Below are 72,089 nucleotides of genomic sequence, written 5' to 3' on the forward strand. Positions count from 1 at the left end.
CCACTGGCCACATGTACCCAATTAACTGAATTAAAACGATAAACTTCAGAGTTCCTCGAGTTGGCCACACTTGGCTAATGGTGCTCAATAGCCACACATGGCTAATGGTTCCCATAATGAATATTATTGCAGAACGTCCTGTTGAACAGTATTAGTCTAAAAAAAAATGATAGATCACTTTCAAAACTTTTTATTCTCATGACCAACGGTTTAGAAGCTTTAGAATTCTTATACCAAGCTTCAAAACCATGTTTCCAGTTGTCACTAGATCATTTGGAGCTCCTCATCCACTAGGAAAATGAAGTATTTTTTGAACCTAGGTGGGGCTGTGTGCTGTTATTGGTTGATGTATCATTCAGAGAAGACTGAATTATGCTTTAACAAGTGACTCCCAACTCTCAGTGGTTTACAGTAACAAAGTTTATTTTTCATTGACACTGAATGTCAATCATAAATCAACACTTTGTGGCTCTGTCTCTGTCCACGTACTCTTTATTCTGAAAACCAAGATAATGGGAAGTCACCTATCCAGAGAGGGCCATGCTCATGATGGGTAAAGGGAATGGCAGAACCACCATTAAAGCTTCTTCCTGGTAGTTTCTTAAGTTCACATTTAACTGGCTAGAGCAAATCACATGGCTAGCCTAATGGCAGTGAGATGGAGATGTTTCATCTACCCCAAAGGAGGGTCCCACAGGAAGTATCCTTTAGGAAGGGCCAAAGAAGTATTTTGAATAAAATGCAGCAGCTGGGAGGAGTGACCCATACCATGAGGGAAAATTGTGTTGCTGATAAAAATAGTGGTGTGCACCCATGGAAGTTTTCAGATATTTTCTCTTATTCTCCCCCTACTTGCCTAAGAGATGTTAGTATACATTACTGAGTGGGTCTGTGACAGGTCCACATCACAGAGATGTCCCTAGACTTCAAACAGGAATTGTCAACACTTGTGTGTTGTCTCCCTTGGGGTGGGTGGGGAGGGGGGGGCTCTTCCATTTTTCAAAATTGCACTATGTGAGCCTGGAGAATTTTGGTGAATGACATGTATGGATACTGTGAAAACAAGGTGGAGCACAGCAGACTGTTGCCACAGATTGTTGCTCAACATTCATCTTTTCCTAACTGCACACTGATTCTCTCATATGCCAGTATGTGTGGTCTTGGTGCCTCACACAATTTTGGTGTCTAGAAGCCCAAAGGATGTATCTTTCCTCTAATTGCCTTGGCTCCTACCCATTTCCAACTGATTTTTCTATAAGACTGCCAGTTCCTAATGGATTTTCTAAAAGTTTCACTGTTTTGCTTACTTTAGCTGAAGTGAGAAATCAAAGAGACCTGGAAACAAAGAACCCTAACTGATCCATGCCTTGTGCAGTCAGTTCTCACAGCCACTGACCACTCTCCTGGGGAAGACACAAATGAAAAAAACTAATTGCTGGTCAGCAACAACCAAAGAAACTATTAGTCTTGGCTGATTAGGAATTTAAAATGGTTAGTGCAGGTGCTGTTATCAGCAGGAATCAGAATCGATCCTCACTAGCTAGGTAATAGGAAGAGATGTAGTAGTTTGCAAGCTTCTTGTCTCCAACCTTTAAGTTGATGATGTTGTCTTCAGCAAATGGTGCTGGGAAAACCGAGCATCCAGGTGCAAAAGAATGAAGTTGGATTCTTACATCATATAAAAACATTGACTCAGTGGACCAAAGGACTAAATTTTAGAGCTAAAACTATGTGATTCTTAAAATTTTTATAGGTGAAAATCCTCATGATCTTGGACTAGGCAAAGATAGTTCCCAAGTATGACATCAAAAGCACAGGCAATTAAAAAAAAATTGGAAGTTGCCAAAATTAAAAAACTTTGTGTGTAAGCATAAAAGGATACTATCTCCACAGAATAAAAAGGTAACCCATAGAATATTGCAAATCACATTTCTGCAGGAGATTAATATTCAGAAAGCAGAATGAACTCCTATAACACACACACACACACAAACACACACACAAACCCCACTTAAAATGGGCAAAGAACTGGACTGGGGTGTGGCTCAGTGGCAGAGCATTTGCCCAATATATGTGGGACCCTGGGTTTGATTCTCAGGACTGCAAAAGGCAGGGGGTAAAAAAAAAAAAAAAAAAAAAAAAAAGACTTCTAGATATTCAAATGGCTAAAAATAACATAAAAAAAGACTCAACATTAGGGAAATGCAATGAGATGCCACTGCATTAGTATAGCTATTATTAAAAAGAAAATAATTATTGACAAGGATGGCAAGAAACTGGAACCCCCATCTACTGTTGGTGGTAATATAAAATAGCAGCTCCATACAAATGTTCACAGAAACATTATTCATAATAGCCAAAGGTGGAAAAAACTCATGTGTTTTTCAGTGGAGGAATGGTCAAAACTGTGGTATGTACATATGGTGAAATATTATCCTGCTTTAAAAAAGAAATTGCTATGTTACATTAATGAACCTTGAAAACATTATGCTGAGTGGGGCATGTAAAAGTTAATTGCTGGTCAACAAGAATCAAAGATTAGGAATTTAATGGGACAAATCAGAAGTAAAAGGACAAATAGTATATGATTCCACTTATCTGGAGTTATCTAGAAAAGGCAAATTCCTAAAGGCAGAAAGTAGAATAGAGGTTACCAATTTCTGAGGAGAGGAAAGAATGGGGAGTTACTCCTTAGTATGTATATACAGTTCCTGTTTGGGGTGATGAAAGCTGTTTAGAGTGATGACCACTCTATAATCTCACTAAACTATACACTTAAAAATGGTTAAAATAGTAAACTTTGTTATGTATTTTATCACAATAAAATGACAAAAATAAAGCTGATGGGACCTTCCTTGGGAAGTTAATTGGGGTAGATAATGTTGATCAAAGATGTTGGAGGGAGTTGGGCACCTATGACTGTAATCCCAGTGGTTTGGGAGGCTGAGACTGGAGGAATGCAAGTTCAAAGCCAGCCTCAGCAATGGCAAGGGGCTTAGCAACTCAGTGAGATCATGTCTCTAAATAAAATATAAAATAGGGCTGGGGATGTGGCTCAATGGCCAAGTCCCTGTGAGTTCAATTCCTAGTAACAAAAGCGGGGGGTGGAGGCGGAATAAAAAGAAAAAAGATTTTTGGAGGGGCTGGGGATGTGGTTCCATAGTACAGCATGTGCTTGGTATGGAAGGGGCCCCTAGGTTTTGATCCCTAGTACCACCAACACCACCCCCTACAAAAAAAAGTTTGCTAAATGCCTTATTCAGCTTAAAAACTTCTCTTATAGTCTATTTTGAATAATGATAAGATAAACAGTATAATTTGTTAACATTCCTCAATTTGTACAATAATCTATACCACCTAACAGACTTTTGGTGTTTCCTGAGAAACAAAACTAACAAAAAACAGTTTTAAAAGTTGTCCCCAAAGTTGGAGGATTAAGGTTTATAGGCTCTGAGGCAAAAAATAAAATTCCCAGAAGTACTTCAGAAATAAGGAACCATCATCTAGAGATGATAACACTGAAGACCACATACCACACATCTACTGATGCACAGTAGGGTACAGTTGAGACAGCAGCCAGTTCTTAAGTGAACTGCCTGCCAAGTCTCAAAGACAGAAACTCAAAATTGCAGGTGTGGATAGCAGTGAGAGGCCTCTGACAGGAGCAGCTTGCCCTGTGGCACATTTCGGGATTAGTGACAACGGGGGTTTTATTTGATATTGGTTAATGATTCTCCCCAGCAACACTGGGGAGGACAGTTGCAGTGGCTGTAAGGTGAGGGATCTACTATGTGAGCAGAGTGCTCACTGAGTTTGTTTTGTTGCTTAAACTCGCATTCAGAGAACTTTTAAAGAATCATGTTCACCAAGAATTCATTATTGTTTGATTCATGACCTAGCCACCACTGGTGTAGGTTGCTGCTTTAGTATGGGAGGGAAATTTCCTGATAGTCCTGAGACCATCTAGATCATCACATTCAGGACAAAGGAACTTGTGTTTTAGAAGCAGCTCAAAAATAAACACCCAACAATCAAAAGTCATTTTAGTAATAAATTGCTAATAAACCAGAGCTACTTTAAAGTTTAAAATGATAAAACATTTGCTGTCCATCTTAAGAACTTTGAAGAACGAGGAATGACTGTTGCCTGGGGACGGTAGAGGTCAGTGGCAGCAGTAGGGAAACCTTGACAACATTTCATAAGGCTTCAGGTTCTCTGCTCCCATGCACCTGAATCCAAGTACACAGTTCAAATGACCACAGCTCCTGGCGCGTGCCGGCCAGCTGCTAGTCAGGCCAATGAAGTGCTGCTGTACTATGACTGTGAAGTTCATCCACTTCACGGAGAACCTGCTCTGCCAGAATTGATGCCCACTCAGTTCCTGTCTCTTTCAGGAGCTCCAGAACACTCCACCCAGGTGGAGGCTGTTAACAGGTCAGTGTTCTTGATTGAGCAGTCAGCCAGAATGATTTAATGACTATTAAGGTGTGGGCCAGCACGACACTGGGTGGTATAGACACAAAGAGCAACTCCTTCATGTATTATAGTGCTTCGGGATTTGAGGGGAAAGCTGACTAGAGAGAAGCAAAGGCCACTCTTACTGGGGTGTCTACAAACTTCAGTGAAAGCTGTCTTCAAGTGGGTTCAGTGACTCAGGAGGATAGGCAGGTGGATTGCAAGCTCAAGGTCAGCCTGTCTCAAAATAAATGAAAGGACTGGGAATGTAGCTCAGTGGTAGAGTGCTCTTGGGTTCAACCCCAAGCATGAAGACATAAACAGCTGACTTTTCCTTTGGGATGTACCTGTATTAAATCTCTCAGCCCTTGAAGCCCCCTTTGTAAAGGTAGAAACTTCCTGGTAAGGCCAGCATTGTCATTGGTCTCTGCTGCCATCTCTGCCCAATGTCTTCCTTTGCTTGTGTGTCCTCCTCCGAGGGGAGACTTCCTACTTGTCTGTGCCCAGGCAAATCCAAGCTCACCCAAAGCTAGGTGGCCCCACTTCTTCAGTTATCAGGAACACTTTCTTCATAACTATAAGCATTTATAATGTGACCCATTTCACATGTCCCAGCCCCTCTGCTTCCACCACGTATCTCAAATGTCACAGTTCAAAAAAGACCATCTCCTGGTGCACACACACAGTGGCAGTCTCATTTTCTCCACACACAAAGCATAGTCTTATTCAAGTGTATGCTTTGTCCCTGGTAGTGGTTAGGGCTTGTCCTTTCAGGTCTGAGAGCTTGCATGTGACCTGCTTTGAACAATGAAAATTTGAGTAGGGAACAGCAAATCTAAGTGTTGGTAAGATCTCAGTGTTTTGAGTGAGACATACATGTTCCGGGGACAGCTAGGATACTAGTGAGGTTAAAGAGTAAGGGAGATGAGTCAAAGAAATCACAGAAACCAGGTCTCATGTGGGGTGCTTTGTAAGCTACTACAAGGACCTGGGATTTCTGAGTGAAATGGTAGCCAGTGCAGGGGTCCGAAAAGAAGAGTGACATGATCCAAGGAGGGTAAAGGAGGATGCGGGGAGTCACTGGGGAAGAAGAGAAGGCAACTTTTAATGTGACCCTTCCAACCTTCACTGCAAAAGGATATTTAAAGTTTTCCAGATCAATCAATCATGAGGGCAGGGCTAGAACCACTGCTTCATAGAACTTGGGGAACTGATAACAAAATCTATATCCTTATCTTAAACCTCATTTCAATTCCTTTCCTAATCAAACAGTGATGGTTGACAGCTGATATTGCACCATCCCTTCATCCCCCTAATTCAGACCCTTTGAAGGGTCTAAGAAAGCCATAATGGTGGGAGGAAAGGAGACATGACTACTGCACCGACCAGTAACACAACAGTGATTCCTATAAAACATAAGGATGCTATATGGTGCCTACATATCACTTTGAATTTCAGAAAAATAGAATTTTCTTTAACTTTAAAGTACAATCATTTTTTTACATGAAGTACTCAAATTTTTATACCTGAACAATTGATTTCTGAAAAAGTGACATTCATTCTATAAATTAAAGTATCAAGAAAATTCCCACAGATTCACAGAACCAATCATGTGATCTTCAAAAATTGCTACTCCATTCTTCCTTATCTCAAGTTATGAAGACTTGCCCACAGGAAGTTTCTTTGTTGGAACCCTGCTCCTCTTGGGATGAAGTGTTTAAGGATATTGTGGTCTTGTCAGATGCCATATCCATCTGGTCCTGAAGCAGGAAAAACTCTCTGAAGGTTAAGGTGAACTAGTAACACTACTGACAGTCACTGTGGAGTTGACTTTGAACATGGATATTTATACATGTACATGTAAATATACTTAAAACCATACTGTCATTCAACAGTTGGGCCAATATATAACATGTTGCAAAAATCAGGCTAGAGTACATGGCAAACAAACCTTTACAGTATGAAAGGATGAAGCATTTGATGATTCTGGACTTTTCTGTAGTCTGGGAACCTATATATTTAAAACAAAACCAAAGGAAACAAAACAAAATAAGAAAACATTCTGTAAACTTCCTGTGATTTAGGCACAAAAGCAGTTTCATTGCCTTTATTAAATGCTAAGACCACTTTTATTAAGGATTGTTGCAGTAGGGTATTTGTTGAAATATATCAAGAAATGTGGTTGTATAAAGTAAATTTACATGGATTATATGGATGTTTACTTGCTATGCCTAATGACAAGAAGTCATTTCCTATATGCCTCTATAATATTTACTCACTAGAAAATTTTGTTAGGAATGGAAACTTATTAGTTAAAAAGTTTTCAATATTGTAAATAATTGAGAATAACTGTTATAAGATGAATCTTTGCAAAAATATTTTCATTACACAGAATCAAATACACATTTAAAATTGTTATAATGAGAATTAGACAATCCATGGATGATTTCAGTACACTAATGGAAGGTACACATATGACCTTGCTGACCCAGAACAGTCACAAATTCTTCTGAGTAAACCCTGGATTTTTAAATACTACATAATTTAAGTCAGTTGTTACCAAGACAAATATAAATAGCAAAATATAATAATAATAAATCTTCAGAAAGGCTACAGCATGGCCCATAGCTTAAGTCAGAGTTTGACACCTGGAACAAAGAGCCCTCAGCCAGCTTTGCAAGGACTACATTTAAAGAACAATTATTTTCACATAATTCCTCAGTGCTGCCTCATATCATAGACTGAATTGGATCCATATATCTCTACGTTCCAATAAAATATTAGAAAGGAACATTCCAGTTACCTCACTTAATTATGCAATTCAAAGTAAGTTCTTGAAATTACTTTCCTATCCAATCTTTATTGTTATAATCCTGCTCTGAACATTTAAATTAAGTAATCGTTTCCTTTCATAGTCACTACTGGATAACATTTCGCACACTGATTTAAGCAGCATGTTGACCTAATTTAGCATTGCATATTATCAAATTTCATGTTTTCAAATAAATAAATATATGTAGTATAATATAGTGAGAGAGACAGTATTTTTCTTCAGATCTGTCATCTGATTCTTAGGGGACACTCTTATAGATAAAACTTCCAGTTTTATAGATCAAAAATGGCTAGATATTGGGAATTGTCTTTGGAAAATTTTTCGGGGGGTGGAGGGATTTTTATTGTGTAACTATAAGAAAAGCCATAGGGGATGCTTTGGTCTGGAAGAATCATGCCTATTCCTAACCTACAGTAGAGAATGACACACATCCACTTTTTAGGTAACAATACAATTATTAACATGAAATACAATTCTATGAAAAGCTTTTAGGATACTCTAAATCACCTTATACAGGATATCAGAACCAATAAATATGAATCTTATGCAGATAAAAGGCAGCCAGTGAAACAAAATCTTTTATCAGTATTTGGTCAAGTGGTTAGTTTTGTGGTAAATTAAGTATGTTCTACAGAGGGCATACAAACCAAGTTTTCTAGGATAGTTCATCGAAGAATGAAGTTTTCAACTAGAATCAAATTTGATTTGATGGGAAGGTCAATCTAAGCTTTTAAGCAAGAACATGGAGAAACAATTAGTTATTTACAATTAGAAAACAAATGAGTTTTTCAATAATGGATTAAGAGAAAACATAACTGAAACAGACAAAAAACAAAATAGCTCCAACACTTAAAATTACAACTCTCCCTGTAAAAACTCCTGACACAAAAATCATAAACAAAACTGCAGAATACAAGAGGTACCAATTACAACAACAAATCCTTATTTGTCTCAACTTTAATGAGTTATAAGTCTTGCTATCTTTGGTTATTATTCCTGATTATTGTTTTCATTATACATTTTACAATAAACAAAATGAGCTCTTGCAGCTCATTGAATTTCACTTTTATCACCAGTTCAATTCTTAGATGTCTCTAATTATGGAAGTGAAGATCAGGCTTAACTAAAACCTATAAGTCACTTTCAGATGTGGATGAACAAAAGACAGATGTTAGTAGAGGCAGAAAACACCTCCCTTCTGCACTCTAACCATACACGAATTTAAGTGCTATTATATAAGCAGGCACTACATCTTGGATATTAGGTGAGGAAGACCTTTCCCAGGCCATTCCCAATTTTCTGTCTCAACTCTTCAAGGAAGTAAGAAATATATCATGTGCTAGAAGTCAGGCATAAAAATATTCTTGCCTAAAAGGAACAATTACTGGCTTCTTTATCTCTGGAATGTTTTAATGACAATAACCATCAACCCAAACTTTCTGGCTTTCAGTAATCTTCCTAAATTAGGAATAAACAAGTCTAGTTCACGTTTTGAATATCAGATTTATCGTTTTGGCAAATTTACCCAGTTGAAAAAAAAAATCCTCTTAAAACCTTCCAATAATTACTTTCAAAATTTCCAGGTTTCTCAGTTAAACAAAAATGCTGCTTAGGATATTAAACAATCATAAATACACACATATTATGCAATTGCCTGTTTATTTAGTGGCACCAGTTTTGCAAACTAGAAATTATTTCTACTTTTCATCTCACATACAATCTGCAACCATTCATAGGCTGAATGCAATTTCTTCAAAGGACTTGAAAACAAAAGTACATTCTTAAAGTTAAAACTGAATTCACATATTTCTTTGGATCAGAAAATGATACATCATACAATATACACATTTATGGAATTTTTTCTTTGAAAGTTTGGATCACATAACCTGCAAAGTGGATGAGTTAATGTGGAGAATTTTGCTACACATTGTGTTTAAGAAAATTTCTGCAGTTAGTTGTCATAGTCTTATATTTGGAGATTTTTAAACAATTAATCTATATATAATGCAACATGCTTTTAACATGTACATGTCTCCCCACTCAAAACAATTATACAGTGAAGTGAAATTATTTCAGTTGTGAAACAGATCAGTACTGGGGTATTGTCACTAAAAGATGATATTTTCCTACAGATATGTTGTGTTCAGTTAGTCAGGGACCAACTAGGTAAGATAATAGTTACTACATTTCAAAAGTCCCCAAAATGCTAGGGCTATAGCTCAGTGGTAGACCACTTGCCTGTCATATACAAGGCCCTGGGTTCGATCCCTAGCCTTGTCAAAGGGGGAGGGGAAATTCCAAAAATGGACAATAAAAACTATAACTGAACATTCAATTTTTCAACAACTGTCAACAATTTCATAAAATTTTTTATTGTAATTATTTTTAAAAAATCTTATTAATGCTATACATTGGTGGCTATTCATGTTAGATCCTGTTTTTAACATTTTGTATTAAGTCCTTAATTCCTTAGAATCTGAAATGAATTTAACATTTAATGAACTCTAATGCAAGAAAAATCTAATCTTAAAACCTGAGTAAGATATGACAGCTCTTGTGTTGTTAATATATTATAGCTGCACTGGGGAGGTTCAGAAAACTTTAGATATACTCAATTTCCATTTTACCTTTCTGTTGAATTTCAAAAGTGGCAAATCTTAGCGATATTATCCTCAAAAATAATCCAAATGTGATTTTTTTCATCTCTATAAATTCATTTCGCTAAAAGTCTTTCAATATCAGATTCAAACCATGCCCCATCCACCTATTTGCTATTTTCAAAAGTAAAACAATTCCTTAAAATAGACTCAAGTTATATTTACATCCTTGGAGAAAAAATGATGTCCTATTATTCTGTAATTTGGAATCTTAATTGGGGTTGAGGGGTAATGAACCACTGCAACATTACAATTTTTAGGGAGTTTCCCCATGATTCATCTGTCTCAAAGGGACAACAACTCCCAAAAAGTTAAGAACCATTACTAAAATGAATTTCTGTCACTCATTGTACCGAGTTAGGACAGTACTAATTCTGTAACTACTCAATCTTACACATAATCTAGCTTACTTCAGAAAGTACCATACAAATGCAAATATACCTAAACACTTTTTTACTAGGAGGAATATGTAAAAGGAAAAGAAAAATTTTCTAAACATTTAATGAAAAACCCATTAGTAGAAAACTGGTTTTAGGAACAATGAAAAGAACTGAAGGGCTGTTTTAAGGTAAAGAAATACTACATGTTATTCTATGTTAAAGAATTAGCAACTTTTGCCTTCATCTTCCTTTAAAAAGTCAAAATTATTCTAGCAGTGAAAGGTGATTCTTGGTGGCTTATGTGGCATAATAGTTTTTTTGTTTGTTTTTTTTAAACATCTACAGCCAGGTCAAGGTTCCTACCACTCTATCCCAAGTTTTCTTATTTTCAACCCAGTTTAATAAAGTACTAATTGGCCTTAATGAGGTAATGAGTTTAAACTTTCTTGTTCAAGAAAATGGAATTGGCCTATTTGGATGAGGGCAGGGAAAAAAGGGGGTGGTGGTGGTGGTAGTGAGAGAGAGACACATACAGACAGACACACTGAGAGGAAATGAGGGCAATATTTTCATGCAGGATAAGAAAAAATGTCACTTTTTTATTAACTTAAACAACCTTTCCCCCCCTCTCATAAAAGTGTAAGCTGTCAACTGCAATCTGAATCTGAGTTTTTCTAATTAGCACCCCCACCCACTAGTTAATATAAATAGGAAACCGTGAGAGCAGAGGCCACTAGCTTAATATATAAAATAGATTAAAGGAAGAGTTTGTATTGAGGTGAACAAAAGTGGAAAATGCTCACTTGACAATAAAGCAGAGCCAATGCCTCTCCTTATTTCTGAAGAGCTTCTTAACAGTAATAACTAACACTTAGCTGATGTATTTTTTGACCAAATAATACAGTATCATACCTTTAGGAAATGTGTTCTTAAATATTTCAAGCATACTCTCTGAATATATAATTTAAAAACAAACACTAACCAAAACACATGGCACATTATTTAAGGAAATAAAGTAAAATTAGGCTTCTAAAATTTTAAAACATGAAGTAGACTTCCTGATGCCTAAAAACTGTGAGTAGTCAATTAAAAAATGGCCAACTCATCAGCAGTATTTATAAGCAAAAGTATATGAAACTCCCTAAGATCCCTTCAAAGAATATTTATATACTGAAATGTTTACTTATCCTTTCTAGTACCAAATCCTAATACAATACTAAAATAAAAAGTTAAGCTAAAAGTATATGCCATGAAATTCAAAATTAAAATAAAACTAGAAGGAAATTAGTACCCAATTTCATCAGTTCTTTCAGAAATCACACATTGAATTCCCAGATGAATTTGTCCAGTAAAGATGGTTAGTGATTTTAAAATATTCAAATACATGGTAATCATTTGGCTAAAATGTGGTATTAACACGGGCACTATGTTATTAAAAGAAAGAACACAAAAAAGTTTTACTTAAAAAGATCAATTCAGCTAGAGATACTTATTTTTTTAAATGCCCTCACTCAAATCCCACCTGTATTCTCAGGATTGGAAAATTCTAAGAAATCTATGACTTATTTCTGACTTGCTGCTGCCAACAGGATAAGTGAAGGTCATTTGTTATAGACAATCAAGAATGCTTAAATAGACTTAAGCCTTGCTTCATCAGTCCAATTTTACTCTTATTCGGAGCTAAATTTTCTTTTAAGATTTTTAACTTTGTGGAGGAGAAAAGAAACAATAGTTTTCAGGTGAATAAAAGCAACAAAATGAGCCCTTTAGGGCAGAAGCATACCTTTTGCTCAGTAAAGTACCTGACAAACAGAATGTGGGCAAAATATATATATATATTTTTTTTTTTTTTGATGAGTGATCCAGTTATAATACTAACATATTTTAGGTTATTAATTTTGCCCAAATGCAAACTCCTCGAAGATAATGACCCATTCAATCTATTTACAGTCCTAAGGAATTTAACCTAGATCAGTGTTTTGTAGATAACAGTTTGTGGAAAAACTGAGTTATTAGCAGGATTAATATATGGTCAAATGTATGACCATTATAATTTGGATTATTTGAATTATATAACTGATTTATTCTCTAATCCAAATTTCTTAATGTTAAGACGTTTGCATAAAAATTAAGCTGGAACAATTGCATAGTTCTCTAGAAATAAATTGTTACAATTAAAAATGTTTGAGGATAGTTCTAAAACTGAATAAGAAAAATACCACTTTGATTTAATTTTTAAAAGATAATACTGAGAACTGCTTCTGTTATCTGTAAAAGTATATTCCTAAAGAAGGTGAAAATTAGGGAGATCTTGTTAAAATAATAAGAATTAGATAAGTGAAATATTTTAATGTTAGATAGTAAGAATCTGGCTATACAAAACTGAATTTCTGGTTAACAGCAGTAAACTGGGTTTATCATAATATGATATCTAAATGAAAGTTTAATCTTAATAAATCTATATATCCTCAGATAAGAACCCCCCCCCCCAAAAAAAAAACATAGAATACACCAAAAATTCTGAGGCAATGCCCTGAGATGCTAATTAGTATTAAAAAACAGTGGGGGCTGAGAATTCAAGAGGTACAAAAATGAAGTGCACAAAAGAGGTGCAAAAATGCCTTTTAAATGTGGTTGTTTCTCACCATGACCATTACCCCTAGGAGTCAAGCAGTCTGCTATTACAATGTATAGTTCCTTTCTGTATTTTTAAAATGAAGTTATATTTTGTACGGCAGTGTTGACTCATGTGGAAAAGATTTAGTCTTCTTAAATCACATTTAAACACAGTCTTCTCACATTTCCAGCCAATTTCAATACTAAAAACTTTAACAGAGGAGTATCTTAATTTTCTCTTTTGTTTAAAAGACTCTCAAAAAAAAAAAAAGGTTATAATATGCTATGATATGCTATGCTATGCTATACTATGCTATTATGGTTTGAAATATAGCTTCCCATCACGTGTTTTACTTATGGTTCAAGTTTTGCATCTCAAAAGATACCACAATCCAGTTAAATATTTTGCAAATTATGAAACTAAAACCTTTTGGTTATTTATTAAAAAGTTAAGGAACTGGTTTGTTGTAATAGGGATTTAGCTTTCAGTACTGGCATGTTTGGTAATCAAATCCTCACTAGAAGCACTGGTATTCATTAAGTGCAAATTTAAATGCTTGCAAAGTTATAACTTAGAACATTATCATACTTCGCACTTTACCACAGATTTAGACATTAAGCATTTATTGTAAGTTAAGTAAGGAATTGGTTCTGTAATTCCACTTTTCTGAATTTCTAAATATAAATAGTACTTCAGTTTTTCTTCATTCATGCTGGATTAAGAGATAAATTAAATACAATTAAATTACATTTAATCACCTCACAAATAAGAGGGATATTGAAAAGAGTTTGCTGGTATGTAACTACTTAAATCTGAGACATTTTACATTACTTTTCCTAGTAGGTTCCCTAACTTTACATTAGTTTTAAGGCTATATATACAAATATGTATATTTCCAAGTTAGGGAAAACAAACAAAACAAAATGTATTATACTAGCTTTATACACAAAATTCTGATTTTGTATTTAATGCTGTATTTTAATCTTACATTTTAGTAGTTTTCTAGTGGGGAATCTGCTTACTAACTGATTCATTTACATGATAATAAATACAATATTCAACCTAGAAAGACAAAAATACAAAAGGGCACAGAACAGTAGTCTTTTTAATGTGACAGATTGTAAAACTTACTTTCACATGCTTAATCAGAAAAATGTAAGCCTAAATTAAATTAGGTATGTTTATATCTACAATTCCTTAAGCTTTGAAATTTATTTTTAAAGGCCAACAGCTAAATATTATCAACATGCTATATTTCAAATCACAAATACATCTTAACCACTTGGATTCTAAAGACATGGGCCAATTAAAAGTCACAGGCAAACACACACAAACACACACATACCTACCATAGAGTGTTAGATTGTCAAACTTTGACAATTATTTAATTAAACAGTAGGCAAAATCAAGCTGATGTACATCTTAATGAAAAGTAAGCAGCCTGAAAGAAACTTATTTTGAAAAACAAATTAAGGAACAAGAGAGACTTAAATCTTTTAAGTTTTTCTAATGGAAGGAAAACAATTTCATCGGTGACTAAAACAGTATTGTCAAATTAAAAGAGACTAACATCTTTCCCTTTGAGAACATCTCATTTACAATGGTATGGTGTTTTAAAAGGCCGGGGTAAAAGAGGAATTACACATACATGATTAAATTTCTTGTTTGTTAAATCAAGCTTTATTGATAAAATGGAATTCAGAATATCTTACTAGGAACAGCAGCAGGCCCAGCCAATCATGATAGCAAAAATGTGGCAGTCTCCTACTATATGTAGGAAGCTGCTGCTTATCAATTAGTAATTAAATGTAAGGACTTGTAAAAGAGGTGCAAAGAATCAAGGCATTTTAGCCCCAAGATTGATATTCTTATGAATATACTGTATTACCTGCAATACTCATAGCGGGGGAGAGAACATCCTGAAACACAGTTAAATAAAGAGAGTGGCTTTATCAACAATGCCAATCCCTTGCCAAGAACATTAAGATAGTTTTCCATCACTCCTGGGATATTCAGTTTTTTAAGATTTTGAAATTCTTCTCCATAATCATGTGCATGTTTGAGCACCTAGCTGACATGGCTGCTGCTCTCCCTGTCCCAACCCCAAATCCAATATAACATGACTTGAAAGGGCTATATATCTGTTGCATCACACAACAAGCCAAACATTTCTTGTATCTTCAATAGTGATTTTAAAGCAGTTCATAATTAAATATGAGCATTTTGTACAAGGACAATTACACTTTACAAAAAAAAAAATCATACAACAAAAATTGCTGGAGTCTGATTTACAACATGAATTATGGTTTGAAATCACGTTTACATAAGTCTCAAATTTACAAAAAAAAAAGAAAAGAAAATCAGTTCTGGGCTAGCTGTTGTACTGCTGAAGTTCTCTGGTGTAATCACTCTCACCCATGTCATATCCCCTTCCTTAAGTTGAGGCTGGATGCTAAAAGGTTCAACAAAGTTGAGTTGCACTCTCCTTTGGAAGTGAAGGTAAACTCCATGGCTAGATGAGCAGTTTTACCACATGTCATCAGTTGATGCTGAGTCCTTTATAAAAGGAAACAAAACAAGGTACTAAATAAAAGCTTAAAGATGCCAAAGTTTTTACTACATCTGGAAGTGCAAGAAAGATAAGGTTTTGTAAAGCTGTCTTTTAGAACATCATTTTAAAAGTATGTAAGTGTGTATATGAAATATGAATATTTATTTTGTTCCAAGAATTAATCTTCCATTTTATTTCAGAAAAATATTTGGAATGATTTTACTGTGAGGTTGACCAAATGTGTACTAAATCAATACAACTATATAAAAAAGGACTCTTTTCTTTGATAAGATCCAATCTTTTTTTAACACTGCTTTTATAAACTTTTATTACATTATAAGAGATTAAGACCTCAAATAATATGAGGTTTTAGCAAGCTTCATAATGTAATACATAAACTATTTCAGAGCTGTGTCCAAATGATTTCAAGTTATCATATTCCTATAAACATCATATTATAACAGAATTGCATTAAAAACTTAATTGGAGAATATGGCATTCTAATGTTTGTTTATAGAAACAGAATTCTCTAATATTTAAATGAAGAACATACTTCAGAATTTCAGACAAAAGTATTTCCATACATAAAAACTATTTAGTAGAACATTCTGAAGTTCTGTCATAGCTATAACTCAGATGAGTTCAAGATTCTGAGTAGAAATATTATCCCAATTATAAATTAAAATTTGGTGGAGGCAAACCTTCTGAAGTTGACTGTAGAGGTTTTGAAAAGAAACCAGAAAAAAAAAAAAAAAATCAAAGGAACTTCTTTTTTGAGAGGTGGCCACTCACCAAGATTATGTCCTCAATCACTAGTACTGTGGTGCAGGCAGAGATCAGAGCAAGCAGAGTTCAGAGCAATCAATCAGGGGTGTGTGTAAGAGAATGGGTGCAGTGAACAGCTCTGCAAAAACAGGTAGGAAGGATATGCATTTAGAGTGGAGGGGAAGGAAAAGCAGAGGGAGCTAAAATGCTACTTACAGCGTCATCATTTTTGTAAGGATTCAGTCTATTGTAAACAGCTTCAATTACATTCCGCCTAAATTTGAAAAAAATGCAGAAAATTAATTCTTCAGAAAGTACAACAAATGCTTAAAAACTCATAGTCAGGTGTTCATTAAAATTTCAATGGTAATTGTACATGTATAAATCACTTAGTTTCATTTCTATTGTCAATAAGCCAGCCTCACTTTAGGATATTTGTGTACCAATGTTAAATTTGAGGTGAATTTACTTAAAATAAAATAAAAAAAAAAAATGCAGCATCCCACCAACCCACTTTATAGAAGACTGAGAATCATGGCTTAAGGCAATAAAAATCCTCCCCAAATTAACAACAGGCTATATGGTCAACTTCCATTTGAATTAGAGGCTGAGTCACCAATGGCAATGCCAATCTTAAGGCATAAAATAAGTTATAAAGTAGAAGTAACTTCAATGTTATGATAAAAATAATTCACATAAACTTTATGTTTAAATTATGCTTTTCTTAATGTCCCTTTAAAAACAAATTCTATTAAAACCCAAAATGTCAAATTTGACATTCCCATGACAAATCTAGGAATTTGCTTTTGAATAATATTTTCATTAAAAATTCTACAATATCCCTTATAAATTACAGTCTCCTTATTTCCAAAACTGGTTTGAAATAATTTTATAGACAATTGTACAAAGTCATATGAAATGTTTCCAAAAAATAAAAGCTACAAACAGGAACTTTTACAATGATTATTTAGTGAAATGATTGGCTACATTTGCAAAATACAGTGACAAATGAAGGAAATCAGTCAATAGTATATCTTTGTGGGTCAATTATTTGGACAATTGAGGTAAAAATGCTTTAAGCATTTCTTTATAAAACTGCTTGAATTCTCCAATTTAAGTACAGAAATAAGCTTAATATTTACCACAGATCAGTCCATTCTATGAATTAAAGTGGAAAAAGGCAAAAAATGCAACCTCTCATGTTCCCTGATATTCAAACCAACAAACAAGCAATAAATAACTAAAAACAACTGCGAAAATGAAAGATACATGATTCAGATGGTGGAAGAGAAATCTTTGGGGTGTTAAGTTTGTCTAGGGATTGACAAAATAAAATTACATTACTACTAATAATAACAGATTTTAGTAGTGCCATGTAATTGAGTCACAAATATTTTTCACCTATATTATCTATTCTCTATGAGAAAAATCAATGTCACATATCTTCCACTAAAGACAATCTTCAGCATAATAAATTACAAATAATAGTATTCTAGTATCTATTTCTAAACAAGCATCAAATATCCTTTACACTAAAATATGGACTCCACAGGTTAAATATTTTGAAAACATAGGTAAATACGTTACTTTAAAAATTAGCAAATATACACTGGATCAAAGAACACATAACATTTTCATATACTGACAGAAAGCCTAACACTGTGAAGAATGTAACTTACTTGCTTGCCAATTCACCCCCTGGTGGGAGGCTGGGGATGTTCTCACTTGCTAATGTGCGCATCACATGGACTAAGTCGGGGACGCCTTCTCCCTGCTTCTTTATGATTTCTGGGAATCAGAAGTACTTTTTTTGTAAGTGTTATCCAAATTTAATTAATAAAAAAGACTGAAACAAAAATAACTTAAGGTTCTAAAGATGGCATTTACCATATCTGAGATATTCTAAACTGGTATATCATTAAAACAAAAAAAATCAAACTGACTTTGAAAATTATGACAAAGGGATGCACAACAAGATAAAAGTGACTTAACTTCAAAGAATGTAAACAATCAGATAAAAACGTAAAAATAAAAAAATATTTCATGTTAAATTAATGTGTTACATAATCAGGGACATGTGTGTACAAATGAAGATATCCTTTCTTAGGATGCCAACTAGTTACTTCTGAGGAGGATCAACTCCTCTCTTTAGACTGGATACATATTTTCCTGAACTTTGTCCTGTAAAATACATTACATGAATTTAAAAATAAATAAATAAACAAAAATTCAAGAATTCAAGAGTTGAAAAAATTAATCTTTAAGTATGGGAAATTTATTGATCACATACTAATCCAAATCATTTGTACATCATATATTTATATTTGCAAAATGATACTGAAGTAGCATGCACATTAGGTTATATACTTGAACATCACTCTCGGCTCAATTTTTCTTTAAAATATCTTTGACCAATGTATAGATACATAATACCATTTCCTTCATTGATTACTTGAATGGAAACGGTCTAAATTTCATGACAAATTTTTTTAAAAAAGAAATATAATAAATGGCACTACTGCATGTAAAATAATTTCAAAACATTCAATGGGTATAGCAGTGTTATGCAGATGCATTGTTTTTTTAACCACAGAATATCAAAAACTATGAACAAAGAAGAACCTTACAAAGAACTCTAAAACTAAGTATAGAAGTATTCACTTGGAGTTTTAGTACACTTATTTAGTCTACATGCAAAGTCAAGCCAAAGCTTTTTGTAGGTTATATGTTAAAGTTTTGTTCAGTTTTTGTTTTTTCAATGTTTATAGCAAAACAATATTTTCTTTGTCTTTACTGGGCAAGAAATTATCATTTTAATTCTTCATTTGTAAATACCTTAGAAAATAACAATGCATATAAAGATCTTTCATCCTTTGATCAGGCCTCAAAATATTAATTCATCATAAAGGCACATATTAAAAGACAGACATTGCTACCCATAAAATTTCTTTAAATGGCTCAAATTTTCCTTTTAGAATAAAGATCAAAATTTACCATCTATTATTTTTGCCTTTTTTTTTAAACCAGTCTTAAGTCTGAACAAAAAGCAAGGATCTCAGATTTGGTTTGCCAAGTTCCTTTATTGTGTAATCTTTAACATCTAATATTATTTATTCTACATGATTCTATTGCTGGAAATCTGCTATACAAAAATAAAGGGATTTGAAGTTTACCTAAGCTACACAATTTCACAATCTAAAACTATAATACACTTAACATACAGTCTCTACTAAGCCAATACAATTATGTAGATAGATAACTAGATACAAAGAAATGAACATTGATGATAAATTCAACCATTGATGGTTTCAGGTCTTAAAAAACATTACTTTGAATCGTCTATATTTGATGTATCTTATATTTTTGTTAAAATGTAAGTTAGGAAGTTTTAACTATGAAGGAAAATTACAGGAAAACAAATTCTTTTTTTTTTTTTTTTTTAATAATGAAAGGCTTTAAAAATAGTTAATATCTCGTATTCCTGCATGGGATAATCCATTGAAACTACCTGAACATTAATACTACACTAGCCTTGTTTCTTTCTGTTTTTAAAAAAGAAAAAGAAATGAATTTTAAGAAATATTCCTTTAATTGTTCTTGGACTATACATTTTAATTAGAACTGTAAAAAAAACTGAGTGCTTTTTATAGAGAATATATATGTATAGAATTATCCATGTTTCATATACATATGTACAAACACATTCTTCTTTCCACCCCCTTCCATCAAGTTTGAAGGATTCTATTAGTTATATTCAAATTAGCAATTTTAAATCTCAGATAGTCAGTAGCAAAGTTTTTAAAAATATAGACACATTAAGTATAATTTTAAATTGGCTTAGAAAGACCACAAATTTAATAGTAGTTTGATTAAATAATGTGCTGAATCCTTTCACACCCCATTCAAGTATTTAGAAGGACATAAATAATAGAAGAAAGAAGAATCTAAAAAGCTTTGTCCTTTACTATGTTGTGGACATTAATGCCAAAAATGTTGAAAGCAAATAAAATCAGATTTAGTAGGGCACAATGATTTAGTCAAGGCATATATTTAAGGAAAGAGAGGGGGGAAAAAAAGGTATGTTGTGCCTATTTTGAAAACTGAATGTAGTATTTCTTCACTTAAGACACACAACATCTTTCACAATGCAAACAGTTACATTCTATGTCTTTAAATAGCAGCAGTTTTTAAATTAATGTAATATTTATTCTCTAGCTGCAGTCTCATCAAATCTACCTAAGAATATCATATTTATGACACATAATCTCCAATTAAATAGTACAAGTTTTAACACTTCAACATGTCAAAATATTGAGTATTAATGTAAACTGTCCAGTTGGCAACTCTTGCTCGATAATAGTTAATAAAAAACTTAATATTCTAACAAAATTATATCAAGTGAATACTTCATAATTAATCAAAAATTTACTTTAGAGAGTACACACTGAAAAGCAGCATTTCTAAGATTTGATCTCTTTCATGGTAAAAATAGTAAAGTACTTATTTCTTTAAATTAATAAAAAGCCTGTATTCCCAAGTTACTTTAAAGTGCTAAAACATTAAAAACCAACTTATCCCTATACATACTATAGTTTCATATTTTCCCACTAATCAGCAGTTTAAGCCGATGACTTCATAGCATTCTAAATACTTATTTTACTGTGTTATCTATAAATAACTTATATTGAAATTATTAATTTAAAACATAAAAATTCCAAAACTCTTGGTAATAGTGAGGAAAAACTGCACTGAATAGTTTGTCCAATGAATGAAACACTAAATAGTACAAACACAGACATTATCACTATCAAGTAGAGGAAGGCAATAAAAACAAAATAGTAGTTCTAGACAGTACTAAAAATCAAAATTAAGAATATCATATATCACGACTCTAATATCAGCCTGATTATGACTGATATCAAACAGAAAAAAGTAAACAAATTAAGGAGCATACTTATTTTAATAATATAGGCACTGTGGGATATAACAGTGTGGTAGGTCAATGTTTGCATGCCATTAGAAGTCTTTAACATGCAAATTAGTGACATCAGGAGCCCAAAATGCACTTTTTACAATAAATCATATCAAGCTTTTCTGCTTATAGAAACTGCATTATCTATATGCTTATTATATGTATGCAGTAAATTAAATTCTCTGAGGAGACAATGTTTACACTAAGTAGTAGCTGCATCCAAGATTAAATTTTAAAAAAAAAATTTTTTTGGTAGTTGTAGATGGACAGAATGCCTTTATTTTATTTTTATGTGTTGCTAAGGATCGAACCCAGTGCCTCACACATGCTAAGCAAACGCTCTGCCACTAAGCTACAACCTCAGTCCCCGCAAGATTAAATTTTTCAAATATTTAAAGGCATTGTACTTGAGAGGTACAAATACTTTTCTATTTGTTTCAAGATAATTTGCAGAATTATAAAAAAAAATATATTCCTGGAATTCCTAACTTATTCTGTATTTTATTCAGTGGTTACATTTCTGCTAGGTAGAGAAATATGTCTTCTATTCTAGTCTACCTTATTTAGGTGAGACAGTTTATGGCTTAGACAAGAAGCCATGAAACAGATGAAAACAAAAATTTAAAAGCTCTGGCATATGAACACTGTTAATTACCAGGTTGTGACCTTCAAGTTATAAAACAAAACAAAACCAAAAATTTCTAGGGATTTTAAATTAGCATACACAACTATTCACAGAAAGATGTATATAACAAACCACAAATCAGAATTTCCTGGCATTAAATTACTATGCCAGTGAAATTTTTCAAGAATTTTAGAGCCCACAACATTTTAGCCTTTTGAAACAAAAGTATCCTGAACAGAATGTATAGACTAGCTGCTATTTCTAAAATGTGAAGGACAACTGCATACATACTTCTAAAATCTACTACAGAATGCCCTTTCTCATTTTTGCACACTAAAAACTAAATGTTAAAGGCATATAAAGTTCTAAAAGCTAAAATGTTAAAGTTTGTGTTGAAGGTTTTTCTTTAATAAAGCTACTTATTTTTTGTTAAATGATCCACCTTCTACTCTGCATTCCAGGTACTTGTCCAACTCTGCCTCCTTCTTCACTGCTTCTGGTGATACTTTGGGTGCATTTGGAAAACAGATCAAAATCACACTCATGTTGTCTCGACTTCCCTAGGAAGAAAAATTTGAGAAAAATTTTATTTCCTTTTTCCTTTCAAAGCCTTGAGAATCTTTACAGCTATGCCAATTACAGTTACACTTATTCTAGTGAAAATGTTATTTTTAAGAAAAAAAATATGTATATTGGGGAAGGCAGTTGCCCTCATATAGCACATTAAATGTACAGTATAATCAACCCGCCAAAAACCAGAAAAGAAACATAAACAAAAAACAGAAAATTCTATAAAGCAAAATTACTTCTAAATATTTACTAGTGACTTAGTTAACTTGAAGTGATACCTACACGTACATTCAGAAACATCCACGTTTACTCCATACATCATGGCAGAAAATGCTAGTGGTATTCTTTACAATTAGGATTTGGCCTATACTTAATATGTATATTTGACAAATTTACATGTAAAATAATCACAAGTTTTGGGGCTAACACATTTGCTTCCTAAGTAGAAATATGGAATTAGAAGTAAAACTATATATATAAAGTTTATACAGCAGTTTTCAACCCTACTTAAAAAACTGACAGGGGCTGGGGTTGTGGCTCAGTGGTAGAGCTCTTGCCTAGTATGTGTGAGACACAGGGTTCAATTCTCAGCATCACATATAAATAAATAAAGATCCATTGAAAACTAAAATATATTTTTTAAAAAACTGACAATTTAGGAAGTACATTTATTTTTAAAGGTATCTAAGTATTCAAACTGCTGTAATTAAAACACTTGATGTTGCCTTCCCTACATCCTCCTTCCTATTAGTTCTTGGAATTAAAAGTATTTAATTCAGCTAGATGGAAAAGTGGACCTTAAAGCATTAACCCACAAACAATACAAACAAACTAATATTAGAAAGACAATCTTAGAGGAAAACTACAAATAATTCAACCAGGGATTGAATTCAGGGGCACTCAACCACTGAGCTACATCCCCAGCCCTATTTTGTATTTTATTTAGAGACAGGGTCAGAAGTTGCTTAGTGCCTCACTAAATTGCTGAGGCTGGCTTTGAACTTGGAATCCTCCTGCCTCACCCTCCTGACCTGTTGGGATTACAGGCATGCGCCACCATGCTGTGGCTCAAATAATTTTTTAAAGTAGAGAAGAATACAAAAGAAATAAAGTAGAATCTGAGTCATAATTTACTAATTATCTAACAATTCTCAAAAAGTTTTAAATTTAGCTAATAAGCACTTAATTTTCAAAGAGAATGCTACTTTCATGAACACTAAGTGACAACACATGCACCTTAAATCATTGTTCAGTCCCACAATTGAGAAAGTGACAGCATGCACTATGAAGTTTATACTCTATTGCCTTCTGTGTTGGATATTATATAAACCTGATTTCTAAGTGCAATCAGATTTTAGGATTTTAAGTTGAGTGTCATGACTGTGTGCATATAAAGCTACAAAGAATTTTTTGTTGACTTTTTATTTCTGCATGTTAAAAGAAAATCAAACATATACCCTCAGAGAGTTTTATAAAAATCAATATTTGTTTCAAAAAATATATCAAAGAATGAATTAATGATCATTACCAACAAAATAGAAAAAAAGTGTGGTACAAAGAACACTTAACCTAAGTCAAGGACCTAGATTTCTAGTTTTAATACTGTTACTAAATTATATAATCCTGTAGAGGTCGGTTATAACTTCTCTAGGAAAGGAATCAACATTAACTGGGTATATATTATATGCTAGATTAGGTAATTATGTGTGCATGTGTGTTTATTAAAGTTCCCAACGGTCCTATGAATTAGATACTATTATCTACATTTTATAGCTGAGAGAGATTGAACAATTTGTTTAAGACTGAAGAGTACAAAAATAATGGAGGTAAGCCCTGATTCTAATTCTCTTTGACTTTCAGTCTGCAGAACTTTCTCTGGTTTAAGCTTCCTCAACTTTAAAATAAAGGGACTAAGCTAGCTTGTCTACGCATATCACATTCAATCCTCCCAACAACCCACGAAACAGGGTAATAGCTGTCTTTACAATTAAAAAAACAAAACAAAACTGATTTTCCAGAGAGTTTAAATAGCTTACCTGAAGACATACATGATCCTATAAGTTTTTCTGACTTTATGTGCAAGGCCATATCTATTACTACACCAAATAACCACTAAAGTCCTTGTTGATGATTCAGATTCATTAAACAATAGATGCAAAGTACTTCCATAAATGTACTGAGGTATCACATGGTAAAAATACTAAATATTCTAAAAAGCTTTTCATTTATAGATACTGAGGCCTAACCTTCCCACTCTTGCTCTTTTAAAACACATAATTCAAAATAATCTTTCTACTTTTGATAATCATCTACATTTTTAAAAAGCTTAAGTAATCATGGTTAAAGACTAAATATTTAGATTATAACTCTTGCATATATGGTAATTGGTTAATCTATTTCTAAATAAAAATAGATTATTTCTTTTTATTTAGAAATAGATTAACCAATTACCTATGTTGTCACTCCTATATTTTCATAATTGGTAGATTACCTTGCAATTGTGCCACAAACTTATTTTTAAGAACTACAGGCTCTAAGATGATTAAATGAGAGTAGTAATTAATATGACATAAAATCATTTCATGTTTTAAAAAATAAAGTCAAGCTACCTTATACAAACAGGTGTCGACTACTTCATTGCAAACTTTCTCAAGATCATCAGTGACTTCAAGTCTGGATCTTACAAAATCACAGAGCTCTTCATTTCCCATAACATCCCAGATACCATCACATGCAAGAATAATGAACTGATCATCTTCTTCAGATCTTTCAATATCATGAACTTCAGGCTCTGGTGAGACAAGCTGCTCTGTAGGACCTTTTCCATGGACACATTTGTAATCAAAATCCCCAAGGGCCCTTGATACAGCCAGAGAACCATTCACACGCTGAATCATTACAGAGCCACCTGCATTCTGAATTCGTTCTTTTTCCAGCGGATTACTTGGTTTATGATCTTGTGTGAAGAAGTGAACTTTCCTGTTCCTACAAAGTAAACCTCTTGAGTCTCCACAGTTAATGAAATAAGTATGTTGGGGAGAAATTAAGACACCCACAGCTGTTGACCCACTTCTATCTGCACCATGTTTCTTCTCTGACATAACTCTCATGTGTTCATCAATTTCCAGAAAACCTGTTCTGATTCCATTCTTTACATTTTCCACAGAAGGTGCTCCTGCAGACCCTTTAAAATCCTGGTTATTGGTGATGTGATCTAACAAATGCTCACAGCAGTATTTGGCAACCTGAGAACCAGCATGCCCATCATACACAGCAAAGAATGACCATGTTTCAAGTCCACTTGGCAAACCGATCACAGCCGTATGTGCATCCTCCATTTCAACTCGCCAACCTTGCATGCTGCTTAGCCCATATCGCAACCCATTACCCTGCCCCTGGGCATTATGCTTTTCCATCTTTGGCTTGTCTAAAAATGCTCCCATTATGTCTTGATCCTCTAGGTCTGCAAAGGAAGAGAAACAGGAAAGTCAGTTAACTGCCTTATAAGTAAAATACATGTCCAACAATCTTTTTTTTTTTTTTAAGGGTGAAGCAGGGAGGAAAAAAAAAAGGTAAAAGAGAAAGAAAGCTTTAAGAATTTACAACTCTTGTTGTAAACGCCTGGTGTAGTGGAAAGCTGACTCTAAGGGACAACCACTTGAGGTAGAAAGGAGACCTGGCAGTAGCCATCAATTTATATGAATCAGGTCCAGCATTTATAAGGACACATTGAACATTTGCAATCTTAAAACTAAGTTGTATGTAGGTCAATTAAGGAAAACTAAATGAATTTATAGTGCATACAAAGGCCTACTAACTCAAACATCTTAATTGAACATTCAGGAATTTCCAAAGATTAATTCCAAACTATCTAGTTTTATTCCCATTATTTATAAGCCCTCTGAAAAAGCAAAAAATGATCTACTCACAGTGCTTCAAAATTTTCATGTTCCTTGCATTAAGCCTTTGCACATGCCATACCCTTTAACTAGAATCTCTTACCTCTCTACTTACAGAAAAAAAAAAAAAAAACCATACCCATTCTTTAGAATTTAGTTCAAATTCTACCTCTTTTGTGATATTTTTCAATCTTTCAGAAAGCCAATGAATTACTACTATAAATGGTCCAGCCTCAATTTTCAAGTTGCAAGCAATCATGCATACAAACGACAAAGCTTATTATATATAGCAAAATTAGATTAATTTCATTCTATTATTCTCATGGTAATATGTATCGTTATTATGCTCTATGACCATTAGGTATAAGTTACAAAGGAGATCAAAGGGTCCAGTGACAACCTTGCTGAGAAGCTTAAAAACTTGGCTAAACCTTTCCCAATATTCATGAATTAACCCCCTGGTATGGAATAGGCCTACACAAGAGAGACAGTTGGTCAGAAATTTAGGTTGACCTTACTTCAGTAATAGCTTAGAAATGTAGAAATTTGGGATACAAGTGATCAAATGAGCCACAATTAAACTAAAGGCAATCTGAAAGAAGGATAGAATAATGAAGAGAGAATGAAGATAAAGAAGAAACAGGGGAAAAGTACCTAAAAGTCAATCAGTATGTGGCTCTGTGACTAGGGGATGGATGGTGATAGTAATGCTAAACTCAGAGAGAAAGAAGAAAATCCTTCAAGGAAGGAAATAAAAACATTTAGTTTTCCAGCTACCTTTCCCCTTCCTTTTTCCTCCAGTTTATCTACTCCTTTGCCTCCTATTAAGACTCCACTAATGGAAGGTAAATAATGAAAACTAGCTATCATGTACCCTTTATGAGTGGTATTTATGAGATTACTTTTCTGACCAAGGTAATATACATTAATGCAAGGGTGAATATTTTGATTGTAGAAAGGATAATTTAAGAATGCCACCTTATTAGCAGACAATGTTTAATAAGAATTCTAAATCACTATGGTGTTTATAAACATTACCTTATTTAATTCTCAACAATTTTCTAAGGCAGTACTTATGTTAACTCCAACTTATAGATGATATCATTCAACTAAAAAATAAGTATAATGGAATAAGAACTCTCATTCAAATCTGTCTAACTATAAGGTAACATTACTAAGTCAATAGGTCTCAACTCATGGTTGTGCAACAGTGTTATCTGTGGACATTTTGAGAAATAAGAGATTTCCAAGTCAGAATGCCAAACTTGTAACCTAGGTATCTGTATATTTGCAAAACTTCACATGTGACTCTGAGGCACAGCAAGATTGCAGATCATTGGGGGAAAAAAAATCAGATGTAAGGCCTAAGGTACAGAAGATAAGGGAAAAGAGACAAAGGCCAAAGAGAAAATCAGTCACCCTACATTACAAGACACTATTACAGGTTAGAAATGACAATAAGAAATTTGACAGAAGACTCTATCATCTTAAGAAGAAGGGAAAAAAAAAAAAAAAGATACGTGTGAAACGCATTGATTTAAACATGTTTAACAGACAAATCAATGAGAAAGAGCAGAAACAACAAATATTCTTCTCCAAATTCCAAAACAGCTTAAAGTACAAAAGAACACAAGTTATGAAAAATGGGTTTAAGTTTTGGCTCCACTATAATATATGTTATGAAGAAATACGTGTATGTATTTTATCTATCTATCTATCTATCTATCTATCTATCTATCATTACTGGGAATTGAACCCAGGACCTTCTCAAGTGCTCTACCACTGAGCTACATTCCCAAGCCCCTTTTAAAAGTTTTTGAGACAGGTTCTCCCTAAATTGCCCAGGCTAGCCTCGAACTTGTCATCTTTCTGCTTTAGCCTCAGGAGTACTTGGGGCATGTAGTTACAGGCATGTGCCACTGCATCTGGCTTGGCTCTACTACTTCATAACAGTATAACCATAATAATTATATGACAATTTAACTTTTCTGAAACTCTTTCTCCATTTGTGTAATAAGAAGGTACTAATCTTACAGGGTTATTATGAGGATTAAAAATGAAATATTATATATACTTCCTACAGTGTCTAGCATATTATAAACACTAATATAGATGCTATTGTTATTTAATTATTATACTGTTTTTCCCCCCTGCCAGGGGAGGAATCAAGTCATAATAACCTTTATTCCTGGACACTAACTTGGACTACCTTTAAATCAAAAACTTCTGAATGATAAACCTTTTGTCTTTTTATTTATTTATTTATTTGTTTGTTTATTTATTTATTTTGCAGTGCTGGAGATCAAGCCCAAGGAGGGCATTATGTATGCTAGGCAAGAGCTCTACCACTGAACTATATCTCTAGCCCCTGAATGATATCCGATATACTTTAAAATAGACTTTAAATACTTCATTAGCAAATAGAGGAAAGCAAATTTAATACAAGATGCCATTTATGATCCATTTGGCAACATCAAATGTTGGTAAGAGAGGCTGAGTTGTGGCTCAGTGGTAGAACACTACCTCACACCTGTGAGGCACTGGGTTTGATCCTCAGCACCACATAAAAATAAATAAAACAAAGGTTTTGTGTTCATCTACAACTAAAAAAGTACATACTTAAAAAAAAAGTTGGTAAGAATGTTTGGAAACAGGAACTTCCCTATACTAATGGTAGAAAATAGTGAAGTTGAAGATGCACATAAGCAACAACTCAACAATTCCACTTCTAATTATATATATCAACACCAATTTAGTGGTTGTGCGTGACCTACATTTTAAAAAGATGGAATATGGGGCTGGGGATGTGGCTCAAGCGGTAGCACGCTCGTCTGGCATGCGTGCGGCCCGGGTTCGATCCTCAGCACCACATACAAACAAAGATGTGGTGCCTGCCGAAAACTAAAAAATAAATAAATAAATATTAAAAAATAAATAAATAAAAAAAATTAAAAAATAAAAAGATGGAATAGAGTGTATCCTGGATGACAAAGGTAAGTAAATACTATTCTTAAAGTTTTGGTTCCAGAAGTACATTTTGTTTACCAAGCTGAGGTCTATATACTTCTTATTGTGGGTACAGTCAAAAAGTTTAAAATACACTGTTTTAACGAAATCCTCCCATCTGCCTAAGGTGATGTATACAATGATCTTTTTAGAGAACTATAATAGCAAATGTTCATTAGAAGGTAGAACAAACAAATAAGGGAATATTATTAGCAAAACAAATCGAGTTTTGCTAAATTTTCTAAATTTGAGATATTTCTCAAAAATAACAAAAGGAAATACACTGAATTATTCAGCAAAACAATTTTAAATAAATACATTTAAGCAAATATACATATTTGGTTAAAGTGTGAAAAGTGGTTGCAAGCTTCATGACAGCAGGGTCTGTGTGGTTTATTGTGTGCCCCCAGCACTTAGAATGGAGCCTAAAAAACAACAGAAGCTCATTTTTTTGAATTACTAGCTTTTCTCTAGGGAAAAAAAAGAGAATGGCTTCAGGAAAAGGTCCCAAAGGGGGGTTCAACTGTGTATGTAACTGGTGTTTCCTGGGTTTTTAATGACATCCTTTAGTAACACAATCTCTGCTTCACATTTTAGTCTTTGCTTCATCTAAGGTAAATTGAATTCCTCCAAAAGTTAATTTTACTAAGAAGTCAAAAGTATTCAAGGAGCAATCAAGGAACAATAGGGAAAAAAAAAAGTAATAGTAGTAAAAAGCACCCAGGATTCCCTTAAACTTATTCACCTCTAGGTGAGGTAAGATTGGGAGCCTGGATTACTCCCTCATTCTTACTATATCCTGCATCCTCACCACTGAACTCTAGATAATGGTACTAGCTTAGTAATAACATCTAACATGGGGGAAATACTACTATTTAAACACTAAAGTTTAAGTTTTATGTATGTACTAACTTTACTCTTCATACAATCCGAAAGAAACTAAGCTACAGTTCTGTTAAGTCATCAACTGAAGGTCACGGTAAGTTGTTTCTGAGGGATATGGACATCAGGCCCCAGGTAGGGAACTTCCCTTACTGTTTTCCTGCCAGCCCTCCTGCCTCACCCTAAATTAATCCTGCCACCAAAACTCCTCCCATGACCTGGCCCTGCCCACCCATAGGAACTAACTCCTCCCATGACCTGGCTCTGCTAAAACCCTATAAAACCCAGCCCCCTCAGGTGGCCTACCACCATTATCCCTGCCACACCAGATGTGCCCCTCGGGTGCTGAATAAAGCATCATGATCATGAGGTCTGTCTCCATATTCTTTTTCTTTTTGTATTCTCTTTCATGCGCTTTCAGTTTCATTTGTCCCAATTCCCTTAGCTGGGCTTAGGGTGGGAGGGTAGTATTAAGACACTTGATGCCTACTAACTTAGCATCTCTCAAACTTTCTCAACTATACAATGGGTTATTAATACTTAACTCTGGGTGTTGCTGCAAGGTTTAAGTCAGGCAATGGCTGCAAATTAGCCAGAGGGCCTGGCAGAAATGAGGCACTCAGCAAATAGAAACCATGTAATTATTACACAGCTACATCTGGATTCTGATAGAGACCCTACTCTCCATTTTATAAACAAGTCCAGTAAGTATTTTCCAGGCATTCCTAAAAATATACCAAGATAAATAATTCTCTTTAGATAAAATAGGCAATTCAGAAATCTTACCCTTGGATTCTAATTATTTTTTAAAGTTCTGCAAAGCAGCCCACTATAAGATACATAAATACAGCACCTAGTTATGTAAATATAATACCAGAAGTATTTACTTATTATAAATACTATGTTTACATAGTCCTCTTGTGTAAGTGAACTAAAGATTATCTTATTTAGTCAAGTTATTAAATTGGTATATATGTACAAATAGTAAGGTCTTACGAGATTCAATTTGCTCATGAAAGTTTAAATTAGTGTGAGAGAAATTTTAATTCTCCCCTAAAAATCTTTTTAAACATATATATATATTTTTTTTCATTGTAAATGGACACAATACTTTTATTTTATTTGTTTATTTTATGTGGTGCCAGGGATTGAACCTAGTGCCTCATGCATAGAAGGCAAGTGCTCTACCACTGAGCCACAACCCTGGTAAGTCTACTTTTGAGTACATGCTGGGTCTCATCACAAGTATTTTTAGTTGATCTGAACTTTCAAAACAAAGTATTTGATAATCATAAGTTCATCTTAGATATTATCAGAAAATTTGGTGAACAATGTCTTTAAAAACCAAATTAATCCCTAAACTGAAAAAGCTAAGGCTGGCCAGGAAGTCATTTATTAAAAGTTCAGCCATTGCCTTTTATTAAGCAAAGCTGATCTAATAATCATAGAAAGTCCTGAATCCTTTTAAAAGGATTAAATCTGGTTTAATTCACTCAGAATTATACTGAATAATAATTTTTAAAAGCTCAATTTTACTACTTAGCTCCCTAAACAACATATTAGTTCCCCAATAACAGTGTTATTCAATTTGAGGACTGTTTTTGAAGAAACTGAATAAACTCTAGAAGGGCTTGTAATCCCAACTATTCAGGAGGCCAAGGCAGAAAGATCCCAAATTTGAGGTCAAACTGGGCAATTTAGCAAGACCCTGCTTTGTTTTGTTTAAAGGCTGGGGCTGTATGTAACTCATTGGTAGAGCACTCCTGGGTTCAATCCCCAGTACTGTAAAACAAAACAAAAAATAAAAATCCCTCTACAAAGTATTTTTCAGTTTACCTATGGGAATACTACAGTCTAATTAAAAAAAAAAAAAATCCCCCTAGTCCGCACAATAGAGGACAAAACACATGTGGAGAAAATTAAATTCTTTTAGTAACTGATACTTCAAGACATACTTAAAGTAAGGCTCAAACATGCTAAATACTAAAATAGTAAAAGATCACTGCTAAATAAACTAAATAACAAAATATCATTGCTAAACAAGCATTTCAGCAAAGGTGGACGCTGCTAACTCGAAGACTCTGATGAGAAATAAGACAGATTTGGGAGGAATATCTACAGTAGACCTTCCTGAGCTAAAAAACCTAAAGACTGAAAGGAAATCAAGAGGGAATTATCAATCCTTGTTCTCAAGGATGAAGACAAATGGTCAGCTGGCCTACAAAATGTTCTTATTTACTTACTTATATTCTGGTTCTGGGGATTGAACCTAGGGGTGCTCTACCACTGAGCTACACATACCCAGCCCCTGCCCACCCACTTTCTCAACATTTTGAGGCAGGGTCTCACTAAGTTGCTGAGGCTGGCCTCAAACTTAGGCTCTTCCTGCCTCAGTCTCCCAAGAAGTTGGAATTATAGGTATGCATTACTGCACTCGACTTAGAATGCACATTTATTAAATAATAAAATACTAAGGAATAAGGCACAATTGGGGCTCAGTGAAGAAACACTACTGCTTGCAGCCCCATCTCTGTAGAGGATAATTTAGGTTATGCAGGGTAGTGTTGAACTTCCCAAGTCTTATGGCATAAAAATTAATACATTTACTTTGCAATCCAAGGCAGCATCTTACAGTTATTTAAGCACATCATAAAATTACAACACATTTGAGGAAAAAAAAAAAAGAAATGATATGTCTGGCCCTATTTTACAAAAAGGAGGTATAGAATGATCTGCCCAAGGTTACCAAGCAGGTTTAGCAGTAAGGATTACAATAGGATGTAGAATCCTGGACTTGCACTACATTCTCCTCCTCAAGCAATGCAGTATATGTCCAAATGAAGTAATTGAAATCTTTAAAATTTTTTTTTTTTAACAAACATAAAAGGTAGGGAAGATTGTCACATAACAAAGCTGAAACTTCTTTCAGTATCATCTTTCCCTGCTTCTAAGTCTATATAATTTCTTCTCTAAATCTCTAACCTTCTAAAAGACATTTTAAAAAAAGGAAGGAGGGAAGGAAAAGAAGAAATCTAAACTTTTTTTTTGACTGAGACTTAAAAAAAAAGCAGTGAATTATAATTACTGTTAAGGCCAATTCAGGTATTTAGACTGAACAAAATAGAAAACAAGCAGAGAAAAATAAAAGGATATAAATACATATTTTTAAACTCAGAAGTTTAAAAGAGGCAGACCTAGTATTTATTAGCTCCAAACTAGAAACCCATATCAATACATGACATTTAATGAATAAAACAACTGCAGGCTGTCAATTTTTTTTTAAAAAGGCACTCTGAAAATAGGTTCATGGAAATGAAAAACAATTACTGAACTAAAAATTCCAATAGACAATGAATAGCGGATTGGATATCACAGAAAGAACAAAAAAATAAATGAGTAAATCTTTTCAAGGGAATTCTTTTAGAACTCATCCTATCCTCTTATATTTCTATTCTTATATAGGACTCTGTTCCCATCAATGATAAATACCACTGCTACAGCTTTGGAGTCAATGCTTCAAAGGAAATCTCAGAGTTCTTATGTATTCTTCAGAAATCCTACAATTATTATCTTCGTTTTCTCATTTCTATCAACTGGCTTTTAAATTCAAGTCTCATCCCATTAAAAATTAGTCTTCATATGACTCACTCCCCTCTAGTTACCTAATTCTTTCTTCCTTTTACAGTTAAACTTCTTGGAAAAAAGTGTTGAATACCCAAAATGTCATCTGCCCATTTGATCGGATCAAGTCCCTCTCCAAGTCAATGCTTAGACTCCATCTCTGTTCATAGCAGCATTCAACACAAAAATCCCTCTTCAAACACTCTTCCTACTGGCTTTTCAAGATGGTACATACTCCAGACTTTTCTCCTACCCCTAACTTTTCTTTCCATCCTTGTGTCCTTTGCAAATTCATCCTCGGTTATCCAAGCCATTGTATACTGACATTCCTCAAGTCTTACACTAGGCCCTTTTTTCTGCGCTGCTTCCTCCTTAAGCATTCTTTCACATCTCTGGCTTTTACCAGTAAATGGCACCATCAGTCAGTAAGGGGAACAGAAACCAAGGACATCTTTGACAGCTCTCTCTACTTCATTTCCCATCAGTCCTTGGGTTAAATTTCCTAAATATTCTCAAGTATGTCCACTTTTTCTGGTCACACTTTAGTCTCCAAGCTATCATCATTCTCAGCTTTCATGTTTTGTCTCTTCCACATACATGCGGGTGTCATTCCAATTCATTCTCCAAACTATGTATAAGCCTAAGTAAACCTTTCAAAATACAAGTTTTGCCATATAACTTCTGTACTAAAAGCTTTTAAATGGTTTTCCCACTTCTTGGGGAGAGAAAGAACTGCTCATTTTAACTAACGTGAAGGCCCTGAATGATCAGGCCCCTTACCTTCCTTCTTTAGCCTCATCTTAGTTCAAACTGACCTCCCTCACATTTTCAACTCTGATCATGACTTTCTTACAGTACCTAGTACTCATCATGCTTCTTTCCTGAAAATACTTAAATGAGCATTATTTTTTTTTCACCAAAAAACCTATCTCATCAACTTTTAGCCTAGTTAATTTCGACTCATTCTTTGTGACACAAGCACAAGTTCGTCAGGAAAGCCTCCTTTCAATTCCCTAGGTCAATTCTCCTAGGACAGAGCATACTGTAGACTACAGACCATCAGTAAATATTTGTTTTAATAAATAAAACTCAAAAACCACCTCAGAAGTAAATAATAAAAATTCTGTAACAAGAAGAGAAAAATACACATACCCCACCAAAAGACTTTCTGAAGGAGAAAATAGACTATACTCAAAGAAATTTAAAAAAGGATTTTCAGCTGGGGATTGTAGCACACTCCTGTTATCCCAGCCGCTCTCTCAGGAGACTGAGGCAGGAGGATCGCCAAGTTCAAAGCCAGTCTCAGCAACTTAATGAGGCATTTAGCTATTTGGTGAGACCCTGTCTCTTAAAAACAATACAGAAAAAGAGCTAGGGAAATGGCTCAATAGTTAAATGCCCTTGGGTTCAATCCCAGGTACCAAAAAAAAAAAAAAAAAAAAAGTATTTTCCAACTTAAAAAGCTAACTGGCTTAATTGCTAAAAGTCCATTTCTAGTTGATCACAACGACAGAAATTCAAGGAAACAAACAAAATATCATAATGTAAAATTCCTGAGACAAACATGAGAAAATCATCAAAGGAAAGTGTCTCACATTGGTATTAGCCATCTCAACTGCAAAATGGAATGCTAAGGCAATAGAGAATAGAATACTAAGAGTAATAATAATAAGTTCATGAAGGTACACAATCACTCAAACTATTACTTAAGTGTATATGGGGGTGCATTTTAAGGGATACAAAGCATACATTCGTATCCTTTTTATTAAAAAAACAACAAAAATCCAGCCAAGCAAGCATCTACTGTTTTAAAACCAAGTTTTTAATCACTATATGAATTTGTTGATATTAGCAGAAAAATTAGAAGTAACCTGAATTCTTAATAATAGAAAAATTAAACCATAAAGAATTAAAGAATCACCCAATTATCTAATTTAATACTAGGGATCCACTCCATTTGTATCTTTAAAATGCAAAAAATCAAGCTGGGTATAATCCCAGAAGCTTGGGAGGCTAAGACGAGAGGATCATGAGTTCAAAGACAGCCTCAGCAACTTAGAGAATCTCTAAGCAACTCAGGAAGACCCTGTCTCTAAATTAAAAAAAAATATATATATATATATATAATATATATATATATATATATATATATATATATATATATATAATATATATATATATAAATAAATAAATAAATAAATGGCTGGAGATGTAGCTTAGTGGTTTAGTGCCTCTGGGGTCAATCCCTAATACCAGAAAAGGGGGTGGGGGGAGCAAGAAATCACCAGGAAAGCACATATGAAACAGCAGAAAACCAGAAATACCTTGATATAATAAGATTAAAGTTCAAAGATAGTTCTATCCAATTGTGACATCGGGGGCCTGGGATGTAGCTCAGTGGTAGAGCACTTGCCTAGCATGGGCAAAGCCCTGGGTTTGATCCCCAGCACTGCAAATATAAAAAAAAAAAAACCAATGTGTGACACTGAACAATTCCTTTAGCTTAATATCCTTCATTGATAAATTAAGCAACCTTGTTTACTTACCAATTACTTTCTTCTAAGAAATGTATAAGAAATGAAAGTGTAAAGTTCTAGGAATACCTAGGTAAACTTCATTACTAAATTTCTTTCTTTTCTTTAGTTATAGATGGACACAATACCTTTATTTTATTTATTTTTCTTTAGATGGTGATGAGGATTGAACCCAGAATCTCACACATGCTAGGCAAGTGTTCTACCACTGGGCTACAACCCCAACCCAGTGCACTAATTTTTTAGTCTAAAAGGATGCTGATGAATTCCCATTAAAATTTTACTCTAGGTACCAATAAGATGATTATGAGAAACAAGATTTACTTTACTACAGCAGAAAGACTGATTTGTAAGAAATAAAGAGAGAAAAAAGAAGCTATGAACTAGGACTGCAAGTTAGTAGCCTGAATTTTTCACATATGTTGTTAGCCCCTCTCCCCACAGAACAACATAGAACAACATACATTCTCCGGAGTCCCCATCACTCCTTCACTACATCTATCCCATTTCATCCACTTTTCCACCATGGGATCCGAGTCTGCATGATTAAAAGGGCTGGAGAAGTAGCTTAGTGGTTAAGTGCCTCTGGGGCTTACATTCTATGAGACTTTTCATCCTATGAGAATTTTCATCCTATTTTTGACTAATATTGCTGCCTTATCCAAAGTGGCAAAATGAAATGATACCTGTAGCAGGCTGAATAATGGCTCCCAAAGATATCAGGTCTTAATCTGGTACATGTTTCCTAATTTGGAAAAAAAGTCTTTCCAGATGTGATTAAGAATCTTGAGGTGGGGAGATAATCCTGGATTATCCAGAGACCTATGAATGCAATCTTATGTCCTTAGAAGAGAGGCAAAGATTTGACACACATGCAAGTGATCTGAAGACAGAATTTTGAAGATGCTGGCCTTGAAGGCTGGAGTATGTAATTATAACACAAGGAATGCTAGCCAGATCTGGTGGTGCATGCCTATAATATAATCCCAGTGACTTGGGAGGCTGAGACAGGAGGATCCTGAGGTTCAAAGCCAGCCTCAGCAATGGTGAGGCTCTAAAGCAACTCAGTGAGACTCTGTTCTCTAAATAAAATACAAAAATAGGCCTGGGGATGTGGCTCAGTGGTTGAATGTCCCTGAGTTCAATCTCTGGTACACCTCCCCCACCCCCCAAAAAAGACAAGGAATGCTGACACCCAAAAAGTGGAAAAAGCAAGGAATAGATTCTCCCCTAAAGCTTCTAGAATAAGCACATTCCTGTTGACATTCTGACTCTGGCCCAATGAAACCGATTTTTGGACTTGTGGTCTCCAAAACTGTAAGAGAATACTGCAAATGGTATCGGTTTAAGCCACAAAATCTGTGGTAATTTGTAGTATAGCAAACATGGCAACTAACAATACCCAATAGTCAAGTCCTCCTTCTGGGAAAGAAAATCTCACAAGTGAAGATGAAGTCTGTAGTAAATTCAATTAAGTAGCAAGAGAAAAATTGACAGTTTCTTCCTATGACAAGCTAATAGGATTAGTTCGCTATTACTTCTCTCAAAAAAACCTGAGAACTGTAACTAAAATGTTACTTCTATATAAATCAGCCTATCAGTTTAAATTCAAAGGAGGAACATATGAATGGATTCCAGGTATTCTGAGGAGTCAAGAAGTATCTAGTCATGCTATTTTTGGGTAAGGGAGAAAAAACTACCATCATTTAAACCAAAAACAGAAACAAAATTTATGGAACCCAAACAGACAGGTTCTGAATAAAACTATTAACTTTTAAAAGAGTACTCAGAACACTTCCATCTGAAAGATCCAGCCTACAAGAAAACTAAATAACAATTAACAGATAAGAAAATAAAAGAAAATCTGGAGATGAAAAATAAGACTGTAAAAAGTATTAATAGAGTTAAGAAAAGAAATTTAAGAGATTTAAAAAAAATCATTGTAATATTTCAAATGGCATGAGAAGAAATAGTGAGGAATGAAGATCTGAAAGCAAACAATCTGAAAAGGGAAAAAACAGAAATGAGAAATCATCCAGTATGCAAATAAGCAAAAAGAAACAAAAGTAGGTAGATTGGAGGAGAGAAAAAAAGGAAGCTCCAACAGCCTAATTAGTATATCATAAAAAGAAAATGAAACAATTCAAAAGGAATTAAATTCCTAAGAAACTAATTTGAAAGATATAAATTTGATGACTTAAAGGAGTCATCAAGAAACAAAATGAGGGCTGGGGTTGTGGCTCAGTTATAGAGCACTTGCCTAGCATGTGTGAGGGTACTGGGTTTGATTCTCATCACCACATATATTGTAAATAAATAAAGATTCATCAACAACTTAAAAAAAAAAGACCAACATCAAACCATAAATTGGTTATTAAAAAAAAAAAAAAAGATAGGGCGTGGAGGCGCATTCCTGTAATCCAGGCAGCTCCGAGGTCTGAGTCAGGAGAATCAAAGCCAGCCTCAGCAACAGCGAAGCACTAAGTAATTCAGTGAGACCCTGTTTCTAAATAAAACACAAAATAGGGCTAGGGATGTAGCTCAGTGGTTGAGTGCCCCTGAGTTCAATCCCAGATACTCCTCCCACCAAAAAAAAAAAAAAAAAAAGAATTTTCATAAGAAAATAATTCAAACAAACTAAATATGCCAAAAAATAATAAAAATAGAAACAAATCAGGCTGACCCTAGACATCTTCATAACAGACAGGCAAAATGAGGTAATGCCTTTAAATGATGGTATAATACAGCAATTCCACTCCCAGCAAAATAATTTATAATGTGAAGGCAACAGAAAGACATCATAAAATATTACAGCACTGTTATTATTCATGGGGGATTTCTTTAAAAACAACCCAACAACTACAAGAACCATGTAAAGATAGATTTAAGCAACTGAGGGTAAAGAAAACAAAAAACTCCAGGAAAAAAAAAAAAAAAGAAAGTGAAATGATACAGATTATCTGATGTTAATATAATAACAGACACTGGTAACAATAATGAAAGAAGAAAACCTCAAACTCTGGAAATTGCTTTAAAAGCATGCTAAGCTACTTTCCATTGAGTTTATTTCTACAATTATAGGATATTTAGAAACAATGTGAGAAAAAAAAGTCCTATCATATTCTATGAGGTATAACCAAACCTTATTCAGGAAAACTCAAACTATCTGGGGGTGGTAGAATAGCAGTATATTAAACATTCAATTCATAACACAAAACAACGAAAATAGTATACTAAACATTCAACTCAACCACCATAAACATACACAAAATAAGAAAAGCTAAAGGAATATATTATGAAATATTAAGGTAAACCTTAAGTTATATAAGAGGAAAAATGAATAAAACAGGTAATCCACTATTTAATTTAACAGAGAAAAATAATTATTTAAAATTAGAGACCAAATAGGTTATACACACCTAACAGAAAATTATTTGAAAATTAAAAAAAAAAGCCTACACTGTACAATTCTATTAATAAAATAGAGAATATGGAGGTGTTGAAACAGTTCTTGGAAACAGATTATATTTGCCCCCCAAGAAGTACTGAATAAAGACTAGCAACTTTGGCAAAGAACTATCCCCTCAAAACACTTCACACTTCATGAAATATGAAAAACTTAAAAAAAGGTTAAGAACGTTTCAGGTTAAAAGACATATGACAACAAAATGTAATATGTAATGGCAGGATGGGGAGGACTGCTGCAAAGAACATTACTGGGACAATTTGATTAAATCTATACATTTATATCAAATGTATATAGATAACATCATTGTATACATGTTACAATTCATAAATTTGATCACTGAACTATTGTTATATAAGAGAATGTCCTAAATTCTTATCCTTAGGGGATATACATTTAAATATTAAGAGTAAAGAGGCATGCTGTCCACACTGAGACTTAACTGGGTTTAGAAAACCAAAAATTAACAAAATATGCATGTACTGCCAAGAGAATATCCATATTCAGGCACACAGGGAAAAAGGTTTGCAAAACAAACATGACAAAATGTTAATAACTTGTCATTTAGGAAAAGAGTTCATTGTACTTTTTTTTTTTTGCAACTTTTGGATTATTTTCAAACTGAAGTTATTAAAAATAAAAGTGAATTAGGCAAGACAATTTCAAAACCAAGATCTTTTAATCCCTAAAGGAGCTGTTTATGATTTAGACATGATTTACACACACACACACACACACACACACAAACATATGTGTATATATATAAACATATTTTGCATATTTTAGCTGTAGTCAGACACAATATCTTTTATTTATTTATTTATTTATTATGTGGTGCTGATCGAACCCAGTGCCTCGCACAAGCTAAGGAAGTCCTCTACCGCTGAGCCACAACCCCAGCCCCAGGTTATGAGTTTTAACCTAATCAGTGCATTAATCCACTGATATGGATTAACTGGGCAATAATTATAGGCAGGTAGGGTGTGGCTGGAGGAAGTAGGTCACTGGGTGTGTGTGTTGGGGGTTTACATTTTGTCCCTAGTGAGCAAAGCTGTTTTCCTCCTCCACGTCCTTCCACCATGATGTTTGGCCTCAGCTCCGGCCCAGAACAATGGATCCAGCCATCTACAGACTGAGACCTCTGAAACTGTGAGAGCCTGAATAAACTTTTCCTCTTCTACACTGTTCTTGTCGGGTCTTTTGGTCACAGCAATGAAAAAGCTGACAAAAACAGAAGTATACTGTACAACTCCCCAAAATACCTAGAGATCACAAACACACACAAAAAGAACTTCCTGTTTACTTTTACAGATCCACCATAATCCTGATATAAAATTTGATGAAGCCAATCCTAAAAATACAGAACTGCCATCCAAACATGTTCATTAACATGATGCAGAAAACCCTAAGTAAAATATATGTCATAAGTCACCAAGTAATGTTCATTTTAGGAATGTAGCTATGAGTATCTTTTTAAATGTTCAAAGGAAAAAACATCACGTGGTTATATCATATGCTAAAAGGGTTTCGCTATAATTTATTCCTTAAAATAATACTACATATTTTCAAGCCACAGAGGAAACACTGTGATTGGAACAATTTGCAGGAAAGGGGAAAAAAAAAAAACAAGGATACCTGCTCTTATTTCTGTAACTCAGCAATGTCTAAAAAGACTAGTCAATGTTATAAGTCATGATAAGCAAAAAGATACAAAATTATAAGATAAAACTGCTATTTATAGGTAATTACTATGTGATAGCAAACTTGAAACCTAATACTTAAGGGAAAAAGGTTATCAGATTATAGAAAACCATAGAAGAAAACTATTAACAATTTGCACGTAGAAGCTTATGAAAAAATAGTAATAAAGTAAATAAATAACAAATAACTCAGAACCTTTCAGAAGAGGGCTTTGGAATTAAAAAAAAAAAACACTCCCCTTTCAAAGATAAGATTCAATTTTATAAACATGACTATCTTCACTTTATCATTCCATAAATTCAATATAATCACAAGTGGGACTTTTGGGTCCCAGAACTTCAAGACATAATTCCAAAATAAAACGTTAATGAATGCCAACACATTTCTACCAACATGAGAATTCATAACATTTAAAATACAAAAATTTTATTTCAAATTATGGTATTTAAGAGGTATTGCTGGTGCAGATAAATTTATCGGTGGAACAAAACTGAGATTCCAGAAAGAGCTATAGGAACAGAGACTCAAACAACTATTATTAGTACAACTAACCTATTCCACTCCTGCCTTCCTGTGGTGGGTGAATGACTCTTTACCTCACAACTTAAACATCAGGAGATTAAATATAAGTTTGTACTAATCAAACCACACCAGCACATCTAGACAAATATTTCTATATTCTTACAGCAGAGAAGGATTTTTAAAAAATATTTTTTGTTGTTGTTGTTGTAGATGGACACAATACCTTTCTTTTTATGTGTTGCTGATGATCGAATCCAGTCCCTCAGATATGTGAGGCAAGCGCTCACATAAGCGCTTTGTCACTGAGCCACAATCCCAGCCCCAGAGAAGGGACTTTTTTAAGGATGAAAAGACTTGACTCCAGAGGAATAAAAAGGGACTCCATATTAATAAAACTTCTACACTGTGAAACCAAGCTCATAAACTTGAAAAGAAAACACACCTTGGACTATTTACAATATATAGAAAGAGTTGATATTCCAAATAGATAAAAGGTTCTTATGTGACAACAAAAATGAACACTTTAAAGGAAAAGAAATGGGCGAAGAACAAGAACAGTGATTCAATGAATAATTTTTTAATGCAAATAGCTAATAAATATATGAAGCAGTGATTAACCTCACTAACTATTAAACACACATTTATTTTTTACATATTACTCTCTCCAAGATAAGTTTTAATGCCGATCATTGGCAAAGGAGTAAAAATATATATACTTCACTTAGAAGGGCAATCTATCTTTCTGAAGGATATACTAAAACAGTGAGTAACATAAAATGGTTAGATGTAGGTTCTTAAGAAAATTAAGACCTGGACATTGCAGTGCCTCTTAAGCCCAGTGCCTATTAACCCTGACTAAGGCATTAGGGAGAGGTTCTCTAATATCAACATTCATTACACTGAGAATCAGAAAACATCAGCAAAATAATGGTGCCTTAGTCCCACACAGCAGAGCTTAACCTTCTGATAGTTTATGGTGTTTTTGTTTTTGTGGTGCTGGGGATTGAACCTAGGACCTTGCACTATATCCCTAGTCCATAGTTTGTTTTCTAAAACATTCTTACATTATAGCAGCAATCCTTCAATTCCCACATCTTATTTTGGTTAGAGGTACAAGTTTTCTTACAGGGTCTCTAAGTTTCCAGTTATTAGAGCCAGTATCTCCAGAAATGTCCTTTCCAATTTACCTTAGGAATAAAAATATTTTCCCAATTCCTCTGTTTCAATATTCTTTTAATGAAACTCAATCCTGTACGTTAGCTAGTTAAATCAACAAATACTTTTAAGTTTCTTCTTCTATAATATAGGTCACCTGTAAAACAATTATGAAGATTTATATAAGAAATCTTTTATAAAGGAATCTTTGTTATCAAAACAAAGAATACATGCATATTTTATGAACTTAGTTTTCATTACTAATAAATATTCATTTAAGTCAAACAAAACATTTTACCCTGTTAAGCAATGAATCTCAATTACTATAAAAAAAATAACAACCTATCTTCACTACCTGCTTTCTCTGTAAAAAAAAAAAAAGAAATGTATACATAATATCTAGGCAAGCTGGGTAAGTGGTGCACACTCTGTAATCCCAGCAATTTGGGAGGTTGAAGCAGGATTCCAACCAAGTTCAAGGCTAGCCTCAGCAATTTAGCAAGATCCTGTCTCAAAAACAAAACAAAAAGCTGGGCTGAGGATATAGCTCATTGGTAGCACTCCTGGGTTTGATCCCCAATATTGGGGGGAAAAATCTGAGCAACATTTCTGATACAAGGAACTGAATATAGGTTTAAAATTATAACATCTAAGTGGTCAAATACAGGCGGTACTAACAGTTTCCAAGAGTTCACATTCTCTTCCCCACAAATTTAGTTTGTTTACTATAGGACTTCATAGCTGTATGAGTTTCTGACTCTGCTGGGGGCACTTCTACTGATGGCTCCTAGTAATTGTGATCCAACCAGAAAGCCTCTGGTCTATCAAACCAAGCAATTTCTCAATTAGCTCCATTTTCCTGGACAATGATAGACCTCTCTAAAGTAATGAACATGGGCAACACTCAGAAAGACTTCTCCTACTCTAACTTGAAAATCCCAGAATAGTATCATTCAGTTCTCGGAGATTTCTCTGAATAATAATCTCAAGGTTATACTGGTTTCCTACTCTGCACTGGCTCCAACCTGATGATATTGGAACAACCCAAAGAGAATGCATGACTTATAGTTCAACTTCAAAATTCCTCCACAAAGTTTTAGAAAGAGAATAACTGAAGGATGCTAAATCTCTTCAAAGAAGGGAGTTACCCTTTGTGCATCATTGGCATATCACTACAATTCAAAATTAAGAACTGAAAATTTTTAAAATTTCACCTATCTTCTTTTCCTACCACTGAAAATTTTTAAAAATTTCACCTATCTTCTTATCCTACCATATTACATCTCTGCCTCCCTCCCTCCCTCCCCTCTCCCCCCCATTTAGGTCTCATTCCTTCTTAAATGGTCTCCAAGTTTTCTTCTGGTCTCCATTGTATTGTATTTTCCACAAATTTAGTATCCTTGAAATGAGAATATTCTTTTCTAATCTTGTTCTTACCAATTTGCCCCTCCCCCAGCCTGAATAATCACTTCTGTTCCCTTCTTGTTTTTAATTTTTTTCTTTCTTCCATTTGGTAAGAGACTAAAATGGTAGAATCCAGGCAACCCAGCTGCAAAAGGAAACCTATTTCAGTGAATCTAGGCAAGTCTGAATTTGAGGTAGAAAAGAAATAACATCTACAGTGGCATTTTAGGCAAAGCTGAGACTACAGAGCAACCCACAGTGAAAGCACCTCCGAGAGGAGAGGATTAATGGCAAATATTCTTTTAAGTTACAAATACTAGTAGTGATGAGATTGAGCCTTGGTTTAAATTTGAAAACAGCATTCTACCACTGAGCTACTTTCCCAGCCCAAAAATATTACTGTGATTTTATGATTTTCTTTTATTTTACATAAAAAGGTAAAAATAACAATAAAGTATATCAATTAATATTTAAAATATCTATACTATATTAATTTTTCCAACAGTTAAAGAAGTTACCTGAAAATGTCTTGGCTGCCAAATATTTCATCTTATAGCTTCAACTAAGTATTTACTTTATTCAATTAAATATTTACTTACCCTCCTCTGACTAACTAAACTTCACTCAAATGATTCTAACACAAATGAACTTTGAGTTAGATGTGCCCCAAAGCTTAAAAAATAAAATTTCAAAAATAAAACTAAAATGAATCAAACCAACCAAAATAAGACAAATTCTACTTTTTATTAAAGATCATTTTTTCCCTACCCCCAAATTATTAAAAAGTAATCAGTCTTTGCTAAAACAAGTAAAATCTTGCAAGTGATCAAATCATAGTCAGTTTGTACCAATCTTGGCAACAGTTTTTGTTTCACAAAGTGCATGTAACAAAGGCTTGCCACTGTCATATTTCTTTCTGTTTCATTCTTTTAAATGTCTCAGCTTCTAGGCATGTGCTGAGAGATCTGAATTACATATTGTGTAAGGTAGAGGTCTTAAATTTATACAAAGGTATGTTCTACATAATTTTTAAAAGTAAATTTTATAGGGGCTGGGGTTGTGGCTCAGAGGTAGTGTGCTGGCCTACCATATGTGAGGCACTGGGTTCAATCCTCAGCACCACATGAAAATAAATAAAGGTATTGTGTCCACCTACAACTAAAAAACAAATATCTTTAAAAAAACGAAAGTAAATTTTATAAGTACACTATATAATTGCCTGAAAAATATCAATGCTAAATTTACTTGGAGGGCTCTAGTGACTATAAAAATTAGATACTGACCTATTTTCATTAACAAGTATGGTAAAAGCAAACTATTGAAAAGATTTAGATGGCACAGAGCTATTTTATCTTAAAATTTTCTAAGAACATTCCAATATTTATAATCTCAATTAGCCTCATCTCCTAACTAATTCAAGTTTATCAATTATGGATAATTTGTCTACAAATTCAGAAGTGGATTAAATTCCTAGTTTGCTTTTTAATCCTTGCACCCTTGAAGATGCAGACTCAGACTGACCCAGAAAATAATAGCTGACTTTCTGCGCCAATTCATCCTTTTTTACTTTTGCTTAAAACAAAACCTTTCAGACAAACATTTTATAAATATTTGCTGATAAACTTGTATTTTAACTTGAAAGAAGGAAAAAAAATGTTATTATACATTTAAGATGAAAAATGATTCATTCACACACATGGAGCTTCTAAATATTTTACACATATGGAATGTCCCTGTTGGAAAAAATGACCAACAGCATTTGCCTCGGACAGACTTCTGTTGATATAAATCTAACATTCTTCAGGAATCATTCACTGAATCTACAAATTGTTGGCAAACAAGATGCTTTGTGTGTAGGGAGATGGGTTCTGGGGAAGTAAGCAAAAGTAAAAATAAAATAAAGTTAAATTTTTATTTAGTACCTTAAAAAATTATATCCAGCTACCTCCTAAACTTGAATAGTCTAAGTGAACCTGGCAGCTCAAAATGAACTTCTTGAGAGTCCCTGTCATTTTCCTCATCTCAAGAAATCGATCAACCCTTAGCTTACAGAATCATATATTTTCCTTATCATAGCACTTCTGTGTGAATTCTCACTTTAGATTTAAAACCCATGAAGGAAGAAATCATACCTTTTTTATTCATACTATTTAGCACATAATGACACTTGATAAATGTGTGGGGAAATGAATGACAAATATCAGTTGTCAAAAAAAGCTTGTCAGCAGTGCTTTTTCTACAGAGAAAAAGGTATTCTTCATAGAAGTTGACCCACCAACAAGCTGTATCCTAGTATTTCCATCTTGTTTATTCTATATAATAAATTGTTCCAGTTTTGTTTTTTCCCTACAAAAATATTCATGACAGTTGCTAATAAGAAAATATTTGGACCCGGGCTAGGGATATGGCTCAGTGGTAGAGCGCTTGCCTACCATGTGCAAGGCACTTGGGTTCAATTCTTAGCACCACATATAAACAAATGAATAAATAAATGTCCATCAATAACTAATAAAAAATTAAAGACAATATTTGGACCCAAAAGCAAATCTGCAGCTTGCTAATAAAACATTTGATTCAAATGACTGTTTATCAATAACACAATGTATAAACTGGGGGATGACCACAGAACAAAAGCTGTCATTTCTAAGATAGGCCTCTTGACATCCCAAACAAACTTACAGACAAGAATAGTTTCTACTGCTTTACAAAACAGTGAAAATTTTATTTATTCTCTATTTAACATTCTGAAGCATGATGGCATGCTACAAAGATGGTTTTCTAAAGCCTGGTAAGTTTTGAGATTCTATTTAGAAAATAAAAACAACAACAACAAAGAAAATACACATCCATATCTTGTTATCTTTTATCATTAATACTTTCATTTCTGAATTCTAACAACAAAGGCAAACAAGCAACATCTCCTATTATACCAAATTTGATGAAATTTTCTGGTACTCATGCTAAACAAAAGAGAATCTAAAAATTCTGAAAATCTAAGACAAAGTTGGTCACAAATTATGTTCTTAATTCTTTGAGACAGTACAACAGAACTTTTGAGTAACTTTTTTTTTTTTTTTTTAATCCAGGGCCTTCTGCATGCTAGGCAAGTGCTTTAACAGTAATCTAAATCACTAATCCTTTTTAGAATTTTTAATTTGAGACAAGGTCATGCTATGTTGTCCAGCCTGGCTTTGAACTAAGTTCCAGTCTCCTGAGTACTGGGATTACAGGCATGTACGGTGCCCAGATGAATAGCATATACTTCAAGTAAAATAATTAAGCTACACATATCATGATGAATTTCATCTACATCCCTGAGATAGGCATACCATAGGTGAAAAAAAGCACTAGTCTAAATTTAAAAAACCAGATTATACATGGCCTATGCTTTCTCACAGTCTACTATATTTCTGGCTTATATTCAATTTTCTCTACTATGAATTCCTCATAGAAATGAGTAGAGGCCAGGAGCCATGGCACCTACCTGTAATCTAGCTACAAGGGAGGGTGAGGCAGGAGGATGCCAAATTTGAGGGCAGCATGGGCAACCTAGCAAGACTCAACAACAAACAAAAAAGGTTGGGGATATAGCTAAATGGTAAAGCAACCCTGGATTCAATCCCCAGTAAGTACACATGTTCATACACATAAAATCTTCTTAAACTAAGAATTGCACTGGAACAAAGAACCAATGGAGCTAGGTGAAGTGGCAAACAATGACTGTAATCCTGGCAATTCCAGAGGCGGAGGCAGGAGGATCCCAATTCAAAGGCAGCCCTAGTAAGGCACTTAGCAACTCAGTGAGACCCTGTCTTTTATTTATCTACCACTGTCTTTAAATAAAATGTAAACAAGGGTTGGGGATGTTGCTCAGTGGTTAAGCACCCCTGGGTTCAATCCCTGGTACAAAACAAAACAATGGAATAATTTATACCAGTGATCATAAATAAAAGCCCTAAGACAAAACTAAAAATGGTTTGCAGAACTAATTGTATTATACCTATATATTAGATTTTTTTTTTGGTATATCTCTTCTTGGTGACTTGTTCTAAAGGAAGCTGAGTGAGATGATAATGAACTTTTCAAATTTAGGGTACAATGTCATCACAAGATTCACTCTCTCACTCTCTCTCCCTCTGTGGGGCTAGAGTTGTGGCTCAGTGGTAGAGCACTTCCTGGCATGTGTGAGGCCCTGGGTTCTATCCTCAGCACCACATATAAGTAAACAAATAAAATAAAAGATCCACTTACAACTAAAAAATATTAAAAAGAAAAGAAAAAGATTCACTCTCTCAGTACAAAGGAACTATAGTTATATCCTTCATACATTAAAAAGTATCTGACCCATCACAATGGCCAACAGACTTTCAGCAGTAACATAAAACTACAATGGCTTATTAATTACTTTGGAAAGCCCAGGACATATATTTGGCTTCTATAACCAGCTGTAAAATTTTGGGCAAATAGCTGCTCTGCCTCAATTCCCTCATCTGTTAGAAGTAATAAAACTATTGTATAGGGGTATTATGAAGATTAGAAGTGACAATTAAAAATGTCTTAAAATAGTCCCTGCAAATAAATGCTCATTGTTACTAACTAATGTCAAGGTTAAAAAAACATAAGAGAAACACAATCAAATTCATTATTCTGGTCTCATGAGCACCATACTCTTAATAGATGGATCTAAGCAGTCACTAACTGTAAGGAAATATTCATTTAAAAACCCAATAAGGGGGCTAGGGTTATGGTTCAGTGGTAGAGCACTCGCCTCACATATGCAAGGGCCTGGATTCAATCCTCAGCACCACAAATAAATAAATAAATAAGGTTAAAAATAGTATTCAATTAATATTGTTAAAAAAAAAAACCAAACAAACAGGAGCTGAAGTTGTGGCTCAGTGGTAGCACGCTTGCTTAGCATGTATGATGCACTGGGTTCGATTCTCAGCACCGCAAACAAATACAATAAAGGTCCATCGAAAACTAAAAAACATTTGGGGCTGGGGATGTGGCTTCAAGTGGTAGCACGCTAGCCTAGCATGTGTGAGGCACTGGGTTCAATTCTCAGCACCACATAAAAATGAATTAAAGACATTGTGTCCACCTAAAAAACTAAAAAAATAAATACTTAAAATAAAAAAAAAAAACAATAAGGGATGGTTGGGCTAGGGCTGGGGCTCAGAGGTAGAGCGTTCAACTAGCATGCATGAGGCACTGGGTTTGATCCTCAGCACCACATAAAAATAAAATAAAGGTATTGTGTCCACCTACAACTAAAAAATAATTAAAAAAAACAATAAGGGTAATTTTACTATATATTTTCTAAATACTAGAAATAGTTCAACATTTTGATGAGGTTTAAAGTTTAGAGATTTATATGAATACAGACTATTTATGTTAGCCATCTGTTTAATCAGTTGGTAGTTAGCCTCTTCTGTAACTAATATATTATCTGATTCTTGTGATCCCACAATTCCTCTCTCTGGTTTAAAAGATAATATTTACTTTATAATAATATCTACAAATGTAAAATACTCTGAAGAGATACGTGATTATAAATGCCCAATTAACCCTCAAAGTCAAAATGTAGGAAGTTCAAAGTTAAATCTATAGGTCCAGAAGCAGTCAACCTAATCTCCTATACCAACTTGAGAACTCTGCCATATTTCATTTTCTTTCTCTTTTTTTCTTTTTTTGTAGCAGGGTCCCCAGCCCTATTTTCTATTTTATTTAGAGACAGGGTCTCACTGAATTGCTTAGGGCCTCGCCATTGCTGAGGCTGGCTTTGAACTCACCCGTCTCGGCCTCCCCAGCCACTGGGATTACAGGCATGTGCCACTGCTCCTGGCATACTTCATATTTATGTAATCTTCACACTTAAATATTCAAGTGCATCCAAAATACTATATAGGAATAGAGTCAGAAAGAAATTCTGCAATCAGAAAGCTCGTAACTACTCCTACAACCTCCTCCTACAGTGGTAATTTCCACTCCCAGGTAGATTTTATTTAATTCTTACCAAATATTTTAATGTATACCATCCACAAAACATTGTGCTAGGCTGTAGATATAATAATAAGTTACTATATTTTCCCTACAGAATTAACTGAACACAATTATAAAATTAAGACATGAAATTAAGATACTTAGAAGTAAAATATATGATGATTAAAGCCATATAAATGATGTAGACATTGTTATAGAAATACAGAGAAAGGAGAGCAGAAACATTGGTGAACCGGGAAGACTGTGGAGGAGGAAATATCAGAACAAGCTTTGATTTAAAAAAAGAAAGAAAGAAAGAAAAAAGGAAGTGGGCTGGAATGTAGCTCAGTGGTAGAGCACTTGTCTAGTATGCTCTTCCAGGCCTGGGTTCAAACCTCAGTGCTGCAAACAACAACAAAAACAAAACAAAACAAACAATAGCTGGAGAAGAAGAGAACTTCAAACTGCAAATCAGCAAGAGCAAAGATCCTTGAAGAAAAAAGAAAAGGATGTGTTTCAGAGATGACAAGTATACCAGTTTGGCTGAAATAGATCATGCCTGAGATACAATCATAGAAAGTAACAAAGACAAAAACAAGAAGCCTGATCTTTATTCTAAAAGCAAAACACTGAAGTATATACTGAAAAGAGAAATGCAAAAAACACTATTTTTCAAAGAATTTTGTGATGTTTATAGAATGGAAACAGAGAGGGGTACAGTATAGGATGCTAGCAGGAAAGAGAATTTTTCAACTTTAAATAACCCAGGACCCACAAAAAAAGCCTTAATGCCTTCTATGAAGACTTCACTAAAAATAATAATTAAAAAAGTCAGACTGAGTTAATCAGAATGATTTAGTTTCCAACATCTTTTTCTGTAGCAATGATTCTTGCTCCTTTCTAACCATGAAAGGTAACTCCTCTTCAAAATACCAACCTATTCTTCCCTACTTACTGATCATTCTAGTCTGAACATTCACCTTTGCTTTATATTGTTACTCTTTACCCACAATTTAACCATCTATTCACACCTAACCATTAACTCCAAACCCATGAATTATTTCCAACTTATAAAAATACTCATACTCAACTCTCTGCAATTACCTCTTAACTTTCAGTCTATTCACATGACATCTCTATATACCCAATACTCGTTCTAAATTCTCTACACAATCTCTTCTCAGTTGGTTCAAGGCTTACTGCTAAAACTACAAGACAACTTTTTACATCCAGTCTGCCTCTACTCCCCCGTAAGTATCTCAGGATTTCATGTACTCAATAGCAGTGGCACGTTTTCATGGTATAAAATGTGTCAAGCACCTTATATAATCTTTTCACTGAATCTTCCAGATAACCTTATGAGAAGCCAATTCCCATTTGACAGGAAAGGAAACTATAGCTTGGAGAGAAGGGGCTTAACCAAGAACACCCTACTAGGAAGTGGCAAAGCAGGAACTCAACTCAGTTCTGTCTCTTTCAAAGGCTAGCTCTACCTGCCTGCTTTATGGGGCCTTCAATGTGGCTCTATTAATTACATCTATTCAGAAATACTGCCCCATATCATTCATTAAAGATATCAACCATTTGAGAATTATTATTGATTCCCCAATCTGAACAGTGGCTGCTGAAGAAACCAAACTTTTTGCTTCTGTTAACTTCTGAAACTCTAGAAATGATAAAAGAATTTGATGTCTTACATTTTTTTCTGAATGTCTTAGAAGGGATTCTTGCATTAGAAGACAACTATATATACTTATAAGTATATACAGTTATACTCATTTTAATTCTAGGATTCTATGAATCAGATGTTAACATTCAGCTTTTTAAATTCTGGTTCCCAGAAGCAAGAAGGCTCATATAATTGGAAAAAAAATCCACTCAGGAATTTTTTTTTTTTAATTACACAGATCTAATGCTGGCATGTTATTTAGGTTCTTTCTGTCTATTCAGTCCTTTCTTGGTATCCATGGTGGAATTGGTTCCAAGACTCCCCACAAATACCAAAATTTGCAGATCCTCATATTGTTCACGCTGAGCAGAGATGCAAGGTTGTCGTCATCGTTTTTTTGGGGGGGATTGTTTTGTTTTTGTTTTTCAGTACCAGGAATTTAACTCAGGGGCACTCAACCACTGAACCACATCCCCAGTCCTTTTCTGTATTTCATTAAAAGACAGGAGATTACTTGAGTTGCTTAGGGCCTCACTAAGTTGCTGAGGCTGGCTTTGAACTCAACTTTGAACTGATCCTCCTGCCTTACCCTCTCTCTCTAGCTACAGAGATTACAAGCGTGCACCAACACGCCTGGCTTTTAAAAAATATTCAATGAACTCTCCATGGATGCAAAACCCAAAGAGATGAAGGGCTGGTTGAATCCATGGATGCAAACCCCCAAAAGATGAAGGGCTGACTGGATTTAAAATAGAAATTAACGGTGAAAAATTAAAGCCTAACACAAATAGTCAATAAAGTACTTTCATTTATTTTCTTCTATACCTTATAGAAGTTCAGTTTCATAAGATTTTAATTCATACTGAATTATCCATAAAAATAATAACTTTCAATTCATACCCTAAATATGAATACTATATACACTTTGGTCAATGGATTAGAAATCAACACATTTAGAATTATAAAAACTCAATTTCCCTCTTTTATTATACACTCAAGGAATACTTATAATACCTCTATTATTATAAACACAGTATCACCAGGCATGGTGGTGCACACTTGTAATCCCAGCAGTTCAGGAGGCCTAGATAGGAGGATTGCAAATTCAAAAACTAGCCTCAGCAATTTAGTGAAGCTCTAAGCAACTTAGCAAGGTCCTGTCTCAAAATAAAAAAGCAAAAAAGGGTGGGGATGTGGCTGTGGTTAAGCACCCATGGGTTCAATCCCTGGTACCAAAAAAATAAAATAAATACAGTATCAACAGTCTATTTATCAATACAAATTAATCTGTACTTTTCAGTTTCCTACAAAAATTATGAAGTTTATTACATTTTAGATAGAGGTATACAGAACTCACTCCCCTCAATTGTTACTCTTCCTACATGCCTTAGTAGAAGAAAAGCTAGGTAAAGAGAATATCTAGGTGGTACATAGATAGCTAGGATGGTAAAGAGTAAAATCATCAAAGAATATATTCTGGAGACTAATAATGAAGTACAAATCCTTATATAATATGAAGTGCATTTGATACTAAAGGAAGAAAAAATAAGAATCAACCTTATGATTTAGATAAAGGTTAACCAAAAGTACTTTCATGTAAAGGTGGCTACTAATCACAGGTCAGAAAAATTTACATATCCTGGCTAACAACAGCAAAATAATAAAGGAAGTAACTGGGGCTGGGATTGTGGCTCAGTAGCAGAGCGCTTGCCTTGCACCTGTGAGGCACCGGGTTTGATCCTCAGCACCACATAAAAATAAATAAACTAAGGTATTGTGTCCATGTATAACTAAGAAAAATTTTTAAAAAATAATTTTTAAAAAATTAAAAAATAAAAGAAGTAACTACATTTTAAAATATCTTTGTTATTGTGACATGAAATTACTACTCCAGAAATAAGAAAACAGCTTTTATCTAGTTGCCTCACATGCCCTCCCCTCTCCAAAGATCCACATATTTCACAGGGCCACACCTTATTTTATCTTTTTGTGTAACTCCTCCAAAAGTCTACTTGGGCTGCTTTTCTTAAAAGACTATCTCCTGATGTGATTAAAAATGACAAGAGTCACTGGGTGCGGTGCGAATGCCTGTAATCCCAGCATTTTGGGAGGCTGAGACAGGAGGATGGAGGGTTCAAAGTCAGGCTCAGCAATGGTGAAGCATTAAGCAACTCAGGGAGACTCAGTCTCTAAATAAAATACATAATGGCCTGGGGATGTGGCTCAGTGGCCCAGTGCTCAATCCCTGTACCAAAAAAAGAAGAAGATGAGAGTCCTCTGCCCAGGAAGTAGATAATCATTTGAAGAGAACATCAAAATATCACCTTAAAATTAATTATTTTTACATCAGCACACACTAACACCTTAAACAATTAATCTGTCTCTCATAGGTGAGCATTTCAGGTAACAAGCTCCCTGTAGGCCTGTTGGTCTTTAGTTTAAATATTCATAGTTAAACCAGAATAACAGCCTTGGCATAGTCTGAACAAATTCAAAGAATATAGGTATTTAATATCTGCTCAGAAATATTTACAGTATGATAGAAATGAGATGCTATCTATAGATTTCTTTGGGGGGGTTAAAATGAGATATTAGAGAACAATTTTTCAAACAGAATTTAACAAAACAAAATCAAGACCCAGCTTGAACTGACAGAAAAACCTTCACAATGTGCTCTTGTTTTTTTGGGGGACTAAACTCAGTGGCACTCCACCACTAAGCTACATCCCCAGTCCTATTTTGTATTTTATTTAGAGACAGGGTCTCACTGAGTTGCTTAGCACCTCACCGGTGCTGAGGCTGGCTATCTTCTGGTCTTAGCCTCCAACTACAGGTCTGCTCCATTGCGCCCAGCACAAAGTGTTCTTATAATACCCTTCCCTTCTATCTACCAAGGGTCCTGAGCTTGTTCAAACCAGTTGTCTCAATCATACTTTGTCTCTACTGGAATCTCCACCTTCCTTCCTACTGTAAGTTTATCCAGATTTCTCAATCCCAACAGAAAAATCAATGAAGGCTACCTACAGGAATAGTTTTCCTAAAGAACAATCACCAACTTTTTCATTTTTTAATTAATTTATTTTTTAGTTGTAGATGGACACAATATCTTTATTTTATTTATTTTTATGTAGTGCTGAGGATAGAACCCAGTGCCTCACACTTGCTAGGCAAGTGCTCTACCACTGAGCCACAACCCCAGCCGCCCCCTCTCCCAATTTTTTCTTTTAAATAAAACAGAACCTTAAATCAGCTTTATAATGCTGAAACATCTAAGTGTCTGGCATATGCCAGATATTTCTTTTTAAAGGTATATTAAGAGACACACAATGTAAAAAAAAATTGGATAGTACATGTGACAATATAATCTACCCCTTTTACTTTACTGACTTGGAAATTGAGATTCAAAAAGTTAAAGGACCTATCCATGGACATGTATTTTGGAGCACAGCCATGACTAAACAATTTTTGTCTCCTAGTGCAGTGAGCCCATCAACAGGTTATACTATAATTACCATCTTCAGTTCAGCCCTTCATACTAAAATATAAAATGATACAATCCATGTAAAAATATATAAAAGATTCAAGCCATGTAAAAATTTGATGACTCCGGTTAGTAGTCAACCATATTTCTCAAACATATACAGATGTGTGTGTGTGTGTGTGTGTCTACATATATATCACTTCCATAATTACTTCATTAATGTACAAATGCTTAAAAAATATCAAATAAAAAAGTTTTAAGCAATTTCCACCTGCATTTCATTATAGTTTCAATAATATGGCTTTGTTGTAAACTTCAAGGTTTAAAGTAATCATCCCTACAGGACTGTTTAACCAGATAGAAGGGGGCGGGGAGAAAACTGTAAGAACATAACTATAACATCGGGAAAGAAATGTTACTTTGTGCTTCAAATTATTTACTGGCAAAGGAAACATTAAGTCAGTAAAGGTAACATCTGAGATTAGAAAAAAGGGAGTGGAGTGGGTTATTAACTCCCTCGTTTCAGTTTTGTATTCTGTAAAATAAGGAATTACAGAAATAGAGTCTTTGGAAAAAGACCAATATGTAGAAAGAAAAAAGAATGAAGCTGAAGTGTAGAGATAAAGGGAATTGGGAGGACCAGCCCTGCTTGATTCTTGGGAGCACTGGAAGTTTAAAGGGTATGGCTTTTCTTTCAGAACAATTATTTTAAAATTTCTTAACTTTTCTAATAATGTGAAAATCATTTATTCTGTGAAACAATAACTGTCTTTCATATTTTTATAATAACGTTTTAAAACTCATTCGTCCCATTATTCCAATTAGCAGGAAATTTGGGGTGAGGGTGGCACACAGATTCCTTTGCTTGGACAACTCAAATATGTGACCTTTGTGAATCTCTAAAGGAGAGGAGAAAAATGTCTTGGGTGATGAAATTTTCAAAACCTATCTAAAACTGTGGTTGGTAGAGGACTCTACAACCAGCTGTCTTTCAAGAAAAAGCTACAAGTTTCTTTAAAACGTACAAGCAGAACAGAACCCTAACTTCAATCAACTCTAACATCAAGAACTTTTATCCAATATACACGGCTAAAAGGATAAGAAATCAGTAGAATTTCACTTGCTCAATGCCTGAATAATGAATGAACTGGAAGGCATCACTGACTTGAGTTCGGAAGAAACCTCACTCTCAGCCCTGCCCCCTGTAAAACCAGAAGCAAATTGTCCAAATCTGGTGTTTTGAGGCTCAAGTCCGGTTCAAAGGAAGCTTAGCGCCACCCCCCCCCCCCCGAGGGTTGGAGCCCCGAACACCGGGAGCCGGTGGGGCGCCCGCCACTCCCTCCCAGCTCGGGAAAAGTCCCGCGGCAGCTCCCGGGTCAGGCCAGCCCGCGGCTCTCGCCCGCGTCGCCGCCACAAGCACCCCGCCCGGTCGCCGACGGCCGGAGGGTCGCGCCCCCTCCCCGCGCTGCCGCCACAAACACTCCGCCCCCGCCTCCCGCCGCCGCCCTCGCGGAGCCTTAACCCCTCGCCGCCCGCCGCCGGGGAAGAGGCCGGGCCAGGGGGTGGAGTTGTCGCGTCTCCTCCCGGGAGCGCCCGGGCAGACGCCCGGCTTGTTTACAGGCCCCAGGCCTGTCCGCCGCCGCGGCCGCGCAGGCCCGCGCCGCCCGCCCGCCCGCCCGCGGCCCGAGCGCCGCGCTTACCCGGAGCAGCCGCGGGCGGGCAGGTCTCTGGTCGGCCGAGGCAGCGGCGACGGCAGCAACTGCGGCCGGGGAAGGGGCGAGGAGGGGGTCACGGCGGCGGCGGCGGCGGGCCGGGGAGGGGGCGGAGGAGGGGAGGAGCCGGGCTGCGTCCGGGCCCCCGGCTCTCGGCGCCCTCGCGGTTCAGATCATCCGGGCGTTGGAGCGGGAGGCAGAGAGCGGGTCCCGGAGAAGGAGGAGGAAAAGCCGAGGATTCATCGCTTTCGCACCCCACCTGCCTGGCGTCCCCCCACCCCCCTCCCCAACCACCCGTTCCGGAGCTGCAGCCGCCGGAGCACCCGAAGCTGCGGACCGGGCCGGCGCGGAGACCACTGCTCTCTAGCTCCTGCGCGCGCTCCCGTCCCTAGCGCCGCCGCCGCCTCTAGCGCGGCCCCGCGCAGGCGCGCTCACGACGGCGCCGCCCCTCCCCCACTCCCTCGTCCGCTCCGCCCCGCCGGCTCCTCCGCTGCTACAGCTGCGGCTCGGCAAAGCAGCTGGAGAGACCCGGATGTCGTAGGGCAGGAACTGCGGCGAGGGCCGGCAGGAGGGGGAGGGGCGACCGCAGATGACGTCACTGCCCTACCCAGCTTCGTTTGCCGCCTCTGCTGCGCTGCCGGCGCCCAGGTTGGGGACGAAGGGAGCGTCAGAATCCGGGATCAGAGCCAGGACCAGGACTTTCACTCTCCGGCGCCAGGGTCTGGACAGAGTGTGCGCTACTGTTCCGAGCCCCGTGGATTGAGATCCTCTCAATCTGGCTGTTGGTGGAGCCGAGACTTGGAAGCTACGCCTCGGACCTAGGCTCTTCCGTCTGCCTGAAAATATAAACCCCACAGTTAGACGCTGCCTAGCAGCTTCGAGGACCAGCCCGGAGCTTTCTGTTTTCGCTCGGGAGCAGTCGCGGTCCCTTCGAAAGCGAAATCGGTCCAGGTAGCAGCCAGCTCCCAGCCCTCAAGGCCCCATACCTCCGGTGCCATCCTTCCCCAGTGAACCTAGGATGCAGGTGCCACGACACACACCTTGAGTCCCGAAGAACAAAAATACACGTGCCCTATCATCCACTCACATGCGAGTGCAACTGATTCTCGCACGGGGCACATGCTGAATTTCTGGCAGGTTTTCCCTCTGTAGTTGCTGGGATTCCACATTGTATATTTGCACATGTTAGTCACGTGATTCTGTCACTGAGAACCTCCAACGACCTCCAGTAAGGTTAAAGAAACCAAGGGTTTTTCAAAAGCTGGAGGATAATCAGAATAGTTACAGCTGCTTCTGTGAAGAGCTAGAAATGAGCTACAGTTAATTGAAACTGCACGTGCAGGCAACCAAAATCCAGTTTAGCTAGCTAGACCACAGAAAACCCGACCCACGCTGCTTGCTGACGCCAGGGATAGAATGACAAACCCTGGGCAGCCAATGAATCAGAACTAGAAAGCAGTACATCACCAGCACAGGTTCTTATTGGCTCGGGTGCCTTTCTTTCTCTCGTCAGAGGCTTAACCCTTACACCACATTTGCAGGAACAGAAGTTTAAAAGAAAACTCCGTACTTTTAAAAGATTTTCTGGCACTTACAAAGAAAACCTAAATATTAATTGTAGGAGGCAACTTTAAAAAGAACATACAAAAACATTAGCCAAATTGAATTCTGGCCAGTAAAAGGGTGAGGAGCTTACTATAGCAATTTGCACCCTGTTACTTTGTGTATCTGTTAAAATCAGTTACCCTAATTCTTAGATCTAAAACTACCCGAATTTTTCTCTCATTCTGCAGACATTATTTAGCTGCATTTAAAGTTGTAGAAGACTCTTCTAATTTTTCCAACATGATTTTTTGGAAAAAGTTCTGTTCGCCTCACTTTTAGACCAGAGACCTAAACCAGAATCAAATATCATCATCAGCCACTGGTGTGTGGTGGGGATTAGAATTTCTTAAAGGAAGATGAAGATGGATCTTTTCCAGGTATACTGAGGAAAAATAAAATTCAGTATGCATTTGGTCCCAGTATCATTTGAGGACACATTTCTTAATTCTCTATACACCTGCCAAAAATGAAAAGAAATTAGATCAAAGATCTTTGAAATTCTGCCTTATTGAAATCCTTAACACTTCAGACAAGTAATAGCATGATTAGCACGCTAGTGGACTCATTAACATTCTGAAATAGAAAAGCCCATGTGGCAACCACCACTTGGAGAGTTCTTCAAATCAAATTTTCTTATTTAGAAGACTGAATCTGGCTCACCAATGGCAGTAGTAGACTTTAGAGAACCTGAAGTTCTTGCCTGTCTTTCAGCTTTTTTCCTTTAGGCTTTCATACCCTTCATTTCTCTTTTCTACACTTGTAGGAGAATGGGTCAATTGTAGCAGAAGAGATTTTAAAAAATAGAAAAAAAAAAAAAGAACATGAAGAGGTTTTTAAAGAGACTGTACTGTGTAGCACAATCAAGCTGTACCTTCCTTGTGGATATATCTTACTTGTGGATATAGTTTTGCAATATTAGGAAACTTGTGGATATAAGATTAACATTTTAAAATCTGGAACAAAAATATTATCTGATTAAGTATGCTTGATATTATGATATTCCCTTTAATATTATTAAATCCTAAGCTAAATGGAAAAGGACAAAATATGTAGAAGAAGCAAAAAAGAGCATTGAAAAAAAATGAAGGTTAAAATTCTTCTTCTTCTTCTTCTTCTTCTTCTTTCTTCTTCTTTCAACTATAAGACTTTGTTAAAGCCTCCAACAAATGTTCATAGTAAGTTTTTGTGAAAAATCTGTTGGGACTATTTTGGCAATGACTATATTTTAGTGATTTATATAGGTATCCTATAAAATTATCCTATTCTGCTTTGAAAATCTGTTTGTATATTTCAGTTTAGCTAAGAGGAAGGAGGTTATGTGAAAGATTAGCTTTAAAGTCCTGAATTTGGGATAGGGTTGTGGCTCAGTGGTAGAGAGCTTGCCTAGCATGTGTGAGGCACTGGGTTCAATCCCCTGCGACCACATAAAAATAAAATAAAATAAAGGTATTGTGTCCATCTACAGCTAAAAAAAAATATTTTTAAAAAAGTCCTGAATTTACTGTATATTAATAGCCTAGTAATTGAGAGACTTGAGGTGAGGACAGAGACTACAAAGAGGAATCTAAAGCTTAGTCTGCTTCATAGTACTTTCCCTTTCCTCTACAATCCTGATTTAAAGAAAAGGCTTACATTTCTTGTTGCCTGATTACCATTATGAATTCATCCAGGAGACTTACCCTTGGCCTGGCCTTGTTTGGACCTCTCAAAATACATCTCAGGAATTTAAGTGACTTCCCTAGGGGAAACCTGAGAATCCCCTGCCCTGAGCCATCCATCCTTCCACCCAGCAGCCAGTCACTATGCAAAAGTTATAAAGCCAAGTAAGAGTTGGTCCAACTCTTCCTTCCACCTCCTCCTTCACTACCTGATGTAGGTTTTTTCTTCTCCCATAGCCACTTCATGTGTCTTTTTCTTCTCTTTTTTTTGCTTCTTTTATCTTTTCCCCCTTTCTTCTTTCTTCTTTTTATCTCCTTTGCCTTTCTTTTTCTTATTTTTTTCATCCCTGTTTTTGTTAGTTTAGTCCCAAATGAACTTCTGCTACCCATTTTCTCCTGAAGATGAATTTATGAGCATATACTCTTCCTAAACTAATTTTGTTCAGGGTAGGTATATCCTCCATCCCATTCTCCTCCCTCCCTCCCCCCTTAATATATCATGTTATGAAAAACTTAGCTGTTTACAAGACTGTTACAGAATGAAAAGGATTAGAGAATCCTGTCATGTGTGACATCACAGGGGCAGCTCTGCTAGGGTTGGGCAGAAGGGAGTCAGCAGTCTAGTGTTGCCTCTATGTCTTCTCCTGACCTCTGAGAGAAATATGGGCAACTGTGAATGTCACAGGGCAAGTCCTGGGTAATCTTTGGGATAGGTTTTCACCTCAAGTTAAGTGTCTATAGCCACAGCCCTACAATACTGAATCTTGTCAGATAAGTTTATCTGTTCAACAGGTAGTTACTGTGTGCCAGGCACTATGTTGGATACTGAGGGTAGAGAATAACATCAATGAACAAGATCTCCTGCCCCCGAGGAACTGACCTTACAATGAGGGTCATAATAAAGAAGTAAAGAAAAAGGACACCACAGCTTGTGAACAGTGCTATGAGGCAACAAGCAGGGAAATAGACAAGGGAGATGAAACAGGTGTTTGGGGGCAGACCTCTCTAAGAAAGTAGCATTTGAGCTGAAAGATGAAAAGGAGTTGTTTTGTAAAGAATCATGGGAGTTCAGCGGCTCATGCCTGTAATCCCAGCAGTTTGGGAGGCTGAGGCAAGAGGATCCTGAGTTCAAAGCCAGCTTCAGCAAAAGTGAGGCACTAAGACCTTGTCTTTAGATAAAATGCAAAATAGGACTAGTGATGTGGCTCAGTGGTTAAGTGTCCCTGGGTTCAATTTCTGGTACCAAAAAGAAAAAAAAAAAAAAACAAAAAACCTTGGGGAGATGGGCTTGGACTGTAGCTCAGTTGTAGAGTGCTGGACTAGCACATGTGATGTACTGTGTTCAATCCTCAGTACCACATAAAATAAATAAATAAAATAATGGTATTGTGTCCATTTACAATTTAAAAAAATTTTTTTTTAAAAGAAGGCTGGGGTCATGGCTCAGTGGTAAAATGCTCACCTAGCACATGCAAGACCCTGGGTTTGATCCTCAGCACCATATAAAAATAAATAAAATGTATTATGTCCATTTACAACTAAAAAAAATAAGAATAATAAAAGAATCATGGGGTTTGGGGGCTGGGATATAGCTCGGTTGGTAGAGAGCCTCCCTTGCATGCACAAGACCCTGGGTTCAATCCCCAGCACCACATGAAAAAAAAAAAGAATCTTTCCAAGTAGAGGGATCAGCAGGGTCAAACAGCCTGTTGTGGAGAAGAGCTTGTCAGGAAAAACTGGTATACAGCCCAAAGAGAACTTCAGCAAACTCAAGGTAAATATTTCATTGTCATTCAAATTTAATAATGTTTCAACTTAGATCTTTAGGATTTTACTCTAACAATTAAGAAACCATGGGGGCAGGGACAGGAAACACACACATAATAATTTGGTGAGTAGATCCCAAAAAGCACAATGGCTTTGGAAAGTAAATTAATAAAACAGGATCTTCATTCAACTATTGAAATTGAGAAGCATTCCAGCCCCAGGGAGCTGTCCCATCAGATTATCCAACAGCAGTTAGAAAATAGTAACCAATAAGCTTTGAAAACATAATATTGCTCCTAACATAGGTAACTTTGTTAAATAACATTGTGTTCATCTACAACTGAAAAAAAAAAAATTGGGTAGACTCTTTAAGAAGAATTCTTGGCCAGGCACCGTGATGCATGCCTGTAATCCCCGTGGCACCAGAGGCTGAGACAGGAGGATCAAAAGTTCAAAGCCAGCCTCAGCAAAAGCGAGGTGCTAAGCAACTCAACTTTTGTATTGCGCTAAACTAAACCATACCTTTGAAGGTGGTAACATGTTTTACATCCTTAACAATGGTGGCCTGGTTCAAAACCAGTGATGAAATGGCCATCATAATAGAGCCTTTTATCAGTACCTGGCTCTACAGTTTCTAAGCAACTACCAGATAGACCAACCACTTTAATCCTCTCAACAACCCCTGTGGGTAGGCAGGCCAAGAACTGTTATTCTGATTCTTTACAGAGGAGAAAACAGAGTGTCAAGAGAGGTCGTAACTAAAAAAAAAAAAAAAGAAAGAAAGAAAAAGAAAAGAAAAGAAAAAGAAAAAGAAAAAAGAAAAAAAAGAGAGGTTGTTACTATCTAGGGTCACAGAAAGTAATGACTGGTACCCTAGGTTTTTCCTGGGCACTCACTAATCATCACTAGCTTTTACATGCTAGTAATGAAGGCAACAGGGAGAGGGAATAATGGGGGAGAGCACTAGGTTTAGTGCAAGGAAAAGATGTGGACAGACAGTTTGTACTGGTTCATGAGAAAAGATTGTTAAAGTTTCAGGAATATTGCCAGCTGTTTGCTAAATACAGCCATTATTTAAAATTATATAAACTTCTAATTAAGTAAAACTTAAATAATGGTACTGTATGATAAAAAGTCATCACTTATCACTTTCAAATTATTTTAATACATTTTACTGTTATCCATTATACATATTGTGTCTGCATGGTAGAAATTATATGTAATGTGCTACTGTACATCTCTTCCCAGTGTTGCCTTCAGCAGTTTCACTTTGATAGGTTGAAATTGACCATGGAGGGAGTATTTATACTTTGGAAATTAGCAAAAACCACAGATCAGGGTTAGATTTAAGAAAGTGACAGAGAAAATGTTTTATGCAGATTAAAATTAAAGAGCCTGTTGTGTCTATAACTGTTAAATGGTGAACAGCATAAAAACAATACAGTAACAAAGTAACACACATTATTGACAAATTCTGACATATATCTTTGTTATTTTACTTTAGTTTTCAATGAAAATGTTAACCAATGAGCATGTTAGAACTATACTGGTTAAATGTTTTCCAGCGTACAACTGGGTCTGTATACGCCCCTTACTGGTTTGCCAACCTTAAGCAAGTCACTTAAGTTATTATAGCCTTGGCTTCATCTTCCATAAAATGCTTCCTCCCAGATGTATTGTGAAAATTAGAATAGATCAGGTGCCCTGGAAAATATGACTAACAGTGGTGGTTGTCCTACCACTACTTATTTCTTCCTCTTCATTGGCAGGTTTTTCACCTGAGTTTGTATATGGATACATGCTCTCTAGAACTCTCCATTATAGCTTAGATCAAAGTACTGTCATGCATTGATTAAGGGTGGGAAATGTTCTGAGAACTGTGTTATCATTGTGTGAACATCATAGAGTGCACTTATATAAACCTGGATGGTGTAGGTCAATCACTCATTGTAGTGTTTTGATTTCTTGATCTCTGTAATTCAGAGAAGTAGCAAACACAAGTGAGACCATTGCCAGAGTAACACTGCACACTGTTTTATAATAGGCTTATTTTTTTCATGGTACTGGAGGTTTAACCCAGTGGCACTCTACTACTAAACTACATCTCCAGCCCTTTTTATTTTATTTTTTGAGATAAGATCTTGCTAAGTTACCAAGGCCGGCCTCCTTGTGATCCTCCTGCCTGAGCCTTATGAGTAGCTGGGATGACAGGCATGTGCCAATGTGTCCAGTTGTTAACTCTTTATTTTTAAGTAGGAATACACTTTAAAATAATGATAAAAAGCATGTAAACCAGTAACATAGTTGTTTATTAACAAGTATTATGTACTGTTCCTAATTGTATGGGCTATACTTTAGATAACTGGCTGTGCAGTAGGTTTGTTTATGCTAGCATCACCACAAACAGGAGTGGTACATGGCCCTAGGATGCTATCACAGCTATGCCATCATTAGATGATGAGGTTTTCTAGCTCCATTATAATTTTGTGGCCTACCCATCAGAAATGTGGTTGTCTCCGATTGAATCATCATGATGTGGTACCTGACTGTATGCCAATCTATGGCCGGCATAAACTGACATATCTCAAATGGGTCATAGATATGACAAGCTATTAATCCTTAGGGCCTTGGAACATTAGAATGAGACCGAGCTGCTCAAGTCCTGGGATGGTCCCATTGAACTATAAGCAACCTCATCTAAGTATCTATGTCATAAAAACAGATTTTTTCTATTTGTATCAGGAAATAATGACTGAAAGGCATGGATATGTGGCCCAATTCTGCTCAGTGGGGGTCTGAGGAGAAGTCTTGAGGGGTTAGATCTGGAAAAGATTTTTCTTCCTAATAAAAAGAGCCATATGAGGGGAAAAAATGCTTTCTTCAGTTTGTGTCTATATGTGAAACTGGAATTTTCAGACCATCTTGTAAAAAAAAAAAAAACAAGGTAATGTGAAGAAGAGGAACAATAGCAATAGACTGCAACTTTTACACTGTTGAGCCATTGAGCCATCTCTGTAATTGCCTACCTTGAGAACTCGTATTTACAAGGGATTCTTAAATGTTTCTTATCTATAAAACCATTTTTATTTTTATTTGGTCATTTGCCCCTGCACGCAAGTCCAGTAGAAGAGATGGCACATTTTTGACACCTAGTGAATGCTCAGTAATTAGGTTCTTTGCTTTTGGAAAAGCTTCCATAGTCTGATGTGTACCCATCTTATTCCTTAAATATTTGAGGAATTTATTCAGTAATTATCTTCACCTTTCTTTGCCGCAGTCCGGCTGCAGCAAAATAACGGGGGGGGGGGGGGGGGGGGGGGGGGGTTGACGAACAACTTGTGAACGTTGATACAGCAGGAGTAGGAGCCCTTTATTGTAGGACAACAGAGGTACTTATACATTTCACACAGCTTATCTTAATTAACATAAACTCAATACAGCAGTCAACCAATAAGAAATCTCCATACTTAATGGCTCGCTGGCCTTACTTCACAAACCACTCCCTCTAGCATTTTGCCAGGCGCCATCCTGACTTGTTTACGAACTCTAACATGCCCCTGGCAAAATGCCAGGTGTTATTTTGACTTGTTTACAGACTCTAACATTTCTTCTTCTTTTTTTTTAACTTTTGTAGTTGTAGGTAGATAGATATTTGTTTATATTTATGCGGTGCTGAGGATTGAACTCAGTGCCTCACACATGCAAGGCAGGCACTCTGCCACTAAGCTACAGACCTAGCCTACATTTATTCTTTTTTTTTTTTGGTACCGGGGATTAAACTCAGGGGCACTGGACCACTGAGCCATATCCCCAGTCCTATTTTGTATTTTATTTAGAGACAGGGACTCACTGAGTTGCTTAGCATCTCACTATTGCTGAGGCTGGCTTTGAACTCAGGATCCTCCAGTCTCAGCCTCCCAAGCCACTGGATTACAGGTGTGTGCCACCATCCCTGGTCTACCTTTAATCTTTATCTTGATTCTCTCCTAAAAGTGGTTTTCATTGAATGGCAAAAGCAATAATTAAAAGACAAAGTCATTGAGAGCTATTAGATACAGTGATATTAATGTGTACTTTTTCTTGAAAAATGTAGACAACCGTATCACTCAGTGAAAATGGTCACAGAATTGCTTAATGTTCTTCAGAATAAATCTAGAATCACTTGATGGGAATTATAGAGAAAAGAATTTTAGTTAAATATAAAGAAAGGGAAAAGAATTTAGCCTAGACTGTGCTAATGGGTGTTGCCTTATTTAATTCTTAAAATAACTTTGTCAAGAAGATACTATTTCCCCCCCTATTTTGTGAATGGAGAGACTAAAGGGGAGATGAGAAGAGTTCTTTGCAAACGGGATCATCTGATTCCTAAATCCCTGCCTGTGGGATGGTCTATATGGCCTATTATGTGTACAGGAAAGAAAAGTATCCTTGGCTGGAGATTTCTGCATTTCCCATCCCTGCTGATCCCTTTACATGTGTTTTCTTCGGCATGCCATCTGCATGAAATGTAACGATTTAGTTTTGACTCTAACCTCTAGATTGTTCTTCTTATACTTTTTCAAAAGAAGGACCTCAAGTCTCATTTCTATGTTTAAATGGCATAGCATTTATAATCCTATATCAGAGAACTTGAGTCACCATGCCTTTTACTCATTCAATAGATGGTGAGCCTCTGGAATATTCCAGAACACAGCTGTAGATGCTGGGGATATTGTGGTGAAGAGGGGGTGGTTTTCAATTTGGGGGGGTCAACAGAAAGCAAATAACTTCATTGCAGAGAAGGGTAAGTACTGTAAAGGAAGAACAGTAAAGTAGACATGGACAGGCAAGGTGAGAGAGGGAAAGAAGGACACATTACTTAACAGGTCTTGATCAGAGTAATTCTGTTAAAAGAGGTGGCAGTGGGGCAGGCCTGAATGAATGACAGAAAGGAGTCATCAAGTGAAGTTCTGGGGGAGTGTCCCAGGTCAGTGCAAAGGCCCTGGGATAGAAGTGCTTAAGAACAGATGAAACTCTGGGATGTCTGGAAAATGCTGCAAGAGCTGGGGATATGGTGTAGATAGGCCTCAGGAGGGACTTTTTTTTTTTAAATCCTAAGTGTGATGGAAAACCACTAGAGGTTTGTTTTTGTTTTTGTTTTGTTTTTGCAGAGGATAACATGATCTGATTTGTGTTTTGCTCTTGTTACAGTATAGAGAAGAGATTTGTTTTTAGGAAAACAAAAGTAGAAGTAGAAAAATCCTTTCATGTCAGTTTCATGCATCATTAAAGAGAAAGTGAAATTAGCTTCCAGCTTGAAGTGATTACATTTTGGTGGTAAGAATATAGCCTTCTGAAATCTCTTTTTACTGGGGCTTATGTTTTCCAGGAATTATATTTGAATACTTTGGCCCATGACTCATCAAGTAACATTTCTTGGTAAATTTAGTGAGGAATAAATACCTCATGGAAAAGGCCCGGTTTAAGTTATCCCAAAGGACTTAAAATCAGCATACTACAGTGACATAACCACATCAATGTTGATAGCAGCTCAATTAACAATAGCTAAGCTACAGAACCAACCTAGGTGCCCTTCAACAGATGAATGGATAAAGAAAATGTGGTATCTATACATAATGGAATATTACTCAGCCATAAAGAAGAATAAAATTATGGTATTTGCCAGTAAATAGATGGAACTGGAAACAGTTATGCTAAATGAAAGAAGTCAATCGCTAAAAGGCCAAATGTTCTTTCTGATATGCAGATGCTAACACACAATAAGGGGGGGGAAGGTGAGTAGAAGTTTATTGGATTAGACAAAGGGGAATGAAGGGGAAAAAATAAATCATAAAAAAAAAAGAAAACACCTGGTTAGGTGTAGGTAAGACACAACCCCACTTAAGTGGTTCAATTTCAGGTAATTGCTTATTGTCCTAAAAAAATATTCTCTAAGAATTTCATTACCGGGCTGGGGTTGTGGCTCAAGCGGTAGTGCGCTCGCCGGGTATGCGTGCGGCCCGGGTTCGATCCTCAGCACCACATACTAACAAAGATGTTGTGTCCGCCGAAAACTAAACAATAAATATTAAAAAACTCTCTCTCTCTCTCTCTCTCTCTCTCTCTCTCTCTCTCTCTCTCCCTCTCCCTCTCTCTTAAAAAAAAAAAAAAAGAATTTCATTACCTTCTTTTTGGTACCAGAGTGAACTTGGGAGCACTTGACCACTGAGCCATCCCCAACCCTATTTTGTATTTCATTTAGAGACAGGGTCTCACTGAGTTACTTAGTACCTCCCTATTGCTGAGGCTAGCTCTGAACTTGCAATCCTCCTGTCTCAGCCTCCTGAGCCACTGGGATTACAGACATGCGACACCACATTCGGCTTCATTACCTTCTTTTTCTCCTCAGTACTCTCCAAACATGTTTGAAAACCGAAGAGTAATGTTCTGCAGTTAATGTACATCTTGTGCTATCCAGTAGGGGTGAGATATAGTTACGACATTTACCCTTGATATGAAAGTTGTGAGATTCTTTGCAAGATAAGTTTTAATACCAGGGAAGCAAGTTGCCTTGATGTGTATTAGTGATATGTAGTGAAAGAAACTTAGAAGTGATGTAGTAAAGACCTTGATAACACCAAAGATGAATTTTACTTTTTTCATAATTGTGTTTAGAGTTGCTCTTATTCATGAACCTGTAAAAGAAATACATACACTTTACGTGTTCTGTTTTCTTACTGCTATTGGGTTTTCTTCATTTAATTTAATGGTCTGTATATCAAGTCTTCAAAGTAAACCTCGTATAGGCCTTTGGAAAAGGAGTATGACTAATTTTATGCTTAATCTTATAATTAGTACATTTCAGTCACTTGAGAACTATTTCACAATAAAAATTATTGTGGCTATTATAATACAACTGTAGAATCTGTAGACTCTACACTGATGAGTCAAAACAACAATTTTCACCCTCAGTGTCAAATTCAGCCTATTCATTAGATGGTGTAAATCATAAGCATTCACCACTGAAAAGAATAACTCATTGTTTTAAACCAAGTATTGGGGCTTGGTTGTGGCTCAGTGGTAGAGCACTTGCCTAGCATGTGTGAGGCACTGGGTTTAATTCTCAGCACCACGTGAAAAATGAAATAAAAGTATCATGTTCATCTACAACTAAAAATATTAAAAAAAAAAAAAAAAACAAGTATTGAGTAAGAATCTACCAGGTCAAACATCATTAAACATAAAAGGGGATGTAAATAATATATTGCAAACTTCTAATTTATCAGGCTTTTTTTTTGGGGGGGGGGGAGGGCTGTGTTTGGTGCTAGGGATTGAACCCAGGGCCTTGTGCATGCAAGGCAAGCACTCTACCAACTGAGGTACATCCCCAGGCCCTTATCAGCCTTTTAGATGTATGTCAATGCTATTACAAATATCTGTTAGAAATAATTTGTTGTTGGGGCTGGGCTTGTGTCTCAGCAGTAGAGTGCTTGCCTAGCATGTGCAAGGCCCTGGGTTTGATCCTCAGCACCATTAAAAGTAAATAAATAAATAAATAAATTCTTAAAAAGAAATAATTTATTGGGCTGGGGATGTGGCTCAAGCGGTAGCGCGCTTGCCTGGCATGCGTGTGGCCCGGGTTCGATCCTCAGCACCACATACAAACAAAGATGTTGTGTCCGCCAATAACTAAAAAATAAATATTAAAAAATTCTCTCTCTCTCTCGCTCTTAAAAAAATAATAATTAAAAAAAAGAAATAATTTATTGTTCAAATTATATTTTATAATAATTCCAAGTTCTTCAAAAACATATTTAATAAAAATATGAATTAGAACTTTAAAAGAACCATATGTACATCTTTTTTGGGGGGGACAGCAAAAGTCCTGACCTTTGTCCAAGTAGGCAAGACACACAGAACTCTTTTGTGTTGTCAATCACAACAAAATCATGGAAAGGTTAAAGGGAACAATGTGAGTACTTGAAACATGCGATGCCAAAAGAAAAATCTTGGCTTGATATAAAATACCAGTGATTTATATGGCCTGGTGAGTCATGTGTATCATATCTGGGTTATGTACCCATAAACATTGGCTAGAGGGCAGTCAGACTATTTAGACTGTCATCACTAAAATCATCATCACATGTCAGGTCAGCCTGAACTCAAAGCAAAAAATGAAATGTAGTAACACATAGAATTGACAACATAGAATTTCTGCTGTCCTATACTAAATTTGCCAAAGACAATGGTACAAAGTGTGTTTAAAAGCCCATGTAATGCTCCTTGCAATTTTATCTAATTTGGACAGATCTTCATTGGCTATTTAATATGAATTTAAAGCCTGTAAAGGAAAAACTTTCAGTAACTTCTTATTAATAGAATGTTCTAGATGATACAAATCATAATCCTTCACCTCTGAAAAGAATTAGGTTAGTCAAACAGCATATATGCCACAAGAATACAGTCTATATCAAACTCTATTAACCATGGCAAGAGATGTAAATAATAACTACTATTTATTGACCACTTCCTGTGGACTGTATTTCTTCAATATCTTATTTAATCTTTCAAGGTATCCCTTCAAGGTATTTGTTATTGCCTATAGTTTACAGATGAGAAATGGAGGCTCAGAAAGTTTAAGCCAACTTGGCCAACTTTGTAGAGCAAGTGAGAGGATAGAATTCGAGCTCTTTTGACTCCAATATTTGTTGTTTTATTTTTATTTTTTTAATGATAGAAAACTAAGGTTTAAAATATAGTCCTGGAGCCGGGCACTGTGGTGCATGCCTGTAATTGGAGTGGCTTGGGAGGCTGAGGCAGGAGGTAGTGAGTTCAAAGCCAGCCTTAAAAACAAGGTGCTGAGCAACTCAGTGAGACCCTGTCTCTAAATAAAATACAAAATTGGGCTGGGGAGGTGGCTCAGTGGTTGGTGCCCCTGAGTTCAATCGCCAGTACCAAAAACCAAACCAAACAAAACCCAAAACAAAACAAAACAAATATATATATTTGGCGCTTTTTTTTTTTTAATGACATCAGTCCATAAAGATTCTCTGGCCTGGGTAGGGTAGTTAAAAAAACAGGGTTTTACTTTTGGCTATAATTTTATTTTATTTTGGTTTTTTTTTGGCTATAATTTTAGATGATAGGTCATTGCACATGACTTAGAAAATTTCTTTCTTTCTCTCTCCCTCTTTCTTTCTTTTCCAGTACTGGGATTAAAACAAGGACCTCACATATGCCAGGAAAACACACTACTACTAAGCTACCATCTCAGTCCTTCATTTCATTGATTTGAACTTCAAGTTTCCACATATGTGAAATAAAGGTTTTATATTGGTTCATCTTTATGGTTCCTTCCAGCTTCAACATTCCACTCTAACAAGGAAAAAAAAAATCCAACTCTCTCATTGGCATACCTATTTCCCTATATGCTGGTAACAATAATCTATATTGTTTTAGGGAGAATCACCCTTTCTTTACTCAGTGTAATTCCTTCCTTTGAATCCAGAATCTGGTGCTGGACAGTTAGAGTAAATTCCAAGAATTGTTTAAAGTCACAGAGATAAGACACCTTGCTTCCCTGGCACTGCTAGCAATGAGAAAGATGAGAGTTTGGAG

General features: G+C 35.6%; 1 protein-coding gene across 4 annotated transcripts; it reads right to left on the reverse strand.

The window, feature by feature from the left end:
- Positions 1-8,930: 8,930 nt before the first annotated feature.
- Positions 8,931-58,204, reverse strand: Ppm1a (protein phosphatase, Mg2+/Mn2+ dependent 1A). 4 transcript variants are annotated; one of them, XM_058584613.1, is made up of 7 exons: positions 57,451-57,567; positions 36,158-36,282; positions 25,035-25,888; positions 22,298-22,415; positions 17,938-18,046; positions 16,475-16,532; positions 8,931-15,498 (listed from the first exon to the last, which is right to left on the reverse strand). In XM_058584613.1, the coding sequence occupies exons 3-7, from the start codon at positions 25,866-25,868 to the stop codon at positions 15,469-15,471; spliced, it is 1,149 nt and encodes a 382-aa protein (XP_058440596.1). In that variant the 5' UTR covers positions 25,869-25,888; positions 36,158-36,282; positions 57,451-57,567; the 3' UTR covers positions 8,931-15,468. The 4 variants fall into 4 exon arrangements, with proteins under 4 accessions (XP_058440596.1, XP_058440597.1, XP_046316961.1 ...); XM_058584614.1 differs by lacking the exons at positions 36,158-36,282; positions 57,451-57,567 and adding an exon at positions 58,070-58,204; XM_046461005.2 differs by lacking the exon at positions 36,158-36,282 and having other exon boundaries at positions 57,451-57,591.
- Positions 58,205-72,089: the final 13,885 nt, after the last annotated feature.

Source organism: Marmota monax, unplaced genomic scaffold (genome assembly GCF_021218885.2).
Source record: "Marmota monax isolate L192 unplaced genomic scaffold, Marmota_monax_Labrador192_F-V1.1 WCK01_AAM20220418_F8-fsc00001, whole genome shotgun sequence".
In the NCBI taxonomy this organism is placed as follows: Eukaryota; Metazoa; Chordata; class Mammalia; order Rodentia; family Sciuridae; genus Marmota; species Marmota monax.

Excerpts from the sequence above, each read along its gene's own strand:
- Ppm1a (XM_058584612.1), bottom strand. The coding sequence starts at position 50,447 with ATGCCTGTAATCCCAGTGGCTGGGGAGGCCGAGACGG. Across the intron at positions 22,416-25,034 it reads TCGACACCTGTTTGTATAAG|GGAAGTCGAGACAACATGAG; the intron begins GTAGCTTGACTT and ends TTTTCTTCCTAG. Across the intron at positions 15,499-16,474 it reads CTTACAAAAATGATGACGCT|GACTCAGCATCAACTGATGA; the intron begins GTAAGTAGCATT and ends CCTTTTATAAAG.